The sequence below is a fragment of the Erigeron canadensis genome, chromosome 9 (assembly GCF_010389155.1).
Source record: "Erigeron canadensis isolate Cc75 chromosome 9, C_canadensis_v1, whole genome shotgun sequence".
In the NCBI taxonomy this organism is placed as follows: Eukaryota; Viridiplantae; Streptophyta; class Magnoliopsida; order Asterales; family Asteraceae; genus Erigeron; species Erigeron canadensis.
Window position 1 is genome coordinate 14389201 of NC_057769.1, and position 68303 is coordinate 14457503.

At 34.1% G+C, this 68303-nt stretch overlaps 2 protein-coding genes across 6 annotated transcripts; both read left to right on the plus strand.

Annotated features, from left to right (window-relative positions):
* The first annotated feature begins 17663 nt into the window (after nucleotides 1-17663).
* Nucleotides 17664-25862, plus strand: LOC122582492 (alpha,alpha-trehalose-phosphate synthase [UDP-forming] 1-like). 4 transcript variants are annotated; one of them, XM_043754891.1, is made up of 18 exons: nucleotides 17664-17991; nucleotides 18765-18862; nucleotides 19123-19511; nucleotides 19915-20029; nucleotides 20140-20241; nucleotides 20837-20987; nucleotides 21445-21533; nucleotides 21615-21663; nucleotides 21766-21866; nucleotides 22338-22525; nucleotides 23154-23271; nucleotides 23418-23591; nucleotides 23814-23933; nucleotides 24290-24377; nucleotides 24459-24589; nucleotides 24937-25035; nucleotides 25521-25584; nucleotides 25666-25862. In XM_043754891.1, exons 1-18 carry the CDS (start codon nucleotides 17664-17666, stop codon nucleotides 25860-25862), a joined length of 2601 nt encoding a protein of 866 aa, XP_043610826.1. The 4 variants fall into 4 exon arrangements, with proteins under 4 accessions (XP_043610826.1, XP_043610827.1, XP_043610825.1 ...); XM_043754892.1 differs by having other exon boundaries at nucleotides 25521-25557; nucleotides 25705-25862; XM_043754890.1 differs by having other exon boundaries at nucleotides 25521-25862.
* Nucleotides 25863-57591: 31729 nt separating this feature from the next.
* On the plus strand, nucleotides 57592-63576 carry LOC122582521 (organic cation/carnitine transporter 7). 2 transcript variants are annotated; one of them, XM_043754924.1, is made up of 7 exons: nucleotides 57592-57728; nucleotides 58737-58937; nucleotides 59850-60118; nucleotides 60750-60987; nucleotides 61362-61887; nucleotides 62456-62658; nucleotides 63050-63576. In XM_043754924.1, exons 2-7 carry the CDS (start codon nucleotides 58875-58877, stop codon nucleotides 63296-63298), a joined length of 1548 nt encoding a protein of 515 aa, XP_043610859.1. In that variant the 5' UTR covers nucleotides 57592-57728; nucleotides 58737-58874; the 3' UTR covers nucleotides 63299-63576. The 2 variants fall into 2 exon arrangements, with proteins under 2 accessions (XP_043610859.1, XP_043610860.1); XM_043754925.1 differs by lacking the exon at nucleotides 58737-58937.
* The last annotated feature ends 4727 nt before the right edge of the window (nucleotides 63577-68303 follow it).

The following is a 68303-nucleotide window of genomic DNA, read 5'->3' on the forward strand; positions in this document are numbered from 1 at the left end:
GCATAGAAGAATGGGACATATCAATTTCCGAAAGATGAATGACATTGTCAAACATGGTTTGGTTGACGGCGTTCCCATGAAGCGGTTTGGAATGGAAGACAAATGTGTACCTTGTCTAAAAGGTAAACAGCAAAAGTCTGCACATAAACCGAAACAAGAAAATTCTATTGCCAATCCTTTCGAGTTACTTCACATGGATTTATTTGATCCGGTGAATGTAAGAAGTATCGGTGGGATGTACTACTGTTTGGTGGTTACTGATGATTACTCGAGATTCTCATGGGTATTCTTTCTTAAATCGAAAGATGAAACTCCACAGATTTTGATAAATTTCTTTGTCGAAACTGAAAACATTTATGGAGTTCGTGTTAAGAGAATCAGGAGTGACAACAGAACTGAATTCAAGAATAATGTGATGTATGTCTTTTGTTTGTCATAGGGAATCCAACATCAATACAGTTCTCTGTATGAACCACAACAAAATGGAGTTGCTGAAAGGAAGAATAGGACTCTAATCGAGACAGCCAGAACTATGCTTGTAGATTCAGGGCTTCCTACTATGTTTTGGGCGGAGGCGGTGAATACAACTTGTCATATTTTAAATAGGGTTACTGTAGTTAAGTGTCATAATAAGACATGTTTTGAGCTTCTACATAAGAAGAAACCAAATTTACATAATGTTGAACCATTTGGTGTACCGTGTACTTTCTTGAAGTATCTACCTCAGTCAAAGTTTGATTCAAAGGTTGAAGAGGGATTTCTCATGGGTTATAAACCGGGAACATCAATTCGACGGGTTTACAACAAACAGACCGGCAAAGTTGATTTGGGAATAAATGTCAAGATTGTCAGTCATAAGCCCGCTATACATTCTGGAAGTGGCGAAAACTTCGATTACGATAGTGTGTTTAGTTCACTACATGGTCCTGATTCTTATTCAGATCCTGAGACAGTTGATGATGTGATTATTTTAAGAGATCACATGGATAATATTCCTATATCTCCGCCTACTCGAAATGTCGATACCACTCCAACCAACGTTCAGTCTACTACTGATGTTGATGAAAGTGGTAAGGACAAGAATAAGACACCATATTCAGATAATAGTGAACCCGCGAACACTACACCACCTACTCCATCGAAGGTTACACTGCCTGATGATGATCCTATTTCTGAAGAATCGGAAGATGATTTTAGCTCTCCTGAGTTTCAGATTAGAACAAATTTAGGAGAAAGTCTAAATGTTGATTCGGTTCCTCAATATCGAATTAATAAGGATCATCCGGTTGAAAATATTCTTGGAAATGCTATGACACTAGATTGATAACTGAGTGTTTATATTCAGGTTTCATTTCACAAGTAGAACCTAAGAATATTAAGGCAGCACTTCAAGATCTATGTTGGGTTGAAGCTATGCAAGAAGAATTAGCTCAATTTGAAAAACTTGGAGTTTGGGAGTTAGTAGATGTGCCTAGAGGTAAAGAACCGATTGGAACTCGTTGGGTATATAAATGCAAACGAGATGACAAAGGGATCGTTACTAGAAATAAGGCACGTTTGGTTGTTCAGGGGTTTGCACAACGAGAAGGATATGACTATAACGAAACTTTTGCACCAGTTGCTAGGATTGAAGCTATAAGGTTATTTCTAGCCTATGCCAGTTTCAAAGGTATAAAGGTGTATCAGTTAGACGTTAAGAGTACCTTCCTATACGGTGAAGTTAAAGAAGAAGTATATGTTCACCAACCATCGGGGTTTGAAGATCCGAACTATCCAAGAAGAGCATATCGATTGGATAAGGCTCTTTATGGATTGCATCAAGCACCCAGAGTGTGGTATGAAAAGTTGTCGACACATTTGTTGACAAATGGATTTACAAGAGGATCGATAGACAGCACATTGTTTATCAAGTGGAAGAAGCGAGATTATCTGATAGTACAAGTTTACGTGGATGATATCATTTTTGGTTCATCTAATATAAAGATGTGCAAAGAGTTTGAAATGAGCATGAAAAATGTATTTGAAATGAGTGCTATGGGGGAATTGCAATTTTTCCTCGGACTACAAGTAGATCAAAGGAAAGATGGATTCTTTATTCATTAGTCTAAGTATGTCGATGACATCTTGGAAAGGTTTCAAATGCTAGAGTCCAAGACATATGGTACTCCTATTCAGCAAAATCATGGTTTAGGGGTTCTTGATCCGAAAGATGAACTTGTGGATGCAACTTATTATCGTGCTATTATTGGCTCATTGATGTATCTGACTGCTTCGCGTCCAGATATTATGTTCGCTGTTTGTATTTGCACTAGATTTCAAGCTAGTCCGAAAGAGTCACATTTGACTGCAGCAAAACGTATTCTACGTTATCTTAAGGGAAACCAAGGGCTTGGTCTATGGTATCCAATGGGAGGAACGTTTGATTTTGTTGCATATACTGATTCGGATTTTGGCGGTTGTAACAATGACAGAAAGTCTACGACTGGAGGTTGTCAGTTGTTAGGAGGAAGATTAGTATCGTGGCAATGCAAGAAGCAGACATGTGTTGCTCAGTCTTCATGTGAGGCAGAGTATATGGCTGCTGGTAGCTGTTGTTCCCAGGTATTGTGGATTCAGCAACAACTTCGTGACTACGGTATGGATTTTCTTGATACTCCTATTAGAATTGACAATAAGTCAGCTATAGACATTACAAATAACCCTGTCATGCATAAGGTCACCAAGCATATTGATATTCGACATCATTTCTTGCGTGATTGTGCCCAAAAGAAATTAATTCATTTGGAAAAGGTTATAACCGATGATAATTTAGCCGATTTGTATACCAAAGCATTTGATAAGACTCGATTTGAGAAGTTAATTCTTCTCAATGGGATGAAGAATGCTGATTCTTATTAAATCTCTCAAAGAACTAATTTTGTAAGTTTGTGTCTGTAAATAGCTAGAGTCATAAAAATACAAAAAGAGTTCTTAGTGTCATGAAAATCATAAAAATGTGAAAAATGAGAAAATGACAAAAATATGGGGGAGATTTAAGTTAATGCTGTCAGATGATTAGAAGTGAGGATACTTAGCTTTTAAGTCTGCTTAATCGTAATATAACTGCTTAGTTCAATGATTACAATTTGGGATATATTGGTAGACACAAAGTAGCAAGGTTTCCTTAATCTGAACTTAAATTATAAAATGTTCTTGTGGGAAACATATTCAGATATATGGCTGAGAATGCTTGCTTTTCAGTAATGAATTGATCTAGTCCTTAAATTTTGTGAAAGATCTAGCATTACTATAAGATTTGTTCAATGTATAGGCAAAAACCTCTACCAATCATGAGCATAAAAGTTAAATGTGATATTGTTTATGCAAATGAAATGAATGAAAATTAAAGGGCTAATGTGGTCTTTGAGATTCGGACAAGTATGTCCTCGGGGTGTCTTTGTATACCTAGCCTACCTAAAGCTTCCAACTTGGGATAGGTTGTCAGAAAGTTCGCTACATGGGTCTCATAGAAAATCACGGGTTCCTTATAAATAATGAAATGCAAAAGAAAATAAGTTAAATCACAAAATAATTAATTCTGTTATCTAAAAAGTGTCTCATGATTTGTTTAAGGATGTTTTTTGAATCTATATTGAATATTTGTTATCTTAGTGCTTGTATCGATTACGGAAGTATATATGAATGTGGGTCACATAAGTTCGCAAACTATTCAATGGCATATTAGGCTACTCGGGTTACATGGTGACTGTCCTTGGCCAGGGTATGTCGAAAGTGTCATAATTCAAAGGAAACTGGAATTACCGAGTGTTTAAGAGGACAAATATACCGGTAATCGTGGTTGAATCACTGTTCATAATAATAAGAGAATTATTTCTCACTTGCAGACTTATGTAAATGCTAATCTGATCTAATCTGCAGAAACTTAAGATTTCTTGTAAATAAATAAAGTAGCTTAGTTTATTTTTATTTTTCTTTTTATTTTTCTTTTTATTTTTATTTTGTTTCTTTTTATTTTGTTTCTTTTTATTTTTATTTTTTGTAATAAGTGTCAGTTTGTGTGTCAAACTAGTTTTTATTGCACGAGAGATTTGATAAGCATCTTATGATTCTGTAGAAAGTTATATGATTCTTAGTGAATTATATGAGTCTTGTTGCTTATGGTAAGTATGTTTAAAGGATGGATTTTCTAATTAATACATAAGTTGTTTAAATTAGAAAATGAAATGATTTTGAAAATTGAAAAGTCAAAATATTTTTGGATATGTTTCAAGTAAATTTTTGAAATTTCAATTGTTTTTGGTTGATAAATATGTTTGACAAAGATTGGACTTGCCTTAGATCTTGTAATGATCGCTAGGTTAAGATTTTGGTTGTTTTGCATATTTATGATATTTTTATTGTTTTTGATGCATTGATGAAGTTTGTGAAGTGTGCAGATTACAGATATCAAATTTCATTTGAATACCATGTTGAAACAAGTCAGATTGGATATATCATGATTAATCTACATGCGGAATGCATCATTGCCTATTTATTAGCCTAAGACTTAGTGTGATAGGTTATAGTTTTATTATCAAGATCACAACCTAAGATGTAATGTGATAGGTTGTTGATATAATATTTTTGATGTATTGTAATGCATTATACATTAAAATGCTTTGCATTGTTGAGTTAAACATCAATGAAGAAATGATAGATTTTATGTCAAGATAATAATGTAAGATTTATTTGATACATTATTGTGATGACAAGTTAGTACGGATGATTTTTGATTGCATATTCGAGTAGATATAGGTTTTTAGTAACGAGTATCTACAAATATATGTTTTTGGAACTTCTGGAATTTTTCCTTGTTTAAATTTCTGGAAAATTCGCGAAATTTGGCTAAGGAATGAAATTTATGTGGATTAAAATCTGAAAATTCGAAATCACCTCGCGCTGACGTTAGCATGCCTCGCGCTGACGTCATCACAAAGCCCACGAACTGCGTGTTCGGCCCGGCCCATGTGGATTCGAATATATATATGGGTTATTACTATTCATTAATTACCATTAATTGAAAATTAACCCTACGTAAATCACACGAACTTCGTCTCCTTCATGCTACTATTCATTCGCTCCTTAGTTCGATCAATTCTTTCTTTCTTCGTGTTATTCATCCAGATTTGTTGGTATAATTCCAATCTAGGATGATTGATTGATGTTTTGACTATAAGAATTAACGATTACAAGTCGTTATAATGCCCGATTTTTGATTTTACCTCGCGTGAACAGTAACTCGGACGAACCACGAATTAGATATTTGATTTTTGATGATTTGGACTTAAATTGGACTTAAAATTAGATTAATTGATGTTTAAACATGTTAAATCTAACAAAACTTTAAGTAAACAAGTGTTAAATCAAGATTAATTAAAAGAATTTGTGTTTCGGTCACTATTCACACGAAGAACACGAACCAACTTCGTGTTCATCGAATTAGTTTCGATTTTATTTTCTGGGCATACACGAACCAGAAACAAGTCCACGATGATGTTTTTGTTTAATTTTAACATCAAATAGAGATGTTTTTACTTCGTGTTTATGGGTTCATGCTTGGCTCGTGCTGACGTCACGACGAAGGAAATCCTCCTCGTGATGACGTTATCACGAAGCAGACGAGCCAAAACCCTAAATTTTAGTTTCGTTTATTCTAACTTTTGTTTTTCTTGTCGTTTTTGACTGTTTTTGTGCAGGTATGGCAGGACAAGGTAATAACGCTCGTGTGTTCGTCAAGGAGCACAATGCTGCACTCGATCTCAGCATTACACAGACGGGGTGCACTTCAGAGTTTCACGGTGTCCTACAATTTCTTGCACGTTCTCGTGTTCATTTTGCAGTAACAGAGAACCCTCTGTTGGTGATAAGTCTCATTCGGGAGTTTTGGAACTCAGCCCGTTCAGTGCAGATGGGTGCTCATACATACATTCGCACTATTGTTGGAGGACGTTCATTCTCATTTTCGGCTGGAGACTTACGAACAATTTTACACTTGGGTGATATCGAGATAGAGCAAGGTCCGACTTAGTTTTCTGAGGAATTCTGCGACGGTGCTCTACGTCGTATGGGGTATACTGGTGCTATTTCTCACCCATACTTAAGGAATCATCTTCGTGGCAAATGGAAGCTTCTTGCTTACTATTTGTTGAGGGCCATTAGTCATCGGAGTACAGGCTACGACCAGATGAATATTCAGAATGCTTCTCAGATGGTTGCCTTGGTGCTGAACAAGCCATATAGCTTTTCTCAGTACATTTTTGATAATTTGGAGAAGTAGTTGAGGTCATTTGGTACGGACAAGAAATTCTTTCTGTTTCCAAGATTTGTGATGATCATAATTCGTCACTTTGCAGCTGATTTGCCATTTGACGGTCCTACGTTCAATTTAGGTCGTCTTACTTATAAGGCATTTGTTGAAAGTTTGAAGCACTTGTCGGGTAGAGATCGTCCGATACATGTTGATAATCCACCATTGTTCGGACATTTGATCAGTCCTAACTATGTTGCACCCAGACAAGGTTGGGAGGATGAAGAACATGTTGCTGCTGGTGGTGGTGGTGGTGATCAGGCTCAAGATGATCCTCAAGAAGAGCGAGCTGATCAATTTGAGGGACTCAATGATGTTCCTTTATATGCTGGAGATCTAGAGCATGATTCAGATATGGATGCTCTCATGGAGGATATTGATGATCCTACAAATCTTGTACCACCATCTACTGGAGTTTCTACTTCTACCTCTGCTCCAGTTGATGTTGATGTTGGTCCTTCTGAAGTCCCGGTTAATGTTGTTGAGGATTCAGAAGATGAAGAAGAGGAAGAAAGACTGTCGAAGCGAAGAAGAAGACATGAAAGATCTTAAGCTGAAGTTGATAGAGAGTTTGATGCTTATAATGAAGCCATGGAGAGGTCTCATGCACCTACTGTTGGTGATACTCCATTGGTTGCTGCTTTAAGAGCTTCAGTTTCTGATGTTCCTGTTTCAGTGTCTACTACTTCTGCTGGTGTTGTTATTGGGGAGAGAAAGTCGAGACCAAAGTTTATAATAAGAGAAATTGGTTCTCGCGCACAAGTTGTTACTGAGGCCACAACTGTTACGATTCCTACTGCTCCGGAATCTACAGTTCGTCAAGAGCCAGAGCCGACACTTGTTGCTCCTAGGCCTTCGTCTGCTCATATTCAGGCGACAGTTCCTGTTTCTACAATCATGGGACGTCTGTTGGCTCCTCTGCAAAGAACACAGATGCCTCCCACAGGAACTTTTAGTGCTCGTATGCCTTTATTTGAAGCAACGATGCCACCTCAGGCCTCTACATCTGATGTTGCTTCTACGTCACGTCCAGTTGCTCCGGTTCAAGTGCAGCTGAGTCGTTTGTTTTCAGAGAAGAAGATGTTGGAGATGAGGGTCACAGCTTTGGAGAGTCAGCTAAAGCTCCAAGCTGCTAAGCATCAAGAAGAGATGGACGTAATGACAGCTCTTGTTCATTCTCTTGGTTCTAGACTTGACCAATTCTTGGCTCAAGGGGGAGATAAGAGTGGTTGTAAGGATGATGAGCTAGCAAGGAAGTCAAGAGATGATGATCATGAAGATCAAGATCCAGCTCAAGGTCCTAATCAAGCACAACCAGATGTTGGTGAGCCAGAGAATAAAAGTCAAGGTCAAGATGCTACTGGTGATGCTATGGATACAGAGGCTGCAAACATTCAAGGGGAGTCATCAAGACAAAGAGAGTCAGAGATTGCTGGTATAGCTGGTGCTAGTACTTCTAGGACTTAAGATAAAGGCAAAGCTATGATGACCGCTCCAGATACAGATCCTGATGATCCTAACAATGATGATGGGGAAGATTCCAATTCAGGTAGCTCCAATTCTAATTCTAATAGAATAGAAAGGGAGATTCGAGAAAAGCTAGTGAATGATCCTCATAATCATATAGAAAAAGAAAATCTTAGCAAAGGAAAATCTACTCAGAATAGTGAGTCAACTAAGACTTATTCTACTACCAATGTCTCTACAGAGTCAGATTTGCACCCATTAATTGTGCATAGACTAGAAAAGGGATTGGGATATGATCCACAAGCTCATATGAGAGCTAGAGCAGAGATTATGGATTATGATGATTATTATGATCCAGGATCACTTAGGGATCAAATGAAAGAACAGTCAGGGTTAACTCATACATCTTCAGAGTCAGAGTCAGATTCGGATTCAGATTCGGATTATGAACCTTAGTGCTAATGATTTTTGTTTTTGTTTTTGTAATGATTATAAGATAAATATGAATGTATTTGTTACATTATATTTATGACATAATATTATTGTTGTAAGTTAAAATAGATAAAGATTATAAGATAAATATTAATGTAATTGTTGCATTATATTTATGATATAGTATTATTTATTTTAATTTCTTTTATGTATTTATACTATTTTATTATGTCTTGACTTATAATTCATGTTCTTTATCTTTGTATATGTAAATCGTTTGAATTGCAGATAAGCTTCAAAGGATAGGTGCATTGGACGATCTTGATGCTGAAGAAGATCTAGAAAGTATCGATGATAAAGATTTGGAAGAAGGAGAGTTGATTACTTCAGAAGCTGATAGAAAAAGGTTGCTTGAGACACCTTATGACTTTGATCGTGTCTTTAATGAAGATGAAGTCATTCAAGTTGAACCAATAGCTGAAGTAGAACATCTCAATCTCAATCCAATCAGAGATAGTCCAGATGAACCTAAGAATGCTGCAAGTTTGAAATTTGCTGTATATGCAAACATAGTTGATGAAGCACATAATAATATTTTTGATCTATACTGGAATATAGCTGCTACGCGAGAGGTTGATCTTGGAAGATTTAATATACCTCCGGTGCAGCAAGATCATGAGTTTATTATTAATAGACTAATTCCAGGTTATAGAGGACATACTGGTTTAGTGATACGTGATACGTATAAACCATCAATGTTTTGGGAATATATCTCAGACAAGGATGCACCCAAATACTTCTCAGTGATACAAAGTTGGTTCTATGATCACAGAATCAAATTGTTTATTATCAAGAGAAAGGAGGGATGCCAGTACATGTTAATAAGTCAAAGACACTTCCACTCTCTTAGTGATTCAGACATGATTGATTTGGGAAGACACTGGTTCGTTAATCTTCAGAGCAATGGACTTGCAGATTTCTACTGGAATAGATTCAGAGATAAAAGAATTAAGTATTTCAGTGATAGAGGTCTGAAGCCAAAAGAAAGGTTGATAAAGCCAACACCCTTGAAGAAGATTAAGAATCCATATGGCACATTTCGGTTTGTACAGAAAAGGATTAAATGTGTTAAGAAGGTTCCCGCTATCAAATGGGATCAAGATATGCTGACAGAGATGACATTTTGGCAGATAGATATCAAGTCAGGCGAAGCATAGATGTTTGTTGATGATTCACAGAAACAGATGTTGCTACGCATGTATGATCCGATGTAGGTTGTCAACTTGTCAAGAGGTGATCAAAGAAGACTTTTGGATACACCTTGCTCAGCTGTGGATTTTCGGAGAGTTGAAGAAAGGCGCTATCGCAACATTCTCGCACATTGCTTACAAGAAAGAATTCATGCGAATAGCACTAGACTTTTGTTTAATGGATAGCTTTGAAGTTCAAGTTTTGAAGACTTTAAAGAGATCTAGTTGCAATCGTCAAAGGGGAGTCTATAGATGCAGATTCGTTGTGACAATCGCAACATAGATTTGATTATCGTTTATGTTTTTAGGAACTTGTGTGTAATCATTTAAATAAGAACTTGTGTTGATATTTAATGATTACGTTTGAACTTCAATATTATATCTGTTTATGCTTTGTATTGTGTTTGTGTGTTATATATTGTTTTGCAGGTACAAGAACATAGAATCAAGGTTTATAAGTGTCGTAGAACACTTAAACGATGATTGGATGTTATGTACAAGCCAAACGAAGTCAAACAAAGAGTCAAAGGCACGTCCCTCGTGCTGACGTCATCAGCATGAAGGATTACCCTCGTGCTGACGTCAGCATGAGGTGAATTGACTAATTGTTAATTCGGGCTTAATTACGCGAGTTAGGCCGAAGCCCACACAACCCAATATCAACTAGTATAAATACAAGACCTAATCTACAGAATTAGGTTAATCGTTTTTCGAATCCTTGTTAATTATTCACGAATTTACGAGCTAAGGTTAATTGTTCCTTCGTGTGTTCTTCTACACGAACCACAAGCCTTGTGCATCTCCTTGGGTTGATTCATTACTTATTAATTAACAAAAGGCAATAGCAATCTAGTTATCTCAAGAGGATTCCGCACTCTTGACATAACGAATCGCGTCTTATTACGATCCACGCAACAATAGGGCACCTTACAAACCACTTAATGGTATCATATATAACCACGCGAAGAGTAGACAAGTATAAATGAAATAAAGAACGATGAAGCAGAAGCAAGTAAAGGAGTTAACCCTAAGGTTGATTGAACCCTTAACAATGAAGCTCTTCCATTCTATGAACACTATGTTACGATGTGAAGCTACATTCGAGCCGTGAAGTGTTAAAGTTGTACTTGAGTGTGAAGAAAACGTTTAGGTTTCGTTTGAAATTATTTTTTTCCTGATCGTAGATAATATGCGGCGCAAGTATACCTAGTTTTGAAAATGGATCTTCTGAAGGAAGCCCGATATGCGGCGCATGCACCATCCATGTGATGCATATTCTGGTCTGTTTTGGATATATGACTCGATTAGTTTTGATTTCGCTATGGGACGATATGTGACGATTGGGATGAGTATCTTAAGGGGGAGGTAATTGCAACATCCCAAATTTTGTATAAAGGTTGACTTGAGTCATTAAGTCAACACCTTGCTACCATGAAGTCTCTTAACGAGATAATGCTTACGTGGTTATAATATGTTATATGTGAGAGGCTTTAATGCCTTAAAGATATATGCGTTTATGCGTTAAAGATGCCAAGATGTGTTTAATATGTCAATAGAATTTCCGGTGGACGATTTAAGCTAGTTATGTGACGTATAGAAGTCTAGGATGGATTAATGATCAATCGGTGCATGTAATCGATCCGTTTATCATCCTACAAGGTATAGAATGAAACATTTGCAAAATATAAGTCATATCCATCTATATATTTCACCCAAATCTGGACTTGTTGAGTATTGATTGATAAGAAACGTTTTTGTTGTTAGATTGACGATTTTGGGTTATTCGGTGGTTGTTATTGTAATCAATATGTATCTTGAGATTTCCTATAAATATGAAGTTGTTTCTAGAGTAATTTTAATGTTCAAATGGAACCAGTATAGGGTTCACATCAGGTCTTGAGGTTTGCTATGGATTCGATTGCGTTTGTGAGTCGATTTAAGTCATTCGGACATCAAGTCGATTGTAAAATGAGTATTATGAATCCATGAATCAATTGATGATTTCATAATGATAATTAATTCATAATTTGATGGGTATGAACTATAGAGGTTGTGGTGGCTTCATATGAATATTTGATGGTGGAAATTGTTTGTAAAACAAAGAGTTTATTATGTCTGAAAATTCAGTCATATTGCAGGAATCATATCTTCTTTATATGAACGACTTAAGAGATGACTCTTACATTTATGAAAACCTCTATGTGTCCCCTAGATTCTATATGAACAAAGTTTTCTATGATTTTGCCTAGAGATATGCGAAAAATGTCGATTTCCCAAAATGATCAGGTATCGAATGAATTCTGCTGACTTGTCTTGCAAACATCGTAACTTATTTATTAGAGCTCATCAGGTGTCAAACCTTATATTAGAGCTCAAATGAAGTCTGCTACATTTGTCAACAACTGAGTTTTGTCTCATTTGGTTATCTTATGACCTAAAAGTTGTACTTGAGCAGGCTTATAAAATCGTGGTGATATGCTTATTTGGATGTCGCCTTAAATGTGATATGACCTACTATGATATGAGGTGTAGTAAATCTTATATGTTGACGTGTGATAGGGTTAAATTCCAAGACTAGACACCGAAAGTTTTGTTACAAAATAATTATTTAATGATCATTTAACGGAAGTGAGGAGTCACCTTATCATGGCCTAAGAGACGAGGCTACGTGAGAAGCTAAAGGTTATGATATGAGCCATTAGTAAACTGGTTGTCCAAGAATGTATATTTCCTGATGAACTATTGCACCGTTTCATTGGACATGAAAGAAAAGATGTGTGTTAAAGAAGTTCTCTTAAAGTGTGAAAGCTAATTGTTGAATGCTTCAAATCGAGACGACAGTTATGTAAACAATTTTTATATATGTTTTGGCAATGTATGAAGGGAGTGGTGAACTCAAAAGGTGTCTATCACTCTTAGATGGACAGGAAAGAGGAAGAATGATTTGGAAACTCAGGGAAAAATCATATGATTGTGCGATGGTACATCGAGATTTGTTGTTGTGTTTGTATGCAACCATGGTAATGACATAGGCGTTGGATGTCACTTCATGATACGATATGTTATTGAAAGGAAAATTATGGAGCCAAATATCATGAAGATAATAGTTCATGAAGTTGGAATCGTTAAATAAGAGTTCGGATTAGCTCAAAATTGACTAAAGGTTTTGTGGTGAGCAAAGAAAGCTTATTATGAACAAGTGGGTATTATGGTCTAACCATAAGACTCTATGGAGGGATATGTTATGTATTGAAAGTTATGGAAAGTCTACCCTTTGTTCAAATGAATTATGTGAGTTATGGTAGAAAGTTAATAAGGATACGTGTATGAGGGGCTTAATCACTAAATGCATAGCCTACACCAAATGTAATGTGGGTGCTACTTATGAAGGTTAAAGAAATTAGATGGTTACTTAGTTTGATTTAAAGATTGAACCAAAGAAATGACGAAGCAGTCGAAATGTAAAGTGTAAGTAGAAAAGATTATGTAGACACTAAATGAGTTTGGCTATGCTAAGTTAAAGTACAACTCAAGGAAATCCTGAAACGATATGGTAAAGTGAGGGATACGGATAAGTCATTTATATATGAGTGGCAAAATAGTTCTGAGGATAGAATCCTCTTAAGGGGGAGGTAATTGTAACATCCTAAACTTTTCGAGTTTGACTTATTGACTTGACCGTTAGTCAACGTTAGGTTCGTTAAGTTTATATGCCCTATATGTGATGGTGTGATTAAAGCTTATGGATTTTATGTGAAACAATCAATATAACGTATAATGAAAGTAATTAAAGCAACGTTTTGAAAGTTAAGTGCTTGTTAGATCGCTAAGTCTCCCGGTAGATGAATTAAGCTAAGAAAGTTAAGTTTAGAAGTTGAGGGTCCCTAAGTGTAAGATTAGGAGTTTATGGCCAGGGTTTAAGGTGCAACTAGGTATCCCTAATTGTCACAACATCGGGTCATACGTGAGAAATACCCCCGAGCCAATCCTCCCTTCCTCTCCTTGCAAGTTTCCTTCAAAATCTCATCGTTTCGTGCCGTTTCAATCAAGTTTTGTCAAGATCTTGGATCCCCTAAGTCATCTACAGGTAATATAGCTATAATCCTCTTTGAAATCTGATTACTTAAGTCATAGATGAGTATTCAACCCAGACCATGAGGTGAGGGTTGGGTTAATCAATTAAACGGTTACAGATTTCATGTTATTCAAGTGATTCAATGATTGATTTATGTTGTAAAGGATTAAAGAATTGATTGATGGATTAAAGTCATCAAAAGTGTTGTCAAAGAGGTCAATTTTATTTCTCCAAGTCCGGCTAAGGGTTTGAGATTGAATGGGAATCGTTTAGAGCAAGTTTGAAATTGAGTTTGCTGGTCGGCACCCCAGGTGCGACGCACCAAGTAGAAGGCGCGATGCACTGGAATTTTGATTTTCAAAGGGAGCCCGATATGTGACACACCTATACCTGATCTGAGTTTTCTGTATGATTGGTGCGACGCACCGCTTGGGAGGTGCGACACACCTGATGCCCAGTTTGCACAAAACATTTCGTTTAGCTTATATGTTGATCTTATACTCATTCTAGGTGGTCGGGAGCACTTAGCAAGAACCATAAGATACTTTAACTCGTTGGTAAGCTGTACCATGGTAAGATACACTACTTATGGGTATTCGGGATTATAACTTACCAAATGGTATCTTGTTTGCTTATGGGTATTCGGGATTATACGGGAGGTAATATGGGCTATGTAGATGCATATGAAAGCCTGAAATGCTACCCCAATGATTCAGACTGATATGAGATGTTATGTATGCTTAATAGATGATATGATATGAAAAGATAAATGATATGAAATAAGAGATGATTTGCAACGATATATAACATGAGATGATAGATGATATGAAGTGATATATATATATAATATGATACGAAAGATGATATGAAATGATGTATGATCTAAGATGATAAATGATATACAATGTTGTAATGATATACGATATGCAATGATATATATGATGATGTACGTGATATAACAATGTATGCGATGTAATGATATGCTATGTAACGTCTTGAGATGAACTGAAATGTGTTATAGGTTGATGATATGTAAAATGTGCATGACTACATGGCTTGTTCATCTAGTTCACTAGACTTATTAAGTTGCCATGACACGTGCACGTTTAAGGGCCCAAACGTTAAGATGTACATGTGATAATGTTTAGGTAATATGAACACCTAAACTATATGAGAAGTGAAATCAAGCTCGTAATTTTAGATGAAAGTCTTAAGCTTAACCCGTACTTTCCCTTGCCTGGTTAAGTGCGTAGATTTGGTTGCTTGGGTGGCTCCTTGCAACATGGTCAAAGATGTGAAGAGTAATACGGTAGGTCTGACCCGCCCCACTTTTCTTGAACATACGAATTACTCCGGGATTGGCTTGCCATTTCTTAACGACAATGATGTACAACCGTAAGGTTTGCCCATCCAGTCGGGTGTGACTTATGTCACACTTATAAAGATGCATATGTTATATGAGATACGTGACTTATGTCACAACTATAAAGATGTTAAGATGTGATATGTGGAGATGCAAAAGATGACTAGGCATATTTAGGATGACCCATCCTAATATGAAAGATGTTGATGCTATGATTTGTATGTGACATGATATGTTTGATGATATGTGCCTTAACGACTTAATATGACTTTTATATAATGTTTTAAACGGACAAACGTTTTATGAACTATGTGTTATCTTACCTAACTAATTCGTTACCTAACTAATTCGTTAGGTCCAACATTGGTGAGCAGGTTGATGTGAAAAAATGTGAGGCATGGGTAGATAATCTTGAAGCTGACTATGGTTTACCCATAGTGGCTGCTCGTTTTAGACATTTGCTTAATGTTTAGATAATATTGACTTGTATTGATAATGTGGTCGGTTGTTTAATATTGGGCATCCGATGGGTTTCCATTTAAACTTATTTTGATGATATGGCTATTAACACCATTTAATAAATAAACCTAACAGATTTTGCTGGTTTAGACTTTTAAAGTTTACTTCCGCTTTCTTTTGACGCCGTTAGGTGAAAGTTTTTGAAAATCCATATTTTTAAACGACGGGTTACATTTAGCTTTCGTATTGATTAAGTTGTGATATTGGTCATTCACTTTTTGTTTCTCTGAAAATCAAAACGTTCGAGATGGTCTTTGTTGATGAATTGGTATGTATTTTTCAAATTTTATATTCTACACTTTCTGTTTCTCTTTTTATTTAACTAAAGTTGAAAAAAGAGGTAAACTGAAATCGATCAATATTTATATGTTTCTTCTTTAGCTTTCGTATCGATTAAGTTGTGATATTGGTCATGTACTTTTTGGTTCTCTTTCTAGTTAACTAAAGTTGAAAAAAAGGGTAAACTGAAATAACTATTTATATAGAGTTAATTTTCATATGTTTTTTCTTTAACTTTCGTATTCATTAAGTTGTGATATTGGTAATACACTTTTTATTCACAATTATTATAAGATTTATATAGCTTAAGACTACTCGTCCATTGGACGGACCTGAACAGTAGTAGCTATATATCTACCGGTTTGATGTCCCGTCCAAGAGCCCAAAACATTGATGAATTGATTAATATCTTCTAGCCTAGTGAATATACGAGTAACGAGTAAGCCCAATTGTGTTCCATGCGTGTTCTGCATGGCTATCTATATCTACCTATAGAATAGAATGAATAATAATAAAATCTAAAATCTATGTATGCATAAGACTTCAACTACAAATATATCACCATAACATATACGTAACTTATTGCATTTCCTTAATTTATATATATCTTGTTTCTATAATACACATATACACATTGCCGATCACCGCTTCATATTTATAGTAGTTATTATAGAAAATCGGCTAAATAAGCTAACTATACTGACGTGATCTTCTTCCCGTATACATACATGTTCCCACATATACATCATCTATCTCTATATATATGGATATATACATACACGTATAATGTAATAATTTTGAGTATCAACAACCACCAACATTGTCCTAGCTAGGGTTTTTGTTTTCACCGCACACACAGATGATGAAGAACACCAGATCATTCGAAGAGATTGGTATTCTTCAACACGATTTGGTAATAATTATTTTAAACACTTTTTCAAACAATGAAAAAACCACATTTGATTTGTTAATTGTTAATTCCTTAGGTTCTTGTTAATGTTTGAACTTGATACTACTGCTATAGTACTATATATACATTGAACAAAGTAGTTTAATTTGTAATTTTATCAAGATTGTCACCCTAATTAATGTTAATCTTTACACATTACTAGCTAGCTACTCTTAAAGTTAATCTTGTTTAGTTTATAGTAATAACAAATATAGTAATTTGATTCATAGTGATCAAAGAATATGATTACTACTTTTGGTGATTAACATGATTTTTTCTGATGGCAAAACTTTTGAATTTGAATGTCTAATCTTATGATAAGATTTTAGTTTTCGTTTCCTTAAGCTAGCTTTTGATTATCTTTGTGCATAGGTAATTATCAGGTCATTGGTCACATAATGACCGTTTTTGTACAAAATTTGAAGGTTTTAATGTGGATCGTTGTACATAAAAAGTACAATGTGCATCTGTGAACAATTGGAAACCACATTGATATTTTATGGCTTAAACCCTATGTTAAAATACGAAAAGTTTGTTCTCTTAGTGCAACCATCTCTACACCGAGAGAAGTAAGATCTGGAGTACTAAAACACACTTCTCTTACTGCATTCTACGTTTTGAATTCGTTGTGGCTCCTTTTCGTATTTGTTTGTTATTCATTATCTTGATACTTTGCTCGTATAACTTGATAATACTGTAGTACATAGATTGCTTAACTAATTAATAAATTAGCTAAAGCATAATCCCTTGATTTGAATGGTAAAAAACTATTAGTGGATCATAACAATTTGTGTTCAAATATCAAGCAAAATATTTGTTTTAGCATTAGCATTATATGTATATATTTTCTTTTTTTGAAGTAGGATTTCTATAGGCTAACAATGTCTAAGTTTGTCACTATTGATTACGCTACGTTGAATTACTATCTGATTTCAAACACAAAACAAAATCCTCGATTGCAGGATGAGCTGCAAAAGTTGGATATGCAGACAGATGACTACAATCACACTTCAGCTGTACTTAGGACAAGGCTCGAAAGACTTATAAAGGAAAGAGAGTTACGGAAATCTGTTAAGTCTCAGAATGAAGATGTTCATGAAAATGGAGGTGCGGATAGTATACATGGGAATGGGAATTGCCAACGAGGAACTGAAAAGTTTCCTGTTGAAGAAGGATTATGGATTCGACCTCCAACTACAAGACAAAGGTTAATAGTGGTAGCCAATCGTCTTCCAGTTTCTGCTACTAGAAAGGGCGAGACATCATGGCAACTTGAAATGAGTGTTGGCGGATTAGTCAGCGCACTTTTGGGTAAGGCCTTCACTTTCTTCTTGCAATGCACTTTATTTTACTATCATATACAAAATCAAATATGAAGTCGTACCTCTATACATTGTCAGTAATATAGATAATTGGTAGAGGTGGCCAAATAGGCAGGTTGGGTAAATGGAATGAGTTTTAATTACATTAAACGTCCATGTTGTTTACCAGTTTTTGCAGATCTGAGTCCTCATGAAATTCTTTCTAATCTGATAAGGAACTATTTTTTGCATAGAAACACCAAAGGTAGTAACTAAACCTACAAAAGATTTGTATGAAGGAATAGATTCATAAAAACCAACACACCAAAGTGACCAATGACCGTTCATGCATGTAGCTAACACTTTTCTTAATATGGGTCCAAATATGACAGTTTGGTTCGGGCCCACTCACGAGCATTTCTTTCCTAATTTGGTTTTGCACTCGAAAATACCATGTGTGACCTTCGACCTATTTGACCTGTTTGGGATAATATGCCACTCATATAACCTATTGTTAGCAAAATGGGTCAAAGTCGTAATCTATATTGTCAGCAACTTGCTCCTTGATTCGGTCACTGGATTCGTTGTAAACTATTAAAAGTTGAATACTGCTATAAAAGTCATTCTACCATGTTTTTTAAAGTTACCCAAATTATTATTACCGAAATGTACAATGGTTTTAGAACTAGAGTATTAGTACCTAGCTATTTTTTGCAATTTCTACTTTCTGCATGTTTAAAAGATTTATTTCATGTTCTAATGGAGAAGCAATTTTTGTTAAAGGCATAACGGAATTTGAAACCAGATGGATTGGATGGGCCGGAGTAAATGTACCTGATGAGATCGGACAGAAATCACTAACTGAAGCACTTGCTGAAAAGGTTGGCCACCAATCTATAACGAATGTTCACTAGACGTTCTTTTTCAAAATATAATTAATAATTGGAAACATATACTCCACTGTTAAGAAAAATATAACTTTTGTTGTGGCAATCATCAAATGACTTTCAAAAGAAACAGATGTAAAATAGAAATTCATAAGATAGTCAAGTTCTAAAATGCACATCATAAAAACACATGAAATATGGTTAAATCATAATTACAAATGTCGTTTTGTTACTAAGAAAAAATTGATATGCAGAGGTGCATCCCGGTTTTTCTTGATGAAGAACTTGTTAATCTCTATTACAACGGATATTGCAACAATATCTTATGGCCCCTCTTCCATTATCTTGGTCTGCCTCAAGAGGACCGGCTAGCTACCACACGTAGTTTCCAATCACAATTCGATGCTTACAAAAAAGCCAATCAAATGTTTGCTGATGTAGTGAATGAGCATTATATGGAAGGGGACATCATATGGTGTCACGATTACCATCTAATGTTTCTTCCAAAATGTCTTAAAGAGCATAACAGCAAGATGAAAGTTGGTTGGTTTCTTCACACTCCATTCCCTTCATCTGAAATTCATAGGACACTGCCATCTCGATCCGAGCTGCTAAGAGCTGTTCTTGTAGCTGATCTAGTTGGGTACATACTATTATCCGGAAACATTTCTTGTAGCTGTAGAAAAATGAGCTGGTTGAGTGGGTTGGTAACGGGTCAAAACAGGTGATTATTAAGGATAATCAAAACAGGTCAGGTCTTTTTGACCCGAGTCACGTTTTTGTTCAAAACAATTAAAGTGTATTTTACACATTAGTGCGCCAAATATGATCACATAAGTTAAAAGTATATTGATGGTAATCAATAATTTCTAGCTAAATGATATAGGGAGTTTTGTGCCCCTGAAATAAAAACTATAGTTTGGGTGATTTTTGACCCGCTTGACTTAGATCCTTATAAACCATTTTATTTAATATGTTTCACTAGTTAGAGATAAAATACAACCCGAATTAATTAGTCAAATTTGCTAACACTTGCTATGTGTCAGCTTCCACACTTATGATTATGCAAGGCACTTTGTGAGTGCATGCACTCGAATTCTTGGACTGGAGGGTACTCCTGAAGGAGTAGAAGATCAAGGGAAGCTTACTCGTGTTGCTGCGGTATTGTTTCTATCTGATCACGGATTTTTCTGTAGAGTCCTATTTTACAAAATGATTTTTTTTGTCACCATGAAGATGCTAAACATTTGTTTCATGACTTTTAACTGCAGTTTCCTATTGGGATAGATCCTGGAAGGTTCATACGAGCTATTCAACTTCCTCAAGTCCAAGATCATATAAAAGAACTAAAGGAGCGATTTGCAGGCCGAAAGGTAAATCAAAATCTATCCCTGTCTACGGAATCGAATAAAATATTTCATCATTTTTAGAGTTGAATAATCTTATTGTATTATTGAACATTGAACTATCTTATTTTGCATAAAGGGATTCTGATTAGGAGTACTAGATTATATAGGGGGGCAAATAATGAGTTTTATATAATGCTGCAACAAAAATGATTTTATCAGATATATTCAAAGTGTTTATTTTTCCTATCTTTTAACCAAATTTTCATTAATACTATTTCAAACACATCATTATTGGATTTACATACTAAATTTAAAGGAAATAATAAACTGCTAAACAATAACTTTACTGTTGATGAAAACAAAATTATCATATTGCAAGTATGAATATTTTTACAATATATAAGAATGTCGGTTTTGGTCAGTTTATTTATTAGTCCTTGAATAATTAGATTTGTAACACACCCATTAATTTGAGTATTAATTAGTCAGATTCAGAATTCAGATCCAAATTCTCCCTAAACACAAGGTGAGTTCTAGTGAATGAAATATGCAACTAGGTCTGGTAAAGTGCTTCTCTACACAAGCAGCAAGGAATTGTAACTTAGTTTTAAATGATTAGGTAATGTTAGGAGTGGATCGCCTTGACATGATTAAGGGAATTCCACAAAAGATTTTGGCATTCGAAAAGTTCCTAGAAGATAATCCGGATTGGCATGACAAAGTAGTATTGCTCCAGATTGCCGTGCCAACAAGGACTGATGTCCCTGAGTGTAAGCTTTCAATAGTTTGACGCATTGATTATTTCATTTTCACTGATTGACACATGTCAACTTCAAGCTATTTATTTTATGAATTAGACTATTTTGGCAGTGGTATATGTCGAGCGGGTCAAAACAAATATTTTAGCAAAAAGTTTAACTGGTCTAATGGGTCAAAAAACCTTCAAAGTCGTCCAAAGTTAATTTTTAAGGCATACAACTTCCTAGGTTGTATTAATAACTTGAAACTCTTTAATTCTAGTATTTAGAAGTAATTCAGTAATTTGTCATACAAATACGAAAAACAGACAAAAACGTGATTGGTGGTCAATCCAATTTAATATGATCTACTTTGACCAGTTAACCAACCTGTGCTTTTTCTACTTCTAGTTACAGATCAAGTTATAAATCATGGTGCTAGAATTAGTTCTTACTCTTTTCATTATGTCCTCTGATGTTTTTTAAACAGATCAAAAGCTTACTTGTCAAGTTCATGAAATCGTTGGCCGAATAAATGGAAGATTTGGGAGCCTTACAACTGTTCCAATTCATCATCTGGTTTGTCAATCTTCTGTTCATCGAAACAAAACTTGCTGATAAGTTTAAACTCATGCAAGCAATTATTTTTTGTTTGTACAGGATCGGTCTCTTGACTTTTATGGATTATGTGCACTATATGCCATTACTGGTATTGTTTCACTCCCATGTTATATATTTGTTGTTTAGTCATATTTGTTGTTATATATTATGTTTATTTTTATTAATCTGATATTTGTTGTCTATTGGATAGATGTGGCTCTTATTACGTCACTAAGGGATGGAATGAATCTTGTGAGTTACGAATTTGTGGCTTGCCAAGCTTCAAAAAAGGGAGTTTTAATCTTAAGCGAGGTATATTTCTTCCTATGATACCAAATGTCGGTAAAGTCGTTCAGAGTGGCAAGATGGGTGGGTTTTGAAATGAGTCCAAATATGCTAAGTTTCAAGGATCAGTTTTTGTATGGGTGAGCTGGCCATGTCAATCAGTTTGGGTTTTGTCACAAACACTTGAGTTCATTTTAGTCATAAAAGCAGTTTTATTACAATAATTATATCAGCTCCAAATTGACCCATTCATAAATAATAGGTCAAGACTGCCACCTCATGCTCTCTCAACACTGATCATATTAGTGTTTCGATATAAGTTGTTACAAACATGCACTCTCACTATTGCATTAAATTAAAAAAGTTTTTTTTTTTTTGCTACCCTGGTAACAAAATTTATGTGAAGATGTTTGTACTTTTGTTTCTTGACAGATATCTAATGAGCAAATTAATTTATCGTGGGATGTAGATATTAATGTGCATGTTTCACATACATAGTTTGCAGGGGCAGCACAGTCTCTCGGCGCAGGGGCTCTTTTGGTTAACCCATGGAACATAACCGAAGTGGCTTCTTCAATTGCTTATGCTTTGAACATGCCTGCTGAGGAGAGGGAAAAACGACACCACCATAACTTCATGCATGTCACTACTCATACATCTCAAGAATGGGCTGAAACTTTTGTTAGGTACATATTTTCAAGTTTTATTTCATATATTTGATGTATTCTTCGGTTATGATTGATACTTCAATACTTAATATTTTATTGTCCACAATTTCATTTTGCAAAATTTTATGGTTTAGACAACTAGTTATTCTATGTCAGCACCTTATATAATCAATATACACTCGGACTTGATAAGTGTTTTTGAAAGTGTGGACTATAAACAGTTGACATTGAAGGTATATGAATGGAAAATTGCTTCAAAGTATTATCCTTTATATGCAATTTGTTCTTGTTTAAAATATTATGTTATCCTAATTATCTATACATGGAGTCTGTGGGTCTATATTTTATAACTGAAAGGTCAAAGGGTAAAATAAGAAGATTTGGTAAAAGTCAAATGGGTTAGCAGTTGTCCAACATGTGTTTAAAATGGTTGATGTAACTTCCTCAATCATTTTTAGTTTAAAGAATAGATTCTTTAGTAATAATTTTTAAATTATTGATCATCAGTAAAGATATCTTAAACTTGAACAAGTTGTTGGGGGTCAAACTAATCTGCGCCCAACTCGGTTGACCCAAATATCAAAGCCTATTATCTTGATAGCTTAAATTTGGAAATTGGTCTCAATGCCTACTCTTGTAACTGTAGTGAACTCAATGATACAATTGTGGAAGCCCAATTGAGGATCAGACAGATTCCACCTGTACTTCAAACGGAAGAGGCAGTCGGGCGTTATTTGGATTCCAACAACCGTTTACTCATTTTGGTATGATGTTTGTTAAGCTCTCTATATATTTTGGGCTGTTTAAATTTCAACATCCTTTTGTCAAATCTTTGTAAAACGATTCATAGCTTGTTGTTATGCTTGTTAGATTTTTATTGCATGACTTCAATTTGTTACTGATGTGGCAGGGTTTTAATGCAACGCTGACGGAACCTGTGGAGTGTGATAGAAGGGTTGATCAGTTTAAAGAAATGGAACCAAGACTTCACCCAGAAGCAAAAAAAGCCTTAAAGAAGTTGTGTGAAGATCCAAAGACCACAGTTGTTGTCCTAAGTGGATGCCACCATTCCATCCTTGATAAGGTAGTTTGATTCTTAATCCGTGGTATGGCCAGAAAATCAATCGCACTTTGTTTTCTCGAGACTGAACATTATTTGATCTGTGACATTATATTATCAATACACCTCTAGGCTCTAGCTATATAACTCCCCATCAATCCCTCCATGACTGTCACTATATTGTCTACCAATGCCGTTAGACTTTCACATAGTTACAAAATAAAATCACGATGACGTACTATGCAGAACTTTGGCGAATTCAGTATATGGTTGGGTGCTGAACATGGTGTGTTTCTAAGAACACCAAACAAGAAATGGATCAGAAACTTGCCAGACGTACACATGGATTGGGTTGACAGTGTTAAGGTATGATTATCCATTGATTTTTTCTTTTCTTCTTTGATATGCATACACTGAAAAAAGATATCTCTAGTGTAGACGTAGCCGTTCTGATCCAACTACTCATAAATGGGTCAATTTGGTTATGTGAAAACTAGTATCTTAAATCCAGATAAAATGCTATTTATATTCGACACATAAAAATACTTTTGATGATCTAAGTCTTGAAAAATAAGTGTTATGTGTCAACCAACTGAATGCATCATCTATAGCTATGCATCAGTTTCCATCCATCCAGACTGGCCCATTTTTTCTAATTACCTGTTACTGCATACAAACGTACTATCTCTGCTGATAACCGCTATATAATCGATGCCTTTCAGCATGTCTTTGAGTATTTCACTGAAAGAACACCACAGTCTTGCTTTGAGCTTCGTGAGACATCATTGGTTTGGAATTACAAGCACGCAGGTTGCTATGGTACCTATTTCATATCCTTTCTTTACTTTTATTAACTCAATTTCCACATTATGATGACATTATGGATGACAGATATTGAGTTTGGGAGGCTTCAAGCTAAAGACATGTTGCAACACTTGTGGACCGGACCCATATCAAATGCATCGGTAGAAGTTGTTCAAGGGGGGAGGTCCGTTGAGGTTCGCGCAAATGGAGTCACCAAGGTTCGTTATTTCTTAAAACTGGAAAACTGGGCAGGTTGGATAAGAAATCAAAAGGGTTCTGGTCAAGTTGGGTTGGCCCAAAAGTGCAAAACATGCATCTTAAAAATTAATAATTATTTTTTAAGAAACTCTTATTTTTCATGAACACCAAAGATTTTATGCATCAAATGTAAGTTATTGATTAATGTTGACCCATTAAATCCATTTGACTCGTTTCTCTTTACAATTAAAGTTTACTTTACGTGTTTGACATATTAGAAATAACAAGAATCAAAGTTGCTGTCTCTACATTTCGATCCATTGTAGCATGTTAACGTTTTAAACCTCTCTTCTCCAAATCTTTATAGGGTGCTGGGATCAAACGCATATTAGGACAAGTCATACATTACAACGACATGAAGGAACCCATTGACTACGTCTTGTGTGTTGGTCATTTCCTTCCAAAGGTATGAGTCTTTTACCCTTTTACATATTTATTTTTATTGTATATTTATAGGGAACACCACAGAAATACTAGGTTAAGATTTCTAGGAATGTACTTTCTGTTTTCATACCTATGTTCGCATTGTGAATTTAAAAGTTGGACCAGCCATACGAAGTTTCCACAAACACTCTTTGAATAACTTTGAAACCTGCTTTTTAATAAGAATGATTCACCTCTTTAAATTCATAAGAAGCAGCCTACCACAAGTGTCTTGTTATCATGAAGTTTGTTTTTCAACTTATAATATTGCCACAGATCAAATGCAAAGAAGTATTAGAACCAACCGATAGGCACAAGAGCAAATTCATTGATTGTGTGTTTTGCAATTAATGACTGTTACAAGAGATACAGTATAATTATATAAATCTAGTGTAGCGTGATCAGGCATATTGTTCGGTGGCATAAATAAATTTGCATTCTAAAGGTATTTACACTTTTTTGGTTCAGGACGAGGATGTCTACACTTTTTTTGAGCCAGAACCTCCAACTCCAGTGAGAACAAGCTTATCAAGTCCAGTTAATGGATTATCTTTAGATCGCAACGGATCTGGGGGATTAAGCATTAAAAAAGCCAATCCATTTTCAGCTTCAGACAGTAATGATGATATTACTAGCAATGGGGATGGGTATGTGAATAGTAGTGCGCCATCAATACTCGATCTCAATAGTAACCATTACTTCTCTTGTGCTGTTAAAAGAAAGCGTTCCAGCGCCAGGTATCTGTTAAATTCATCGGCTGATGTTGTATCCCTCTTGAAACGGATGTCGGATATGAGTTTAGCTAGTTGAGGCAATGGTAGATCTTCAACTTAGAGCTTATGGTAGATACCGAGATAGATTTTGCTCTTTAGCCTGTGTTGCATCCATATTTCATATTATGAGGCTCAAATGTGGTAGCACAAATATGGAAGTACTATGAACTTAATTTCCACTTAAAACATTTTTCTTAGTTTTTTTTTTCCCGTCGAGTTTTTATATATCCTTTCATCTTACCATGATGATGTCCTTAAATTATGATATTCATATATAGGTTAACTGATAACAGGTGTGTAATGTTTTCATGACAACCCTTATACAATGTCTATGCTCTTTAGCTTAGTTAAGCTAAGCAATGTATACACCAGCAATTCAATGGATCAATTGCTTCTTAGAAAGCTTGATTTACTTAGTTATATGGTATCTTCTTAATTAACTTACTAGCATATACTAAACCTTTATGATCTCTAAAGCTTGATGCTCACGTCATTAACGCCAACACCACCTTTCTTCCTTGTGCTATAAATAGAAACTTAAAATTTTCATTCTGACCCACACCAATAACAAGGTATCACTCTTTCACAACATCTCAGCAAAACATATAAGGTTAATCTTTCAAGCTAAAAGGGGTGGTGGTGTTCTTGCTAAGAAGCTTAATTACCTTGATTCCGTACCTTCAAGTCTTTTTTGTTTGTGTATGAAAACTATAAACCTATTTGAATTTTGATCATATATAAACTTTTATTGTTATGGTGTCAACTCTTTATGCAAAAATACAACTGAAAGCTTATAAACACTTGTTTTTATAATTTTCAAACAAGGTTTTTTTGAAAGTTTTTTTTGAAAAAACCTACTGCTGTAGGTTCTAAGGAGGTTTTTTTGGGTGATCATCCGATTTAGGGATCAGATAAGGGCTATGCCCAGCAAGGCTGGAGGTCTTTTTCTACCTATGATAGAACCTGAAAGCAACCTCTCACCTTTGGTAGGGGTAAGGCTGTCTACATATCAACCTCCCCCATACACCGTCGAAGACGGTATTGGGACCCAAAACCCGTGGAAGACGGCATTGGGAGTTACTTTTCTTCTGGTAATTAACCACAAGTGCTTGATCATCCGATTTAAGATGGAAGTAATATTGATGGGTATACAGCTACAAAGTCACCCACCACTGAAACAAACATGAGGAAATTAAGGAATGATGGCCAACGGTTGAGAAAATTAGGCGATGGCAATGAAAGTAAAAAGAGTGGCGTGCCTTTTTCTGTCTCACCTAATCAGCCGCCACCTTTAATTGGTTCATAATGTTGAATTCACTATGATTAATGTGGCACTGACTAGCCAATGCTTGTTAACGATCAACAACATAATGTTGAAGCTATTGATAAACAGAATATTTTTGTCAATGTAAATTAATGTACCTATTTTGTTGTACTACATAGAGATGTTGTCCACATACATCGTTCTCAACAGGTTCTGTTGTCGTCTATGATGCAAAGAAACATCTGTTTTGGTAAAGATACGTTGTACTAATTATTGATCAAAATATTCTGTTAAGTAATAATTTTGTTTTATGGAAGTTATTTTGGTCTGCAGATAGCTTACATTCCAATTATAATATTATATAAGAGCAAGAGATCTCCTGGAAGTAGTCTCTCTGTTCCGGGTGGAAGCATAACTATCTATAATTAATGTCCCCATATTCCCGCATTTGATGAAATTGGGTGGCGGTGTTGTTGTATGAGTAGATATCGACCTCATGACCTCTGCGTAACAGAGAGGTGAGAGAGCTTACATCCCAAACATCACTATAATTTGTATTATAGAGTTTTTTTTATAATAAATTATTTTACAAGTCATACTGATGTACAGGAAACAAAACACAATGCAACTTGACCTATTATATGATAATTGTTGTAATACACGGAGTAGTACGTAGTATGTAGCACAGAGAACCAGGGGAGGGGTCATGACAAAAGTTACATAACAGTAGGCACTTTGATGATCTCTCTGATCCCTTTGATTTGTTAAGGTTTAAAGGATAGAAATTTTCATTAAAAACTAAACATTTTTGGTTTATTTGATTGTGTTGTTTAGAGTGAAAATCTATCCTTTGCCCAAAGAAAAGTACGACGGCATCACCTAATGAGCATTGTAGTATTTTAATGGGGTTTGCTGTTAAGATGCATAAATTGTTTGTACATTTATCATGAAAATCAGGGAGCGGACTTTTAATATGGAAGGTACAAGTTTTTTTATGCACCCCTAGGGCTGTATTTAGCATTTCCCTATTTTAATAGCATATTATATATTGTTAAGGAATATATCGATTTCCGGCTTGAACTAAAGAGGCAGATAAGCTCGATCACGAGGTTTGAAATAGTTTCTGGATACAACCCGCCAATTATAATTAAGGTTCTAAAAGTGGAAACTAGAAACCGAAAAGAAAGCATAATTTCCAAAAGTAATGATCAAAGTTTGACAACAAAATTAATTAAAAACAAAAAACACATAGGCAATTAAATACTGTAATTGGCAATTAACAAGAAACTAGAAACCGATAATTAAGCAAGAAAGCATAAAATTTCCTGATCAAATTAAGTTTGAGAAAAGCAATAATCAATACTATATAAAAACAACAAAATAAGCAAAAGCCTTAAGAAACACCAGCTGGTTGAGTTGGTTGATGGAATTTGTTCATCAATCATGCAAGTCCAGGGAAAGCCAAGTTGCTTTCCTGTGACTTCTTGATTTTACCCCGCTTGATCGATGAAGAGTAGATTTACCCTTCTTATCATCATCTTCCTTTTTCAAAGTAGAAACTAAAATAAAAACTGGAAAAGCAAGCAGAGCAAACGAAACTAGAAAGACGATAAGCAAGCATAATATGATCAAAGATTCACAAAGATAAAAAACACATTACTGTATTCATCATCATCATCAGCCTTACGTCTTCTTGATGACGAGTAGATTTACTCTTGTTATCATCATCATCTTTCTTTTTCTTCGAATTCACCACCATAAATCGTTTGTTAATGTTCCTGCTGGTAATTGATATAAACAACCACCCTAGAATAATCAAACCGAAAAAGGGAGCATATATATAAAATTATGATCAAAGATACAATTCTTAAATCTGTTTGTCTAATTCTCACCCATCTTCCACACACCCCATTCCATCTTCAATTCCCTTCAATTGACATGCCTGCAAAAGAAAATCAGAAGTACACTATGTACATATATCTATATAAAATAACATATATGTCCATTGTTACCCAGCTCCTCGTTGAACACGAGGACACTCAATTGACGGCCAGCCCCTTTGGCATCCATCATCGACGAGCATTAAGACGACCAAGATTCCTGCTGGTAATTATTATACGAGTAAACAACAAAGCCCAATTAAAGAAACAATAAACACAAACTGAAAAAGCAAAGCACAAGTAATTATGATCAAAGAAACAATTAATGAACACAAAAACACTTACACATCAGCAATATACGAAACTAAAAAAAAAAAAAAGATTAGGAATTAGCATATATAATACCGAAGCATGATCAAATAAGTTTGACAAAAATCAACAATCAATTAACTAGTCATATATACTTTAAACAAATAAGTTTGATAGAGGGAAAGAGTGCTACTGTATTCATCAGCAGCAGCCGTACGGTTTTCATCATATCATCAGTAATTACCAATTTGCTGCTGCGAGTTTATGAAGATTAGTGCGTTTACTGAACTGCTTCTTGTTACCAAAATCATCAGTCCTGGGCGTCTTCGTCTTCATGGCGTCCTTCTTCACATTGAGCATCTTCTTCTGCTGCTTCTCCTTCTTCATCGACGTCTTTATAAACTCCATCATATCCTCCCGCTTCAACCGATGATTTCCCATCTCCCTTAGCGATTGTAAGTTCGTCTAGGGTTTTGGTTTTTTTTTATCGATTAATCGTAACTGCTATTTATATCGTCGCGCGTAACAAAAGGGTTTTGGTTTTTGAATTTAGGGATATGGGGGATCGTGATATATGGTTGTATATATAGACGATTTAATCACGCGGAGTCGTCCCTCTGGTTTGGCCTTATTTCATCATTTAGTCCCTCACTTTTATATCAACTATATTAAACCCGTACGTTGTGTGAAGCCAACTGAAAATATAAATAAAAAAATACAATAATAAATAGTTACATTATTATTGATAACTATAATAAATACGCGAGATAAACATATTAAGTTTTCATAATAACATATTTAGTAATTATAGAAATAACATGTTAAAATATAATGGTAAAAATATTTTTAAAATGTTTTATATTAAAGTTGGGTGTAGAAGTCTGTTATGATGAACAACTTCGCACTTAGGATCATACAAATGTCCTAAGTTGCTTTAACTACTTCTGGTTATTAGAATCACCATTAGGATTGGAGAAAATGAAAGGTAAAAAGTACAGAGTATCCAGTCAAATCTCAAGCATTGGTGGTTGTCTTTTTTGTGAGTTGTCATCTATCTGATTAGCAATAAAAAAGTTTGTTGTAATTTATAAAAGACCAATAGTAAAAAGTTCACTATTACATAAGTCTTTATGTAAATATCACAAGATTATTGCACGTAATAAAGATTGGACGCATTTAACTCAGATGTCTATGGATACCTCATTTGATGTTATTAGCTCATAATTGTCTATAAAGATCATATCTTATGTTTCTTATGTTTAATCATACTCCGATTTAAATATTATTTAATTGACTAATATAATTTTGTTAAGATAAATAATTAAATAAAAATATAATAAAATACAAACCAAATTTAGATGCGTTAAATAAATTAAAAAAGGAAAATTTTGTTAAAACTTTTTGGTCCAAATTAATACATATAAAGTCAAAACATTAATGTTGTGATTGATTACTAATAAAGTAAATAATGACCTCATAATTTTACTATAAAGATTGTAATTAAAACCTAATCTTTAATAATCTTTTCTTTTAGTAAAATAATTTAAAACCATATCATATATATTGGTAGATGGTATTTGTATTGAGAAACTTACGATTAAAATTGTTTGTTGAGTAGTATTGTATCAATTTTCACTTTCTAATAACGTTATTATTTTATGTTTTTATGTTTTCATTTGTGACCCGAATGATCGATCCGAACCATTATGGTAATTTAGGGGCTCTTTATAATAATTGGAAGATAACTAATCAATTATATCAATATACTTTTGAAGTTAAAAAAAACTTGCAAATAGTTGGATATGGACAAAAACACCACTATTTGCAGCGATTGCAAATAGTCTGGTTTAATTACCAAAAAAGTGGTCAGGATACCAGCCGCCCTTATTTATTGAATCCAACTTTATATATACTTTATTAATTATGGAAGATAATTATTTAGTTAATACAATACATTGTTAACGTTTAAAAAATATTAATTCAATTATACAATAAAATTTGGTGTGAAAAATTAATATAATATAATGTGAGATAATAATATGTCTAGTTATAATCATTCACTAATATTTATTTAATTATTATATTTTAAGAGATATTGCGAATGAGTTTCTTAATGACATCCCAATTACAAAGTACATGTTTCAACTCTATCATAACTATTTCCAAATTTAAATATATTTATTACTTTAATTATAACTATTAAATGTGAATGAATAATTGAGAATGTAAATATAGTAAAGTTAAGGGATTAATGTTGTGTTTACTCAATAATAAATTTGGTAATGGTATATTAATTTTGATCTAAGGGTTGTAATTAAAAGTTGAAACTCATCTAACGGTCTTTACTTCTTTATAAAAGAATTTAGAACCTTGTTATATATATATATTGGTAGATTATGATAGTATTAGAATCTGTCAGATTACGACTGATTCAAACATAATTTTATAGTTTATGAACATATGATATACGTTAAATATGTTAAATCATGACTAATAAACATAAATATTTATAAATCATAAGAAAAATAATAATAAAATAACAGATAGTTACATTATTATTCATAATTTATGATAATCTTAAAATCTATCAAATTACGATTGATTCGAACAATAAAATTATAGTTTATGAATATATGATATACGTCAAATATGTTAAAGCATCACTAATAAACATAAATATTTATAAATAGTATGAAAAATAATAATACAATAACAGATAGTTACATTATTATTCATAATTTATGATAATATTAAAATCTATCAGATTATGACTGATTCGAACAATAAAATTATAGTTTATAAATATATAATATACGTCAAATATGTTAAAATATCACTAATAAACATAAATATTTATAAATGATCATGAAATGAAATTTATAATATATACAGAGTATATATATATATATAGATACACATTAAATATAATATAATGAATACTTAAAAAAATATATGATAAATAGTCTCATTGTAAAAAAAATAGTTATTGTTGAATTAAAAAAAAAACATAATATAATGTTAATGATTAAGATTATGATTAGAATTGATGGTTAAGATCATACATGGTAATATAATTATAACAATTTAAATAGAAAAGTGACAACTAACTAAAAATCCAATATAGCAAAAAACTAAAATAACACCTAATAAAAAACATATTCTCTACACAAGAACAGAAAAATAAGTTTAACACCTAAGAAAAAATTATCATAGAACAAATTGTACTATAATATAAGTTTAATATATAATAATAACAATAAAGACTATTAAAAGAGATAGACTTTTAACCACAATATTACACGTAGGAAAAAAATTTACTTGTCAGTACAAAATAATAGTCACATAAGCACTTAGTCATCCTCTCTTAATTATATTGAGAGACTTCATAATCATAATTTAACACCATAACTTTCATAGTTATATGACGTGAAAGCAAATACAAAACCTAATATATGAAAAAAGATATATATATATATATATATATAAAACTTGGGAAAAATACATAAAAATGTAATTTAATTCTTTAAAAAAGAACCTAATTTGTTTCGTCTATTTAAAGGATCCAATTTTCATAAATTTCTTAATAAAGGAAACGTCGATAGTTTTTGACGTCAAACATCCGTTAAGTGCCACGTTACCTATTCCACGTCATCGATTTTACTTGCGTAGCATTGACTAAAATAGAATTATTGTTCGAATAGAATGAAAAGTTGTTAAAATTCATGTGATGTCAGATTGAACAACAATTCTTGATGTAAAAGTTAATGATGGTTAGATTTAAAATAGGAAGTTTTACTTCAACCTAATGAAAATCTTAAACAACGAATATTGATCCTCTATCTCTCCAAAAAACCAAACACCCAACAACTGAGTCACTGCATCCCTAACTACACATCTCATTACAATAAACCCTCACACAGTCTTTTCAACCCCGAATTCGCACGGTTCCAAAACGTTTTAACAAATGACTTGTAACTCTTCAAATAATCGTTCACTACAAACACAAATACAACCCCATGAACCCAAGAATGAGTAGCAACAAACCCAACAATCATAAACCCATATGCAGTAGCCAATCCCCCAACAAGATACACCAATGTACTTGCATCTTGATGGTCAAGATCAAACCTTTTTAAAAAGAAATCAAAATCAGTTTCATTCTGAGACAGCTCATCATCATTTTGCACAAACCCACTAATATTTTCTTCTTTTTCAACAATCTTGATTGTTTTAAAAGACATTTTGCACAGACCCACTAATTCCATTATCTAATACAAATTAAGAAAATATAATTGGGGTTCAGAGGAACCAAGTATAAGTAGAGCATCATTAAATTGTGGCTTTATAAAGTTACCACCAAGGAAGCAGTGATCAAGTTCTTCATCGCTGGAAAAGAAATCATCATCTAGGGTTTCGACCCGGGTGAGCTGCAGAAAGGGACGGTGCCGTTGCCGCTGCCGGAGATTATAGGTGATTGATGGTGGTGGTGGTGTTGGGTTTGGTGGAAGATGAATTCTTGAAATGAGGGTTTGTACGGATGGATCATTATCAACGAAGGAAATAAGGGAATGAGTGGCGGTTTCAATGTTAACGCGAATCGAAAGTAGAAACCAAAGATTATAGGGTAACACTCAAGTGAGAACACTTTTAAAATAAGAATGGTAAGAACACTTAAAAACATCATTTTGATACATTAAAAGTCTATAAAACTAACATAGTGTATAACTAATTATCATTATTTAAGTATTTAACAACACATTGATTCGTCAAAATCGAAAAAATCACGTTTTTTGTTTTGTACATCCATCTTGGATGCATATTCATCAAAATGATGCATCTAACAAAAAATGTGATTTTTTCGATTTTGACGGATCAATGTGTTGTTAAACACTTAAATAATGATAATTAATTATGTACTATGTCAGTTTTATGGACTTTAATGCATCAAAATGTAGTTTTTAAGTGTTCTCATTTGTTCTCATTTTAATTTGGTTCTCATTTGATAGTCACCCCAAGATTATATACGTATATATGTATATATGTATTTTCTGTTTTAATCAATGCGACATAAGCAAAATCGATGACGTGGCACTTAACGGATAATTGGCGTAAAAAACTAACGATGTTTCCCTTATTAGGAAATTTATGAAAACTTGATCCTTTCAATAGACGAAAACAAAATAGGTTCTCTTTTTTAGAAATTTTAAGTAAATAGGTTACCTTTTTATGTATTTTTTCCAAAAAACTTTATCTCGTATATAAAACATTAAAATTTCATGACTGCGATTTTTCTTCATTGACAATATTAATAGACTTGCACCAGATATCCCATTAGTAGGCACCCATCTCTAATTAACATGATTCATTAGGATGGATTTTTGAACTTTAGAGTTAGTTAATCGTTAAATAAGTATAACTACACTAGATCACAAAAAATATCACTTGACAAAAGAATTTTGCAATAAAAAAAACACACCAATAACGTAAAACAAACTATCTAATGCTTTAATATTTTACCATAATTAGTCCACTTATAAACCCACCAGTTCGACATTTGTAATTAAAAGAACCCTAGTGGAATTTTTATTGTGGATCCCTCAATTGGAAAGGAACAAACTCTGGTAACACATTTGATTCTTTCACTGGCTAGTAACTAGTAAGAATGATGGGCCATGTTATATTTCAACCAGGGTAACTACATATAACTAAGAAAGTATAAGTAAAACTTTCTATATATGATTACCTTTCAACCAATTACGGTCTTTATGTCTCACATCTTTATACTTGATCGAATCTTCTCAACTTCGATCTTGTTAATGTAATGTGTTTCACCAGATATTTCAACATTAGAAATTCTCAAGTCTAGGATTCAAATTAGACTTGGTCGCTATTGTGGGTTCATCAGCGAACCATCAGTGAGTCCAGGGACTCTTTGTCAACTCTTCATTATCCAAATTGCGTGTCTAAGCTGGATGAATTTAAACAAGAAGAAGACGAAAGACAATACGGTGATTCTAAGTGTTTTATCCATTCTAAAGGTATTTTTCATGGTTTAGGATGAGGATGTCTACACTTTTTTTCAGCCAGAACCTCCAACTCTAGTGAGATCAAGCTTATCAAGACAAGTTAACAAAATATCTTTAGATTACAACGGATCTGGGGGACTAAGCATTAGAAAAGCTAATCCGTTTTTAGCTTTAATGATGATATTACTAGCAATGGGATGGGTATAAGAATAGTAGCGCGCCATCGATACTCGATCTCAATAGTAACCATTACTTCTTTTGTGCTATTAAAAGAAAATGTTTCGGTGCCAGTCCTGTCCATTCTAATGATGATTCTAGCAGTGATGGTGATGAAGATCCTTACAGATCTCATGCTTTCACCAGAGTTGGATCTATGATGGTTCCTAGACCTACTAAGGCCACTCAAGGAAGAAGAAGAAGAACAACAAGAGATGATGATGACGTAGATTGGGAGCCAGAGCAGCCCATACCTAAAAGAAGAACACTTGTCAGGGAACAAGAAGCTTCAGCTGCTGCTGGTGTCTCTCAAAATGTTCCAAGGGTTGTTGTTCCTAAGATTACACAGTCAGAGTCACAACAAAGAGTTACTGAAGAGGCAACTTTTAGCCTTGCTGATCTGCAGAGACAATTATCTGAGCAGAGGGAACAGCATGAGAAGGCTATGAACGAAATGAGAAGCCTGATCAGGGGTTTGGTTGATGATATGCTGCTGCTGGTGTCTCTCAAAATGTTCCAAGGGTTGTTGTTCCTGAGATTACACAGTCAGAGTCACAACCAAGAGTTACTGAAGAGGCAACTTTTAGCCTTGCTGATCTGCAGAGACAATTATCTGAGCAGAGGGAACAGCATGAGAAGGCTATGGACGAAATGAGAAGCCTGATCAAGGGTTTGGTTGATGATATGAAAGTTGTTGGTGACAGGAACAGAGCTCTTGAACGTAAGTTGGCAAGGCCGAAGTGGTGGTGTCCAAAATACATAAGAAGTATTTGGCTCTAGATGAGAAGGCTGTCAGGATGGAAGATGCATTGAAGAAAGGCATTAAAATTGCTGAAGACAAATTGCATAAGTTCATCAACAACTATCTCAAGGTTAGAGCTGAGAGAGACATTTTGGGTTGCAGAGGTGATGAACTAGCTAAGGCAAGGCATGATGATGATCAGAATGAAGATCCTGATGCTGCCAGAGCTACTCGAGAGCTTGGAGGAGGTTCTATCTTCAGAACAGAGATTCAAGGTGAATCTAGCCACGATGGTGTTGCTGGCAAGGCTACCTCAGAAGCTCCACCGAGATGAACATGTTAGTTGAGTTTGAGGCACCTCAAACCAAACTCCTTACGGAAGATATTGACGCTAATAGATTGGGTAAGGGTTTGGTAGGGCAATCTGAAGCTGTTGCTCTTAATAAAGAAATTGCTAGTGCTCAGGATAGTGAGTCGACTAAGACCGATTCTACTACCAATACTTCTACAGAGTTAGATTTGCACCTAGTAATCGTGAATAGACTAGAGAAGAGATTGGGTTATGATCCACATGCTCATATGAGAGCTAGAGCAGAGATTATAGATTGTGATGATTATTATGATCCAAGATCTATGAGGGATCAAATGAAGAATAGGTTATGGTTAACTCATACTCCTTCAGAATCAGAGTCAGATTCGAATTTTGAGAATGAGACTAAGACTGAGGGAGAGCAGAGAAAGAGTAAGAAGAAAAAGTAGAAGAAGTAGATTGATGACAAAGACAAGACGAAGACTTTTATTTTAACGTCTAGAAGCTATTGCCAAGGGGGAGTCTGTAAGTGCACGTCTCTGTCAATAGCAATCTAGATTGTTTGGACTTATATTGTAATATGTCTTTGTCATGTGATTGTCATTAATGAACTTTGGATTATGCATAGAATACTAGATTAAGTTTAAGTATTAAATATGTAATTAATTCTGCTAAGTAAGAAATACGACCTCGTAATTGCAGGGTCAATTACGAGGCAACATATAGGAAATACGACCTCGTATTTGCCGGGTCAAATACGAGGCAGGTTAATAGGTCAAAGGTTGTTCTGCTATCCTGAAGAAGATCTGCGAGACAGCAGGTGATCTAGGGGCTTTCGTTGTAAATCACCACGTTATAGAGAGAGATTCCGCACCTCTGGATAACGGGATCAAACTATTAACGATTCGCGTCAAGGGGACTTACATAAGACTGAAAAATGGCGGGGCCCACTGACAGCCTTACCAGATCTCCCTAACTGGAGTCTTCGTCAGTGTTCTAGACCTTACAAGTCTGAACACTGGTTACGAGAAATTGACTTGTTTACCTTTACATGCTTTTACCCGGACAATCCAATTTGTTAGAAATTCAAAAATAGTGATAAATTGTAAATTAAATTAGTGGACTTACTTGTAGTTAGGTCATAGGTGAATGATTACTAAGGTTGAGGGGCTAATTGTGATAATTAGCATATTTGTGTATTTAGGTATAAATACCCTCATACCTTAGATAATCACAACCTTTTCCCATTCCATTTTCACATTTAATCAAATCAGACTTTCAACACACACACTTTCTCTCTCAACACACACACTTACACCAAGAACACACACACTACACAAATCCACCATTGTTAAGCTCGAATTCAGGCGAGAAATCGTGTTATGACATGTGGTATCAGAGCAAACATCATTCTGGTATCGATCCATAACTGAATTCGATCTCAAGTTCATCAAAAATCAAATTCGAAAACCGTTTTTCTATCCGTCCACTGTTTCATCATTTTTCATCGCTCAAATCACATAAAATCATAGATTTTTGTTCACCAATAGATTCCTGATAGTTTAAAACATAATCCTGTCAAGTTTCAAGTTCTAATTCAATCTATAACTCGAGATTGAATTTTTTAGTTTTTGGCGCTAAAACATGGGATTTTATTTTGTTGTGTTTTTTGCTGAATTTTGTTTAAGGATTTGTTGCGGAGGTGAAAACAAACATTTTGCAAGTTATTTCAAGTCATAACTCCCAGTGATTTGAAAGATATTGAAGTTTTTAGAAGTTATCAATGGAGTTTTTGAAAATACCAGTTTTTATGATGAAGAAGATGATGCTAGGACGATTCTCACTAGGACGATCTTCATCAGATCGTCTCAGTGCTTGATATTTCACTTTTCATACTTTAAGCTTTGTGGCTTGTAGGACGATCTCCTTGAGATCGTTCTGGCAAGTGGTTGTGGTGTGAAGTATTTGTTTATGGCTAATTAATCCGAAAGGATTGGTTTGGTCAATTCAAATACTTGAAAAGTATTTGATACTTGAAAATTTTGTGACAGAAAGCTAGGACGATCTCCTCAAGATCGTCTCAGCTCACTGATTCTAGGACGATCCTGACAAGATCGTCCCAGTTTCTTTGAAAAGTTGTTGTGGTTTGGTTGATCATTTGAAGTTGTTGTGATTGGGAATCACACACTTCCTGGGTAACTAATCTCATTGATTGGTTTTGCTCAAATTTCTTTCAATCCATTTCATACTGAAACTCTGTCCAATTTTTACAAAAATACTTAGAAAATTTCTTCAAGTAATCAACTCTAGGACGATCTTCCTCCAAGACCGTCTCATTTCCAGAATTCCAAAACGATTCTCTCAAGATCGTTTCATTTCAATTCATTTCATTTCATTTCATTTCTTAAATTCAATTCCAAAACTTACTTCAATTTCAATTTCATTCCATACTTAGCCAATTTTCTATCAAAGTTTCCAAGACGATCTCATTCAAAATCGTTTCAACTGTCTTTCACTCAAGACGATCTTCATCCTAGAACGATCTTCTAGGACGATCTTTCCCTAGGTCGTTTCATTTCCAATTCTATTCAACTCTTATTTCAACTCAATTTTCAAATCAAATCAATTTCAAATGGCTTCTCGTGAAGCATTGGCATTGGGTTCAGATACAAGACCTCCAGTTCTCTACCGTGGTTCTTATGGACTATGGAAAAAAAGATTTATGGACTATGTGGAATGTCAAACAAATGGTCACATGCTTAAAGATTCAATTCTTAATGGACTTGCAGTTCATCGCCATCCCACTACTAAGGAAATCCTCACTCTTGATCTTTTAAATGCCGAACAAAAAGATCGAACAAACGCAGATAACAGAGCAAGATCATGCTTGTATCAAGCACTTCCCAATGAGATCTATGGCTCCGTTGATTCTTATGAGACAGCTAAGGAGATATGGGATGAGGTGGCAAGACAAATGGAAGGAGCTGACATGACTTCAACCATCCGATTGACCAATGTTTTGACTGAGTTTGACAACTTCAACAAACTGCCAAATGAATCTCTTGAAGATGTCTACTACAGATTCTGCAATGTTATCAATGAACTGAGGAAGAACAATGTCAAGAAAACAAAGATTGAGTTAAACATCAAGTTCATCAAAGCTCTTGGTCCAGAATGGGAAGATTTTGGAACTCAAATCAAGCAACATCAAAATCTAACCAAGTTCACCATTCATACTCTTTATGAATCCTTCAAGCTTAATGAAAATCAAGTGTTAAGCAAAGCATCATCAAACAAAATGCCAGAAGTTGTATCTTCTGATCCTTTGGCATTGATTGTTGGGAAGAAGGTTTCGGAAGCTCTTAAGAGGCAAATGGTTGTTGTTTCTTCTTTAGATGAGGAGGGAGATGATATGATGGCTACAAGAGATGGTGTCTCAGATGAACTATATCAAGCTCTTGCCGCGGTAACTAAGCATTTCAAGAAGAAATTCTACAAAGCAAGGCCAACAAACAACAATCTCCGCAGTTCTTCTACAAGTGCATTTCCCAAGAAGGAACACTATCATTCAAAGAGTTATGAGCAAGGTGAAGGAAGTGGATCAAAGCATGGTGAGAAGAAAGAAGGATTTGAGAAACAAGTTGTTAAGAAGGGTAAAACATCAGACAAAAAGTGCTACAACTGTGGAATTCCTGGTCATTTTGCTATTGATGGCAAGCAACCTCGAAAGCGGAACTATGAGTACTACAAGCAGAAGATGCTTTTAGCAAAACAAGTTGAAGCTGGACATGCTTTGCTCGCTGAAGATGATAAATGGCTATTGCTCTCCGATGATGAGGATGAAGATCTCTCTGCTAATGTTTGCTTTATGGCGAGGTTGACCAAAGACAAAGCCCTTGAAGCAGAAAGCACTGATGATGAGTACCCGGATGATGAGGTAAATCTCGACTCTACTTTTTCATTAATTAGAGACAAAGAGTCTTGTAGATTAGTTTTGTCAAACTTGACAACTCATATCAAATCTTTAGCCAACACAAACAAAAAGTTGAAAAATAGTATTTCATTTTCTAAAAGTAAATTTTCAAAATTGTTTGAAGAATATTCAAAATTGCTTTTTGATTATGATACTACTTTTTGATTATGATACTATTAAACAAGATTTTCAAGCTTATAAAGACAAGATGTTGGTTAAAGAATGTGAGTTGAATGCCTCTCCTGATTCTAAGTTATTACAAAAATGTCATAATCTTGAAAAGACCATTCAAGATCTTGAAAAAGCCAATCAAGATCTTGAAATTCAAAAGACCAATGAATGGCTTCGGGCAAATGCTAGACAAATGGATGTTGATATTCTCAATAAGAAGCTTCAAGAAGCTAAACCAAACAATGTTGAACTCGAAAGGAAGATTTCTGACTTAAATCATAATTGTTTTTTAAAAGGCATTGAGATTGAAAATCTTGAAAAACAGATTAAGGAGTTTAAAAAGAATATACTTTTCTATCAATAGAAGTTATATAAAGTTGAACAAAACCCTATCTTGGATTTCACTGCCTATTTTAACAAGTCAAAAATTGCAAAAGATGATCTTCTTCTCGGGTTGGGATTTGAGAATATCACACCATTGTAAAAAGCCAAGGATGAAATAGAACCTTTGTATGATGAAAAATTTCTTCGACTTGGTATGGTACAACAATTTATTCGTCCATTAGATAACGAATTTGAGACCGATGAAGTTGAGAAACCAAAAGATGAAATTTTGGTTAATTATGATGCTCTAAATGCTTCTTACGAAACAAAAGAGTCTTCAATTTTTAAATTGGAAGAAATTGCATCGAATTTTCAAAACCAAGAATCTGTCAGTCCTCCACCTAAACCAACTAAAATGTATATTCCATCAACATTTTTGGAAAAACAAATAGAAGGTTTACAACAAAAGGTGGATTCTCAACAAAAAGTCATTGATCATCTCAAGTCTCAAAGTCCAAATTCAGAGGACAAATTGGTTGTTGTACATGCTAAGAAAGTTTGTGAGAATGCTTCTACTCAAACTGACCTAATTGATTTAGTAGACCATTCAACCCAAACTACTTGTGTTTCATTTACAAATTCCTCCACTCAGACCTTGACTGATTCTCTTGAATGTACTTATCAAGATACAGCTACTTCTATAGCTGATGATTATGTGCAATCTGATTTATCTTATGACGAACTTGCGCATAGTTTAGTTTTGGTATGGTACTTTTATAGGTTTTTCACATGAAATACTCTTGATGAGTTAGTTGTTCACCCTAAGCTTAGTACTAGTATAGGTGTTGATACTTCTACTCAATTTTCTTGTAAAACCAAAGATGTGTCAGTTCAAGTTGACCTAATTTCCGAGACTACCTGTGATGTGAAGTTGGACACCAAGATTTCTAATTGTTCAAAACTTTTGAAAAAATCTAAAACAAATCACTCTCCAGTGAAATTTAATTTTCCAAATGATTTCACTAAAGATGATTTTGATAAATTCATGGAGGGAGAACATGTTTTTGATTCAGAAATAGAGAAAAAGATTGAATCTACCAAAATCAAAGTTGAAACAAAAGACAAATCTAAACCTCAGAATCCAATTTTCAAAGCTCGAACTTCATACTACTCAAAGGAACGAGTTAAGACCAAACTCGTCAAGACTGAACCAAAGACCATTAAGCTAGAACCAAAAGTTCCTACCCCGGTTAAACATGTCAAAAAGAAACAAGTTGAGACCGCACCCAAACCTAAGTACACCAAAGTGAAACTTCCGAAAGACTATCCTAAGGCTTCTCCATCTAACTCTCAATCTAGTTCTTTACCTAAGGTGTCTAAGTCTAGCTCAGTTTTGCTAACTAAGGATACATCAAATGGTACAACTAGATATAGAGATAGATATGGTTGGTTCTTCATTAAACCAAAGAAGCAAGAAGTTTCCTCACCTCCAAAAGCTCCTAACAAGATGAAAGTGTTTAATTCCTATCGTTCTAATCTTCTTAGTTTCAATTCAACAGGTGGAAAGAGCATAAATAGTGATACTAAATGGGTAGCTAAGTCATTAGTACCTAAGTTCACTAATGTTGAGAAAAAGAAGAAAAGGCGAAGGAGAAAGGCTGGTAATAAGAAGAAGAGTTTTTCTTTTAAGTCAAACAATTCATCTTTTAAGTCATCTTTGTTAGACAATGTTAATGATGCCAAGACAAAGCCTTGTGAGCTTGTAAACAATGTTAAGTCATGTTCTCGTGTGGTTGGTGTGAATGCTTGTAGACATGTTATCTTTAATTCGCGTGTGAATGTTCGTACTTTTTATCCAAATGTGCTTGTTGATAATGTGCTTGTTAATGCTTATGTTGATTCTAAAGCATGTTTGTATGCAGTTCTTAAGTTATACACCCTGCCTGTTTTAACTAACCGTCAAGGACCCGTTTTCAAGTGGGTACCTAAGGTCGGATAAATTTCTTTGATTGCAGGTAATAACCATCTGTGTTTGGATACTCGATTCCGGGTGTTCGAAGCACATGACTGGAAATAAATCGTTGCTCAAGAATTTTGTTGAACGATTCATGGGAACTGTCCGCTTTGGAAACAACAATTTTGCTCCTATCTTAGGTTATGGAGACATTGAACGCAATGGAATTGTCATCAAGAAAGTTCACTATGTTGAAGGATTAAGTCATAACTTGTTCAGTGTTGGACAATTCTGTGACAATAATCTTCAAGTTCTTTTTCGACAATCTTTGTGTAAAGTCCAAACTCTAGATGAAGTTGACATTCTTTGCGGTCATCGTGATGATAACCTTTTTACCGTCAATCTCGATGATAACCAACCAACCGATAATATTTTACTCATTTCAAAGGCTACATCGAAGAATTCTTGGTTATGGCATAGAAGACTTTCTCATCTAAATTTTCAAACTATCAATGCTTTGGTCAACAAGCATCTTGTTGAAGGCTTGCCTGACTATAAGTATGAAAGTGAACATGTTTGTCCTTCTTGTGTTGTTGGGAAGATTAAAAGAGCTTCTCATAAACCAAAGAAATCTCCAAACTCATTAGCACCTCTTCATTTGCTTCACATGGATCTTTGTGAGCCGATGAAAGTACAAAGCCGAAATGGGAAGAAATACATCTTGGTTATTGTTGATGATTTTTCAAGATATACTTGGGTCAAGTTTCTTGCATCCAAAGATGAAACAACTCAGATTCTGATCGATTACATCACTTCTACTCAAGTAAATCTTCAACTTCTAGTTCGTTACATTCGTTCGGATAATGGAACTGAGTTCAAAAATGTCGTTTTTGATGAATTTTGCAAATCAAAAGGCATTACTCATCAATTCTCTGCGGTTCTCACTCCTCAACAAAATGGTGTCGTTGAAAGGAGAAATCGAACGCTAGTAGAAGCAGCAAGAACAATGCTTGCTTATTCCAAGTTGCCATCAAATATGTGGGCTGAAGCTGTTGACACTGCTTGTCACACTCAAAATCGGTCCATCATCAATCAGCGTTTCGAAAATACTCCTTATGAGGTTATTAACAAACGCAAACCCAACATCAACTATTTCCATATATTTGGGTGTGTTTGTTACACTTTGAATGATCGGGAGAACCTTGGAAAGTTCGAGAAGAAAGGTGATGAAGGTTACTTTGTTGGTTATTCCAAGACATCAATTGCCTACCGAATCTACAATCGCCGAACAAACACAATTCAAGAATCAATGAATGTTTGGTTTGATGAGATGTCAGGCATGATCTTTGAACAAGAAAGTTTGCTACCAACAAGTAATGATTCAAGTACTTCAACAAGGACTTCTACCTTAGCATCTAAATTCAAGAAGTGATGAATTGGATATTCTTTTTGAAGAATTCTATCATTCCAAACCGATTCATGATAAAGAACCTCAAGTCATTGTTGAACCAATTCCAACCAATGAACCAATTCAAAACAACGATCCAGTTCCTGTCAACAATCATGAATCATCATCAAGCTCTTCAGAGCAAGGAGATTCTTCTTCTAGTAGTAGTTCTTCATCTACTTCTAATGATTCTTCTTCACCACCCTCTCCTGATAATTCTACTCAACAGAATGTTCAAAAACAACCTCTTCGATTTACTCAGACAACAAACCCAATGAACACTCCAAATGTGTATGTGCCGCTTGACTTTGATCATCCAGGTTATGAGGAAAGAGTTCTACCGAGTTATGATTCCATCTCTCAACAAAACTCAATGTTTGATGATGATGTTGATGTTCAACAACAAGATCATCTTCCTCATGATCACAAATGGGCAAGTATGCAGAAAGATCATCCTACTGATCAAATTATTGGATGTGAAGACTGCATTTCTGAATGGTGATCTAAAAGAAGAAGTTTACGTTGAACAACCAGAAGGTTTTGTTGATCTGAAAAGGCCAAACCATGTCTACAGGTTAGACAAGGCTCTTTATGGTCTTAAGCAAGCACCCCGAGCATGGTATGATTCCTTAACTACTTTCTTACTAAGAGGTGGCATTACCAAAGGCACAATTGACCCTACCTTGTTTATTCGCAAACAAGGTAAGCATGTTCTACTTGTCCAAATATATATTGATGACATTATCTTTGGGTCAACCAGTCAAACATTTTGCCGAAACTTTTCATCTCTTATGGTTAACCAATTTGAAATGAGCATGATTGGGGAAATGAACTATTTTCTAGGTCTTCAAATCAAACAATTACCAAATGGTATTTTTATATCACAAGGTAAATACATAAATGATATGTTGAAAAAGTTTGATATGACTTCATGTTCAATTTCTACCCCAATGGCTGCTCGAACAAATATCAATGCTGATAAAAATGGGAAACCATTTGACCAAAAGAGATATCGAAGTATGATTGGTTCATTGTTGTATCTCACAGCATCTCGCCCATATATAATGTTTGCGACATGTATGTGTGCTAGGTATCAAGCTGCTCCAACTGATTTACATTATCAAGCTGTGAAACGAATTTTTCGTTATCTGAAGGGTACTCCCAATTTAGGTCTCTGGTATCCAAAGGATACTGGATTCAATCTAACTGCTTATTCAGATGCAAACCATGCAGGTTGTAAGCTTGATCGCAAAAGCACTTCCGGTACTTTACAATTTTTAGGTGATAAAATTGTGAGTTGGTCTTCCAAGAAACAGAATTGTGTATCACTATCAACGGCTGAAAGCTGAATATGTGGTTGCGGCTAGTTGTTGTGCTAAAGTTTTATAGATGAAGACTTAAGTAACTGATTATGGTCTGAAATATGATCATATACCTATCTATTGTGACTCTCAAAGTGCCATTGCTATTGCAGTCAACTCAGTAAACCACTCTCGCTCAAAGCATACTGATGTTAGATATCATTTTCTCAAAGATCATATTGAGAAAGGTGACATCGAACTCTACTTTGTGGGAACTGACTATCAACTTGCAAATTTGTTCACAAAACCATTGGATGAAAAGAGGTTTAACTTTCTTATCTCCAAGCTTGGTATGTTAAATCTTGAACCTTAAATTATTTTCTTTTGAAGAAATTCTTGACACATTCTCGAGAACCAAATACAAAAATATATAATTTTCAAAAAGAACAAAAAGATTTTCTTTCTTTCTTTTATCTGTTTATTTCATGTGGCTTGCATATACTCTGTATGCAACCCGTTTTTATCGTCTTATTTATTTTCAAATGGCTTATACATACTCAGTGTATAACCCGTTCTTAACTGATTTTATTTTTTTCAAACATACTTTGTTGTTATACATATAGATTGATATAAGATAACAAGGAATCAAACGCCTTTGTGTACTTCCGAGTGGTCTTATATGAATATATGTGTGTAATAGCAATTGATTACTTCCGAGAGTTTGAAAAATCTCAATTGTTGATATGAGAAGCAAAGGATTGACCGTCTTTGTGTACTCCCAAGTTGTCTCATCTTGAACAATTGATTGAGTTAAAGTTTGCTTAAATGTTTTATTGCATCCAACCTGTTGATGTAAGATGCGACGGATTGAACGCCTTTATGTACTCCAAAGCAGTCTTACTATGAACATTGTTGTTTGAAACAAAACTTTGTGTTTCTAGTTTGAAATTATTTGTTCACATAAGACTCTCAAGTTTTCCAAAAATATTAAAACAAAGACTTTACTCATTATGGTTTCACAAAAACCAATTTTTGCTCCACCTATTCTATGGAAAACATTTTGATCTATTCTTGCATAGATTAAGGAGGAGTTTGTGCTTTCAAAAATCTTTCAAAACTTCAAATGTGTTTCAAATCTTTTCGTACACACATTTGATGTTTTTTTTTTCAACTGCTTTTTCCAATCAAAAGATGTTCGGTGATTAGTTTGCACATGAGCGTTTAGGATTCTCAAATATTCACTTCATGAACTTCGTCATCGCCGATGATTTCTAACCCCGGAGTATCCACTTCTTTCATTAGAATGTGAGGGTATTCTGAGTGATGATGGTTTCGTGCAAATAGGATGGAGGGAGCAAAGTCGAAAAGTGAGAAGTTAAGGTGAAATGTTGAGAAAAAAAGGGTTAAAAGAACTGATACCCTTCCCTAAATTCTCAAATCGCCGGGTAAAACACATTTCTATCGGATGTCATTTGTTAATATCTCGATATTGAAAAAGTCTTCATGGACCCAGTGAAGCGATGCACATCTTTACCTAACCACTCAAGTGTTTCTTAACAAATACTTGTTTTATTTCTCACGGAGATTTTTCACATTTCTATTGACTCTTCATTTGAAAGATATTGATATTGAAAAAGGGTGACACTCTGCTCTTGTAACAATTGTGATTCTTGACTCTTTGACTATGTGTAAATTTGACTAAGTATTAGTTAATCAATATATGTTCTAGTGCAATATGAGGTCCAATTGGGTGCCATGTGTTCATATGGGTCAACTTATTGTTCGATTCGAGAGTTATGTACTAGTCGAGGTCATTAGTTGGTGCTAATCGATTTCATTTAGATAACCTTTAAGTTTAACTAGTAAATGAATATGGATCCTATCCATAGGTTGTACCCAACCCATGACCCGTCCAAGATAACCCAACCCTATCCCCACCCATTCATCTCTTCATCCATTCATTCATTTCTCTCCCACCTCACTAAATACACTCAAACTCACTCCCTCTCTAATTTAATTCACCATCTATGGTTGTTCAAGGCAATTTAATGTAAGAATAATTTACTTCTTCTTCATCTAAACATTATATCAAAAATTTAAAGTTTCAAAGTGCAAGACTAAGTTTCAATTAGGTCAAATTCGGATTTGAGCTATTGTAGAGGTTTTGGTAAGTGAAACTCATCTCATAATCATCATTTTATGTTTATTAACTTGTCTCTAGTTGATTTCTAGTAAATTTGGGTCTCAAATTGAGCCAAGGGTCGAATTAGGGTTTGTAATGGGTTAAAACTAATTTGGAACTAGATTTGATGTTTTGAAATGAAATCTTGGAATGGGTTGTGTTCATTTGAGTTTGTTTATGTCCAAATGTGTGGATTCAAGCTTGAAATCGAGTCCTAGATCCTCCTTAGTCGACTATGAGGTCTAAATGGGTGTTTTGGGGGTGTTTGGCTCGTAAATCTGATGCTGGTGCTGATCCAGGTTGACTGCGACGCAGTTTAATGAAGCTGCGAAGCAGCAGAATCCTAGACATCAAGACTGCGACGCAGTCCACTTGATGCGACGCAGTGGGCCCAGTTTCACCTAGTTGATTCCTAGCTTCCTTTCTAATGTCCTAGGATCGTCCCGACCTTTCCGGAATGTACTCTTAAGACTTTATTGGTGCCCTGTACATCACAAACGATTCATTCAAAGTCGAGCGTCATTTTTGGAATCTAATTCGAGGCATTAACATAAACTACATAAACGTATAACTTTTGTTTGAGGACAAGGCAACCTTGGGATGACTTCAACTTGATTCTAAACTATTATATAACCCCCCTAGTGACCTTGTCGAGTCCCGAGAGCCTTTCCAAGCCATGAGACCTAGCTAAGAACCTAGTTAAAGCTTCGTTTTGGCTAATAATGCATATATTGAATACGTTCTTAGGTTGTGGGTGCGTGGAGCAAGTTGATCACTCATAATCTCATCTTAACTTGATATTAGCCTCTTTTTCCGAGCTAGGTGAGTTTTCGTAGCTTTCCCTTACTCTTTTACGAGTCGGGCTGAAAAGTGTACTTCGTGTATGATGACATTTGTGATGTACATGTTGTGTGATGGTTTTGTAGACATGCAAATATGTGATTCGTTGTATGGTTACTTGTGTATGTATGATGAGTTTGTTTAGGATAGTTGGGTATATATGAAGGATGATAATGCCTTTGAAAGGTTGGAGATGTGGTGGGAAGGCTGCGGGTGACCCTATATATAAACATCAAGGGCCTTTCAAAAGTAGTATCATATGAAGTATATACACACGGCGTTTGGTTATGTGTGGACAATGATGGTCATGGATGATCAATTTATGTGCAATGAATACAAGGAGGGGCATGATGACAATACAAACGGGCATTTTAGTGCTTGATGACATTAAACGGGTACGATACGTACTTGATGACAATTATGGATGACATGAGAACAATTGAGGGACATTGTGTGCAAGTGTTTGATCATTAGTCACGTTAGATACTTAATTGAAGTCTAAATTCTTGTTCTTTATGTTTGTTTATGTGATGGGTAGCATTGGTACCTGTTCTTGTTCCTTCATTCCTACGAACTCACCAACCTAGTGTTGACATTGTTTAGTACACTTTTCAGGTAACCAAGAGAATCTAGGAGCTTGATTTCATTGCTAGGAGTTGGACTATGACCATGGATCCGTGATTCATTACCCGTTGATGGGACCTCGCTTAGGATCATGAGCCATCTTTTGATATTGTTTTGTAAACTCTTGATGGTTGTATGCTCCTTATGCTTTTGTGACATTGAAAACTAATTGTTGGGTTCACGGAATCCTTTTATATTCATATAGTCTCGTTCTACGATAATTCCATCTTGTGTCATGCTTTTCAGTGCACTTCGAGCCTAGCTCGGGGTGTTACAGCTCCGGTCCCCGACTTCATTTGATCACTTTGTGTCTAGAGCTATCTTGTTTGATCATTCATTTGATCATTATTCATTTTTTTAGGACACATTCGAGTCATATCTTTGTGATATTATTGCTTATCTTTGTGATATAGCCGGAACATTTGTAGTGATATCTTGATTGATATTTCACGATAATCAAATGGAAATCCTACCAATACTAACATCTTTGCCAACGTTGAACGTAGGTCTCATAATTACATTTATGTGGTTATTGAGTTAACGAGAAGTCTAACTGTGACCTCGAATATTTCCTAACAAGTCTTTAAGGATAATAGATTATGGTTATCGAACGCTTCGGTGACACTGACCATGATTTTATATTCTTTGAAGCAATCTCGTGGTTGAAAAGCCACAAGACCGAACTATGTTAGAGTCTTGCTTTGTGCATATCTCAATGACACGTAGGAAATCCGAAAATGTTATACATTTATATTGGTCATTTCATTAATCCTTTCGATTTTTGAACATGTTAACGGATCATTCCTATCCGGTTTAGTTTCTCAATGTACACAAAATATAGTTTTAGATCATGCTATTTTTTTTATCATTATATCAATCAATGTTTGCATAATGACATTGGTTCCCAACTTTGTAATTATGAGGGGGAGAAAATATTACGATTGATTAAGGAAGAAATAAGAATGATTGATAAGGATAGCAAGGAGAAAAGTGTGCGTTGAAGAAAAGTGAATTGTTCGTGGCAGCAGTGGAGAAGCAACGACATTCACTTTTTGCACTATAAATGGTTTTAGTACAAGATCAAAAGTGTTTGTTTGTTTCAAAAGTCAATTGAGCTCAGATTTTCACTAGATCTTAGTTGATTGAGATCTTGACTTATGTTTCAAAGATAAGAATGAGACCGAAGATGAAAGGATATCCACTCAAGATATTACAAGAGTCCAAAGATGCTCCAAAAATGTTTATATTCATGAATTAAGGGGAGCATGATTACTTCATAAGACACTTATCCAAACGACATTCATATGTTTACTCTCCAAAGTATTCAAGTTGTAGTGACAAAGTTCGAAGCTTAAAAAGTTGAAAGATTGATTAGAAGATTCAAATCAAAGAATGTAAAGTTTCAAAAGAGTCTTCATCAACATACTTCATTCAAGATATTCAAGTCATTCAACAACATGTTATCAAGAAGCTACAATTAATATATCAAGGGGGAGTACATATTCATTCAAAGAAGTTGTATTTCACTCAAGAATTGAAGATTGATGAATCAAAGCCAAATTCATACCTTCAGCACCTCAAAAGACAACTCTGATTCATGATTCAACAATCTCCAAAGATTCAAGACACACACGCACTCTTCATTCTCTGTTCAAAAATAACATTGAGAATCAACACATGATTTAACTTCAAGAAGTCCAAGACCAAGAATGAAACAAGTTCTCCAAAGACAATGAGAAAGCTTTGAAGACTTGATTCATCACACCAATTGTCTGCTCCATCGGGCTCATCAAATTCATTCCTACAAGACAACATAACACGTACTTCATTCATAATATATCACTAAGGGGGAGAATGTTGGAAATTCAAAAATAGTGATAAATTGTAATTTAAATTAGTGGACTTACTTGTAGTTAGGTCATAAGTGAATGATTACTAAGGTTGAGGGGCTAATTGTGATAATTAGCATATTTGTGTATTTAGGTATAAATACCCTCATACCTTAGATAATCACAACCTTTTCCCATTCCATTTTCACATTTAATCAAATCAGACTTTCAACATACACACTTTCTCTCTCAACACACACACTTACACCAAGAACACACACACTACACAAATCCACCATTGTTAAGCTCGAATTCAGGCGAGAAATCGTGTTATGACACAATTGTCTTTTGTTAAAAGTTCTTACACGCATGTAAAGTTGGTTGGTTAAAAAGATGACAAGTCACTATCAATGTGACTTTATCCTTGTACTTTAACCAATGCATTTATGGAATTAAAGTTGTTTCCTTAAATGCATGTAACCATATTTGTATGGCAAAAAGAGTTTAATATTAATTCTTTTTTCCTATAAATACCAAGTCATTTCCCTCGTCCAAAATACACTTTTGCGATTTGGTGCATTTGTCTAAATACTCTCGATGTTAACAGTTATACTTCACAACTTTAAGTATTTTGATCAAAGGAGTTTATTTAGTAAATATAGATCACGTGTAATTCATAGGTTATTTAGATACTTACTTTTGTATTATCTAAGTTCCGCAACAACCTTGTATTTTATTTAACATCAATGAATAAAATACACTTGAAAATTATATTGTCTCACCATTTAAATACTTGTTTATTTATTTTATTTAACATTAATAAATAAAATATTTGTTTAAATAGCTTGTGCATCTCAGAACCAAGCTCCCCATCCTGCAAAACAGAGTTAGTGAGATATGAAACATCATCAACAATATCTCTTTCCTCTTCTGAACATGTAGTATTAACTTCCAAATCTGCCACATCTTCTTCATTTTCATCCTTAATCGGTGACAACTCGTGCGGTTCAAAATCTGACATTTGATGACTTTTCCATATTTCACTCTCTTCCGAATCCTCATAATCTCGCCATATTGCCTTAATTTTGGGCAAAGTCACCCATTCATCCGGTTGAGCGTGTTCTTCCATGTAGTCAAATATTTCATCCAGATTCATCGAGACAAATTCGTCACCAAGTATATCCCTTGTTTCGTCGTCCAACCCTTGACAATATAACGAAACAAGTTGACGAATGGTAAGTGCATACATTCCAAAGTTTTCAACCATTCGTCTTATCCTTAACCAAGCTTCCTCATATGTTTCATCACTAACTGTTTAAAGCTCCAAAGCTCGTCCGAATATTCTTCCTGCGGATACATAGTATTGATATGTCATTGGTGATGCTAATCCTTCAAAACAACATTAGCACAACCCGTGAAAAGCACCGATGGAAGAAAAAGGAAACTATTCTGATAGAAACTAAATTAAACTAAATAAAAATATATCACTAAATTACGCTAACCTAATAAAGACAAGTAACTTCCTTGTAAATAAATACAAGAAAGGATCGACCTACAAAATCTCAAACTACAATCCTAAAAACAATCCCCGACAGCGGCGCCAAAAACTTTGATGTGTGAAATCTAGTTTTAAAATTTATAAACAAGAAATACCGATTAACCGACTACTACACACTCTCGGGCAGTGTACCCGTTTGTTTGCAATATAGTTCAAAGGTAAGTCCAGGTTGAACCACAGGGAATGTATAAGAAATAAGTGAGTTTTAAGTAGTTCAAAATGCTTATAGGTTTTATAACCCTCGTTAGTTGATTTTTAAAAGGAAACTAAAATGAAAACTAAATAAACTTTAGAAGATTTATTAGAAACAACAATATTAAAAGGTCATCTACTTCGACTCCATGATATACCAAATTCAGGTTGCACTTTAATTGAAAGACCAATTCAAATATGATGACTTATAATCGAGAATCAAACAAAGACTCACTCCGTACCCGTCAAGTTTGTTACTTTATCTAATCCCCTTAATCAACTAGATCCATTACTTAAGACCGGTACCCTGAGACGCCTCTTATAACTTCTCTACTTAACTAATTGTTTTGATTATTAAGATAACAATTATGCCTATTGATTATACCTAACCATTAACCCGTTAATTCTTATTACTGATTGATTTCTTTTTACCGTACCCGTCATAAAAGCAATTACTTATACCTAAGCAATTGAAATATCTCTTACCCAACCCATGTTACCACTGAGATTTTAGCAAGATCTACCCGAAATTAAAAGATAAACGGTAAAGAATTAATAAGCTAAGATCACGACATAACGTTAAATCAAATCGTCTTGAATGTTATAAATCATGCAGGCATCATTCAATAATATCACTTCATCTCAGTAGATGATGAAATATTTAGCTACTCATAGTAAAAAACAGAACACAAAAAGTAATTGAAAAGAGAAACATAGTGTACCAATGTGTTTGATCTAACTAGAAAGCAAAGAAAACGTAATCGAAAGTCTTGGATCTCACAAACAACTCCTTAGCCTTTGAGGACGTGAAAGTTGTTGCAAAACCCTCTAAAATAACCCTATTTTCGTAAAAATGTGATAAGATGTTGAATGGTGGGGTTTTGGTCTTCTATTTATAGGGTTTAGGAAAGTTCCAAATCTACCGACTTAACATGCGCCGCATGGAATATCCATGCGCCACATAGATTAAGTTTACTGAATTTTGGGTGCCCGATATGCGCCGCATGGTTCTCCCATGCGCCGCATAGAACTGTCCAGTAGCTTCTGTCTCGAATTCTCTCATTTTGTGCGTCGCATATGGCTTCAGAAATCACCAAATTTGTATTTTTCACTCGTTCTTCGCACGAACTCATCCTCGAACCTTCTATATGAATCCAGAAGTCGTCTAAAACCCATTTCTAACCAATATGCACTCCTGGAACCTGAAATCATACAAACACTGTGAAAGTATCGAATGTTGGTGCATTTAACTCATAATTAACTCTAAAAATGGATTATTCGCGATGTGGAAATATGTATAATCATGAACACATCAGTAAGATTTTTTTAGGGATTAGATCTGATTTCTCAGCTGTATGGTCGTGCATAGGGTCCTATATGTAGTGGAACAACTATCAAAACTTTACATCTAGGCCCTTGCACTTCATTACAACTCGTTTCGTCACTTAATAGCTAGTTATACTATTACATTTGAAACCAGGAAAAAAATAAAAAATTGAAAAGTACCATATAAATCATTATAGAAAATAAAAGACAAATGAATGCATATATCATATAAACTTTGTATAACAAGTTGTAAATCAACCAATAAAACGACTGAAAGAACAAATACTTTAGCTAAAAGTATAAGGCAAAAGTAAAAACGAAAAAGAAATACAAGCTCACGCCCTTTTGTAAATTTTGGTGACAGATAGAAAATAGTCCAATACCAATCTGACACAAATACTATATAGTATAACGCCTTTTAGAAAAAATGGACCTGAGCAGCAGCTCGTTGGACACTCAAATAGCATCTAACGATCGTTAACACTCGATACAAAAAGGGACCTAATTTCCTATTAGAGAAAAGACTTGATTTGTTTTTTTTTGTTTTTACCTGATTTGTAACCGTTATTGTAACTCCCATTTAGCACCCAAACAAAATTTAATGACCATTAGTGCTCGTACTATTGCAAGAGTATTAAACGAGAGGGACTATTTTCACTAAAAAAGGACCTAACTTCCTGTTAGAGAAAAGGACTTGATTTGCAGCCGTTATTGTAACTCCCATTTAACATTATACTATTTTCACCAAAAAGGGCACACAACTTTGCAAGACATGAGGATAGAACTCTTAACTTATGTCTCCAAATATAAGGGTGTTTTACCACTTATGGAACCTTCTTGGTATTCAATTTTTATTTTTGGATATTTTGTGTTTGTGTTGGTTAGACGGTTTTTCGGTAGGATATATAGTTTGCTTTTCCTTAAACTAGATGGCTAGACGAGTACCCGTGCAATGCAGTAGCAATGATGGTGGATGACGGCCTCATGGTTATTAATGTAAATGTAATTGATTTAAATAGGGTGGTGTAGTTATTTTAAGAGTTGCGGGATAATTGTTGTAAGTAATTTCATTAGGAGTATCATAGCCTTATAGTTATATTAGGTGGGGATATATAATTAGGAAAAATATCCATAAAAAAGTAACATCTTTACACATATTCCTATGAAAGTGAACTTATTTAGTTTCGTCTATTTAAAGGATGTCATCTCTAAAAATTTCGCAATAAAAGGGAACATTATTAGTTTTTAACGTTAGTCCTCCGTTAAGTGTTACGTCACCACTACCATGTCATCAAAATTGCTTACGTGGCCTCTGATTTTGACTGAAAATATATATATATATATATATATGTTTTTGTGTATAACGGGTAATTTTGAATGTGTTTTTGTGTTTTGTAAATTATATGTGTGTGTGTTTTTTTCTTTTTTTTTGTGTATAAAGAAAGTTTTGACTAAAAATTTCACAATTTGAATGTGTCTGTGTATAAAAAAAAACACACACACACACACACATATATATATATTTTCAGTCAAATTTTAAGGCCATGTAAACAATTTTGATGACGTGACAGTGGCGACGTGACACTTAACGAAAGATTAACGTTAAAAAACTAACAACGTTCTCTTTATAGTGAAATTTTTGAAAATGTGATCCTTTAAATAAACGAAAATTAAATAGTTTCCTTTTAATAGGAAATCGGTTTAAAAATGTTACTTTTTTATGAATTTTTCCTTATAATTTAGGTAGAGATATTTAAATCTATATTATTACTAAAATAGGAAGTTGGGGGTACACTTGGCACCCCTTAAAGCTCTTTTTATGCTTAAAACTCTTTCCTAATTACTTTAGAGCTCTCCCCCTTTCCTAGTTTTTTTTTTAATTTCTTATTTAAATATTAAATAAATAATTATATTTATAACTTTATCATAAACCTTTTTTCTATCAAAACATATCTTTTTAAAATTTAAAAACATATAATATCCTTAAAACTCTCCCAATAAATAGATATACAATTACCATCCAATTACTCTTATTAAAAAGTTATTAAAGTTATTATATATACAACCTAAATTTTTTATTAATCATTATCATTCATATTAATTCTCTCCTTCATATCTTTAATAAACAAATCAAGTTTAGTAAATTTCTCAAAAAAAAATCACATACAATTTTTCTTAAATCAGTTTAATTTTATTTTTGGTATTTGGTTTGTGTTGGTTTATTATTTGCTATTCAGTTGTTATATTATTGTTATTTTTCATTTCATTTCATTTCATTTAGTTTTATTATGGTTTATTCTTCTACTACAAAAAAGTTTATTCTTTTAAATTTGTTTTGTTGTTTTTCACGTTATTTATTATTTAAATATATATATATATATATATATATAGTGAGACTATCCATCTATCGGATGAGCCTGAAGACTAGTTAGTAAATAAAGGAGAAAGGTGGGTAGAAATTTTAAGCGGCTGAAAGTTGAAAAATGATAAGATAATTTGTCTTATATAAAATATTCTTTTATAAAAACAAACTATTTCTTTTTTTCAATTTTTTATCTTTAAAAACCTAAAATATCCTTAACTTTCAACACATGTTCAATTTATACACAAGATATACCATAAATATAAACTACATCTCTCATTTGTTCATTAAATTAAATATTTTTATTTAATATACTTATAACATTCTTATTGAAATTATTTATAACATATATATCTTTTAACCCTTAAAATAACACACTACTTTCTTCGCATCAATTGCCTCGTTTTTTTTATTTAATAGACTTAATACTTAAAAACTTAATGCATTCAGTCAAATTTCATGTTCGTTTTTTAATTTAATAAACAAAAATAATCGTCAATTACCTATTTTTTTTTACTTAATACATACATATATTATTTATACATTCAACAACTTAATACATTCAGCATTTAATGACTAAAAAAGAATTGACCATTACATGAATAATCACACCGTTATCACCACCACCGCCATCCATTGACGCCACAACCGTCGTATTGTAGAGCTACTATGCTTGTAAAAGTAAAGATGAAAATAAAAAATATAAATTAAATAATGAAAAAGGAATATAAAACTGTTAGACATTTAAGTTAAATAAACCTTCACATATCATTTTTTTTAAAGCTTAAAAAAATATAGTATCTAAACATTTATTCAAAATATTAAAAAATTATTTTTTAAAATTTTTTTCCTTAAGATACTCAATTTTCCCTTAGAAAGAAGATAAAAAAAAAAAAAAAAAAAAAAAACTAGTCGTATAAGAAAAGTATAGATTTCCTAGATGGTCGCAACATTCATGGAAGGAAGGTCTTCAAAAAAAGTCAAAACAAATCCAAGAAAGAACAACAACATTCGATCTACATTTTCTTGGTTGATAATATCCTGTTCTGCTCTCCTCTCCTCTCCTCTCCAAGGTTCAGATTCTTATGTAAATCTTTCATCTTTTTGTTTTACTAATACTCATAATTTATCAATTATTCCCTAATTATATATACGATTATAATAATAATAAATATGTATATGTATGCGTTTCTTGATTAAGATTTGGGGTTTTATATAATTCCAATGTATTCTACTTGGAAACCCATTTCTTTCGCAGTACAATAAATTCCCCTAAATCAGCATTCTGTTATTTTTTGTGTTTAGTTCGGATTTTGTAATTTGAGAAATAAATGTTATAAAAACACCCCATATTTTGCGCATTCATCATGAATTATGCAAGAAAATATAATAATGTCTTTTGATTGTTAAGACAAGTATCAGGTTATCGTAGTTGTATAAATTATGCATCTTCGACATGATTTATTCTTATATTTATTATTATCATTAACTTATATAGTTAGTTAAGAATGATTTGACGTGAGGTGCAGAGTTTGATCATGAAGCAATTAGTTGGTCCTTGTTCTACATGTGTATAGCTTTGCGTTTGGCCGATCTTTGATAAGCTCATTATTTGGCTTATAAGCTTATCATTTAATTTTAAGTCATGATATGCTTATAAGCCCAAAAGTAAACATAAAAAATGAGCTTATCAAAGATAAACCTAACCCTAGAACCTTCAAAATAAGCCAAGTCAAACACCCCGAAAAAGAAGAAAACATTCAATCTATGTTTTGATGTTGTAGTGACGTGGCTGGACCTACATTAAAGATTAGGTGCGCATTAGCATAACATGGAATATATTGTATATATGTATATTATATATATATATATGGTAGTGTACACTTTATAAGAGATAGAATAAATGGCAATTTGTTATAGCGGGGAATACCCTTAGTAGAAAATTTTGGATTCGCTTATGTTGAAAGTTAAGAGTATACAAGTTGTAAAGTTTGTTACTTCCACATCATTTTTGTCATCTTACAAGTTGGATGCTAAAATGTTGAATTTGGCATTGCATGGTACAATGGCTCAACTAAAAGGTTGCAACATGTCGATATTGAAAGCTTACGGCGAAGTCTTGTGATATTCTTATTTGTCTCTGGGATGGGCCTATTTGGACCAGGGCATACCAAGTGTTCCCATGTTTTTCGCATAAGTTCGTACATTCAGTCTGCACTATGAGAAAGAATATCAGCTTTTCTTCCACTCAAATTCTTAAAAGGACTCCAAGTTCTAATGTGGTAACAAAATGCATCTGTTGCTATTTATTTCACAAATCGTAGTTAGAGGCAAACATGTGAACAGAATCGAAAATATTTTAATAGTTGGTTCCCATTTTAGTAAATCAAAGAAATATCTGCAAATATCATTTAACATTCAATCGTGTCCTTAACAGCCTCATGTTATTGTTTATCCAAATTAGCATACTATCGCATATCTTCTATTCCCTTTTTTTTTTTTTTTTTTTTTTTTTTTTTGTAATATTTGCATCTTTTTTAGATTATAATAACGTGAAATATGACAAATTGGGGATATATAATCATGTAACAAACATAAAATAACTCATGCTGAATAATACTTGTGTGTTTTTTAAGCTCTGGACATGTGTTTCCTTGATCATGCCTTTATATGCACTGAAAAGCTTAGGTTCATATCATAAATGATTGTTATTATTATTATTATTTTTATTACGGTTCCTATCAATCTACCGTTTATTATTATTTTTATTATCCTCTATTTTGGTTTCCTGTAACATTTGTATTTGTTCAGTATATATATATATATCACATTTTATCAATTCTGACCTGCTCTTAGTCAGTCATATCTTAAATGTCTTTAATCATTTACAATCTTTATTAAATTAAAGCTTCGATCATTCAAACTATGAATTTATGCTCATCATTGTTTCATTTTTCCTTTAGAAGTACTGTTCAGTAAATTTTGTGACTTGATGGCACTTTAATTTAATCTAATTTTTAAATTTAAACTGGTAAATTAGTTGCTTTGTTTCCACTTTTCTTCCTGATATATATATGGTTTTACATTTACGTACATGTTAAATTATTGATTTATTACATCAAATCATGGATTTGTTTCTCTTAGATACATTGTTAACTTATGGATTCAAATTATATGTTATAATGGTTGAGTAGATGAGTGATGAGAGCCGAACCTACACGGTGGATGATGCACTTACAACTGTTGGCTTTGGGAAATTCCAAATTCTTGTCCTTGCGTATGCAGGGATGGGTTGGATTTCAGAAGCCATGGAGATGATGCTTCTTTCTTTTGTGGGACCAGCAGTTCAGGCTGCATGGAATCTTTCCTCTCATGAAGAGAGCATGATAACCAGTGTGGTCTTTGCTGGCATGTTAGTTGGAGCTTATTCGTGGGGTGTTGTTTCGGATAAACATGGAAGGCGGTATAATCTCTATCCATTATTCCATTCATTATACTATATCCTAATTGCGCCTAACTCTTAATGTATCCATGGAGTTAGAAATTTTTACCAATATACTTATCTATGAAAAGGTCAATATGTTTATTTTACCAAATGGGCCAAACAAAAATATTACTTTAGAATGAAAAAGGTCAACTGGATGACAGCTTTACGCCTTTACTATAGTGTGATTCTAATTTTTGGACCCTCCAAATATGCTTTATTCAGCCATTAACATTAGTTTGCAATCATACTTAATGAATTATTGTTTATGAAAAAAATATAAAGGTGAACAAGGAAGTGTTATGGATTAACCCAAAATGAACAGTTTTGACTCACTAAAAACTTACTGTTTAGATGCCTTACCCAATTTGCCACCTGCCCACCTATAATTATCACATTGAATCCATTAGGTTACTTTTATAAGAGCATTAGTTATCTTAATTTTGTTCTAACATCATTGGCAACCATCAAAATATTCTTGAGAATACACCGCTATAATTTACCAAATTTAGCTTTACTCAATATATATATATATATTATATATATGTAGGGAAAAATGACATTAGTATATGTATATATTACTGATATCCTGGTTCTCTTTTTTATACAGGAAAGGATTCCTTATTACTGCAACAGTTACTTCCACTGCTGGTTTTCTTAGTGCTTTAGCCCCCAACTATTATTTTCTACTTATTCTTCGCTGTCTTGTTGGCATTGGTCTGGGAGGTGGGCCTGTACTCTCTTCTTGGTTTCTAGAGTTCATCCCTGCTCCTAGCAGAGGCACCTGGATGGTCGTATTTTCTGCTTTTTGGACTGTCGGAACTATTTTTGAGGCTTCGGTGGCATGGGTATGTTTCAGTTATAAAATGGATAGCTTTTATGTACAGACAGATCAGGGCTGGGTCTACTTGCAACACTTTTCAGGGTTTATATATTTGAATTACTTTGTACTGAATTTTTTAAATTTTTTTTTGTAATGAAATTATAATGTTATACTTTCAAACAAAATGACATTGCAATATAGGACGTCATGTTTAGGGACCTTTGACCCGTTAAACCCATATAATGTTTATAGATCCTATTTGACCCTAATATATCCTATACATTTCGAACCAACCTATTTGCATCATTGCATGTAAGTGGGTTAAATTGCCGCCTGTAACTTTATGCCGACATAATTCTTATTTTAGTCTTATCTGATATATTCTCTGTTCTGTTGTAGTTTGTGATGCCAACATTGGGATGGAGATGGTTACTTGCATTCTCATCTCTTCCTTCATTATTGTTGCTTCTTTTCTATCGGGCAGTCCCTGAATCTCCAAGATATTTATGCTTAAAAGGAAGGACAACTGAAGCGTTTATAATCTTAGAAAAAGTTGCCAAAACTAACGGGCAGCCACTTCCACCTGGCATTCTTGTTTCTGATCACGAAATCGAGTTAAATGAAAAATCAACTGAATCAGAAGATGCACATCTACTCCCCCAAAATAAATTCACTGATGAAAGGCCTGAAATCACTGACCATAGTAAAAAAGATGCCTCGACCTTTGCTCTGCTCTTTTCACCTGAATTAATCAAGCCGACCCTACTTTTATGGGTGGTTTTCTTTGGGAATGCTTTCTCGTATTACGGCCTGGTTCTTCTTACTACAGAGTTGCATAATGGGCGTAATACTTGTGGGCCAACTGAATATCAACCTCAACATGAGGAAGTTAGCTATAAAGATGTTTTCATCACTAGTTTTGCTGGTATGCTTACGCATTTCTTCGATTTCGTTTTATAAGAAGTGGGAAAGCAGGCCCGAGGTTTGGCAAACGGGTTTGGGTCACAATAGCAATTTTGGGTGGAATGCCGGTTTGGGTTGAACCTAATAAGATTGTCTAAATTTTTATAAATGTTACATAAACAGTTAGTGTGTCGAATACACAAAGCTACATTTGTTTCAATACTAGTCTAATTTTTTGAATAAGTTTAATTTAGGTGGTTTTAGGTTATATAAATGTACTTTAGGAAACTTTCACGACTTGAATTGTTTCAAGAAAAATTCTAGTTTTACTCTCTAGAAATACAATACCCTTAGTCCACCCATATATAAGTAAAGGGAAGTGATTTGTGCACAAATTACTTAACATACCATGACTAATATTTATTTCTAGTGTTTGAAATAAATTTAATCGTGGACAAGTAACCTTAATGGGTATAAGTTGCCTCCTCTAGTTTTATATACCATGTTGATCATGGAAATGTTGTTACAGTTTAATATGTGCTTGTATTGTGGAAGATGGCTGAGTACATTTACCTTTGATTTGCTTCAAGAGTTCCCGGGACTTCTAATATCAGCATTTACAATCGATAAGCTTGGTCGTAAGCGCTCAATGTCAACAATGTTCTTCCTCTGCTGTATTTTCTTGCTGCCTTTGGTATTCCATCAACCTCAAGCTGTGACCACTGGTCTTCTGTTTATGGCTCGGATATGCATCACCACTACCTTCACGGTGGTTTACATCTACGCCCCCGAGGCAAGTTTTTAAACGTGAAATCTTTTTTTTTTGAATATGGATTATTTTTTGGATGCGTTGACCAAATAACCTTTTTGTCCCCGTTTTCAATTATTACTATGCAACTTTCTAATAGAACACTTTTGGAGGTCTTATGCATTAATAGAAAATAGTTGTCTGAATCCCGAACTCTTTTCTTTTTTAATAGTAAATATATCTTTTTGTAATTTTACATAAGTTCAATTATCTTGGAGAAAACTCATATCTGGTTACCGTGTATGAAAATTCCTGTTTCAACCCAAACCCAATACTCAACTCATCTGACCCTTCCAGTTGCCACATCTAACGTACATATAACTTAGTCTTGAAGTAGAACATTCAACTCATAAGTTCGTAACTGCATTTGTTGCAGATATATCCAACATCGGTGAGAACAACAGGTGTCGGTGTGGGCAGCTCGGTGGGACGAATAGGTGGAATGATCTGTCCTCTGGTAGCAGTTGGTTTAATACATGGATGTCATCAGACTTCAGCGATCCTACTTTTCGAGTTTGTTATTTTTGTTTCAGGTGTTTGTGTGCTACTTTTTCCATTTGAAACAAGTGGTCGTGAGCTCACTGATGCTACTGCTCCAGAAAAGGTGAGTACAGTAGCAGCGTGAAACATCAACCGATCTCGTTGTAGAATGAGTGTCTTTGACCCATGACATCAGACACTACATTTTTTTTCTGTTAGTGGAAAAATGAATGGTAGGAAAAGAAAAAACACACCCCGTACGGGGTATACGTCTCATTACTAGACATCAGTTCATTTATCTATTATTATCACAAGACATCATCTCATTATTATTAATTTTATTGTAATGTAATATGTCAAAATAGTAAAAAGGTTGTATCCTACGTTATAATTTACTAGTATTATTAAGAAAATCCATTTGCATTTCGTCCTTTTATATTGTTTTAACAATAATAGTGTTTAACAAAACTCGCAAAGCAAAATTAAATTAAATGATAGAGATAAGAAAAGAGAACGAGTTGATTGCAAATGTCATCATGTACTAATTAGGGGATTGGTAGGGGATATTTTCAAAGAAAGTAGAATGTTCTTAATTTGAAACAATTACCTTGAGAAACCAAACCATCGTATCATCACTTATTTCAGAGTCTTTTGAAACGTCGATACTTCTAAAAAATGCTTTATATTTATCTTTTATTTTTGGGGGAAAAAAATGCTTTCACTAATAACAACTAACAAGGTGTTAGAATATTACATCCCATATAACGACCCACTTAGATACAATAATCATTGAAGCCCATAGTTCTACTATGATATTAAATACTGAAACTATAAGTGCATTTCACTGGGAAGTTCCACGATGACACCGTGACATTCGAAGTCACAAGCATGAGTGTGATTTCATAATGTTTCTCATTAGGAGCGTGCTAGCAACTTTAGTACCCTGAAATTTAAGATAATTCCAACATGTTAACCTCATATATATAAACAAGGTTTAACGAAAATAAAAATGTTTTTATAAGCTTTCATGTGTATTTTTGTAAAAAGAGTTGACAAGCACTATAACAATAACAATGCCAGTTTATGATCATAATTCAAATTAAACACAAAAAGACTTGAAGAGTTGAAGGTATGGAATCAAAGTAAGGTTTTGAGCAAAATCATCACCCCTTTTAGTTTGAAAAACCTTAAGTTTTGCTTGCAAAAATCCTTTAGAAACTGTTACAGAAGCTGAGTGATGTTTAAGGGTAAAGTTATCCTTAAATTACCGTGGGTTAATTTCGTATTGGAAATGAAGATAAAATGTTTAGACTTGTTGGCGATTCCCATTTGGTGTGAAGTGTCACAGTTGCTTCATGTCACCAAGTGTATTTGAGAGGTGTTTATGTGTGTTTTTCATTAATCTCTTTAGAATATAAGTTGGGAATATTTATAGGGCCTAAAGGAAGGATCGAGAAATTGGTCCCCTTTAGCATGACGTTTGTTAGTCAGAGGCCGTTATTCGGTGTGGCTTATGGTTTAACAAACTTCGTCTTATTGTCGAGTGAAGACAAAAGGTCTGAGTTTTGCCTCCAAGCATACGTCTTGCCTCCAAGCATACGTCATTCATAGTACAGATGTCTTGGTGAATCCGTGGGCTTGTTAAGCATTTTGGCGTACCTCTGGCGGTGTGTTCGGGCCCTAATTGGTGAAATAGGCTCCGACCCAATAAGTGGATGTTACCCTTAAGCTTATTTGGTGAAATAGGCTCTGGTCATTTCAATGTATATTATTCCTAAACCTATTTGGTGAATTAGGTTCCGGCCAAGTTAATGGATATTAACCTTAAGCCGGCTTAAGGGAGGGTATATCATCAAGCCCCCCAGCTTAGCATTGCTAGTTGAGAGTCCCGATAACGTATAGATCATTAACGAGATTGTATGGTTATGTTGAGAGTGCGAAATCCTCTCAAGATAACTTTGATTATATTTGTTTAATCAATATTATCAATACGCAATAACACAAACGAATAGCCTCCAAACAATCTGCAAGATGCACTTTGTTTCTAGGCTAGAATAATCAATAGAACACACACAATGAAATCAGTTCTCTGCTCAAAACTCTCGACTGTGTATTGTATGACCGAAAAACCTTCCTCATTGTTTAGGGTTATCTGTTTATATAGTCATAACAAATTATGTACTATGATGGGCTAAACATTTACACAACCCATATTGAGCCCACTCATAAACTCTCTGTCCATTCGTAGAATTTAGTTAGCATGACACAAATTCTGTACTTCATATACTTGCTAAACTCTGTGCAATTTTAGTTATAAATTTCGGCCATTAACTAAACTCTCTGTGAAACAATTTAGTCATATTAAACTCTTTGCTTCATAAACTCTTTGTGACAATATAAATTCTCTGCTTAAATTCTCTACACCTTAAACTCTCTGCACCATTAGACTCTATCAACTCATGTAAAGTCTAACCATAATATAACTGATAATCATTTATTTAAGTTCACATTAACTTGGTGACCATCTAACTCAATCCCCAGAATTGCATTGCGACGGACACAAAACATGAACTAACAGACTCCCCCTTGACCATTGCAATCTATTCTGTTAAGCTTCGATATTCATTAGTTATAAAAAACCTGCAGTAAGAGACTCCCCCTTAACTAATGATATCGGATCTATATCAGATATCTCACGTTAAAATGAACCTGCATTAACAGACTCCCCTTAACTATTCTGACCTGATGGTCGGGGTTACCTGAACAAACAACCTCAATGGTACTACATACACGTTGGTCCTGCACACTTGTTGAACCTGTACACTTCAAAAGTTTGATCAGATTCAAAAAATTGTAACATAATGATTAATGGAAATCTACAAGTATACTAGATAAACCAGATTGTAGTATATTGCACTTCTCCACGAATCTCTCACTTGTACATAGTCATCAAATAAAAATATTAAGCATGAATATTTTTATCTCTTGATCGTGTACGTCACAAGCAATATCCTAACACTTTGTCACAACAGAATCCAACTTTTCACATATCTCGGATCTCATTCACTATAGATCAAAACGGTGATCTGCACGCTATATAAAAAAAACTTGCTAAAAGCATTAATCACCTCTAAAGTTACTTCAAGTTACGCATCAGCACCAATAACTATAAACTGTCTTAAGATTGGGATCTTGAGAATCCATCTGCCTCATAAGTACTAGGAGTCACTGTACTCGATCTAGCCTTCTCTGACTCCCCTTGAGCAAAAGCAACAACTTGGACAAATTCTATAGCTCACCAATGTATCGGGCTGCAACGGAATCATGAGCTGGATCGTTATCATTCCAAACCTTAAGCATTAATCACTTTTGCAACTCGGATCATCCTCATCTCCCCTATGAGCTAAGAATTTTCTGAATCTCTCAAGACGGTTAAACACAAGAAGTTATGGTTGTGCACCCCTACTATATATGAAAGTTATCAAATAAAAATATCAAAAATTGAATATTATTTATCTCTTAACTTAATACATCCAAAACAATTAATCACTCAATTTAATTGTATTCAACTAAAACCATTCGAGCCAAAATCTGTAAGAACACACAAAAGGTGTAAGATCTACACAAGCTTGTATAAAAATCACAAATTATGCAAGAATCACGAAAATAAAATCAAAAATACACAAACTCTTTTCCCTTTTTCTTGTTCATTATATCATATCTTCAGCTCAAAATCCATCACTTAATATCAAGTGACATAAAACGAAAAAGCTTTCTTGGTAACAATTAAATTCCATCTAAAGCTTAATCTGCACACTCAACAAACTGATTAACGCATAAAAAATTCAACTAAGAATCTAAAAACAACTACCAAAACATACTTCAACAGTCTTAATAACCAACAATCTAATGAAAGATATAAGGTAGAGTCATTATCACTGTCAAGCATAGAACAACTTTCGAAATTTTTATTGGAAATCTCAAAATTTTTGACTTCTCCAAGAACAAAAAAAAAAATCATTTTCTAAACTTAAACAAATTAATGTCCGTATTATAAAATCTTCTTTTAACAAGATACTTCAAGCAACAAAGTCTTGTATAATCCAATTAAGCACCATATAACCGACAATGTAATCATCAGATGCTAAACAAATCTCTCGTGCAATAAGAACCCTTTTGACACAACTGACTGACACTACAATAAAAAGATTTAAATGATAGAACAAAAATAAAGATAAAAATTAAATAAAAACTTTAAATCTAGAACTACAACTATAGAATTTTTTATTTAAAAGATTTAAGTTTTTTGCTGATTAGATTAGTTTAGCAATTACATAAGCCTGTGGGTGAGAAATAATTCTCTTATTATTAGTTATGAACAGTGACCAAACAACGATTACCGGTATGTTGGTCCTCTTACTCGGTACAGCTTCCTTTAGATGTGGCACTTTCGTATTACTTGAGCCAAGGATAGTCACCTTGTAACCTAGTATGTTACTCATGCCACACTTTAGTTTGCGGACTTATGTGACCTACATTCAGATATACTTCCATAATCGACACAAGCACTAAGATAACACATATTCAATATATATTCAAAAACTTCATTGAACAAACCATGAGACACTTTTTAGATTATAACATTTAATATCTTGTGATTTAACTTTATTTGCTTTTGCATTTTATTATATATAAGGAACCCGTGATTTTCTATGAGACCCATGTAGCGAACTTTCTGACAACCTATCCCAAGTTGGAAGCTTTAAGTAGGCTAGGTATACAAAGACACCCCAAGAACATACTTGTCCGAATCTCAAAGACCACATTAGCCCCTTAATTACTTTCATTTCATTTGCATAAACAGAAAAACAATATCACATTATACTTTCATGCTCATGGTTTCTAGAGGTTTTTGCATATATACTGAATTTATCCTATAATAATGCTAGATCTTTCATAGAATTTAAGGACTAGATCAATTCATTTATGAAAATCAAGCATTCTCAGCCATATATCTGAATATGTTTCCTACAAAAACATTGTATAAATATAAATTCAGATTTAAGGAAACCTTGGTACTTTGTGCCTACTGATACATCCTAAATTGCAATCATTGAATTGAGCAGTTATATTACAATTAAGCAGGCTTA

Coding starts and splice junctions, on each gene's coding strand:
- LOC122582492 (XM_043754890.1), top strand. CDS start 17,664: ATGCAGACAGATGACTACAATCACACTTCAGCTGTACTTAGGACAAGG. Junction 17,992..18,764: donor ATTAGTCAGCGCACTTTTGG/GTAAGGCCTTCA, acceptor TTTTTGTTAAAG/GCATAACGGAATTTGAAACC. Junction 25,036..25,520: donor TTGGTCATTTCCTTCCAAAG/GTATGAGTCTTT, acceptor TTTTTGGTTCAG/GACGAGGATGTCTACACTTT.
- LOC122582521 (XM_043754924.1), top strand. CDS start 58,875: ATGAGAAAGAATATCAGCTTTTCTTCCACTCAAATTCTTAAAAGGACT. Junction 60,119..60,749: donor TCGGATAAACATGGAAGGCG/GTATAATCTCTA, acceptor TTTTTTATACAG/GAAAGGATTCCTTATTACTG. Junction 60,988..61,361: donor TTGAGGCTTCGGTGGCATGG/GTATGTTTCAGT, acceptor GTTCTGTTGTAG/TTTGTGATGCCAACATTGGG.